Source organism: Ictidomys tridecemlineatus, chromosome 4 (assembly GCF_052094955.1).
Source record: "Ictidomys tridecemlineatus isolate mIctTri1 chromosome 4, mIctTri1.hap1, whole genome shotgun sequence".
NCBI lineage: Eukaryota > Metazoa > Chordata > Mammalia > Rodentia > Sciuridae > Ictidomys > Ictidomys tridecemlineatus.
Genome location: NC_135480.1, coordinates 7,071,780 through 7,141,624, shown reverse-complemented (window position 1 = coordinate 7,141,624; position 69,845 = coordinate 7,071,780). Strand labels below are relative to the sequence as shown.

The following is a 69,845-nucleotide window of genomic DNA, read 5'->3' as shown; positions in this document are numbered from 1 at the left end:
TGGGGGTGGAGGGACATAATTCAGTCTAAACAGAGTAGAACACCTGGTATGTAATAAGTTTATGTTTACATTTTTAAAGAACCACCAAATGATTTTTCTCCAAAGTAGTTGCATTATTTCAACATTGCCACCAGCGATGAGTAGGGAGGGGTTCCAGTTGGTCCAGATCTACTGTCTTTTGAATTACAGCCATTCTAGCAGTTGTGAGGTGGGGTGCCATGGTGGTTTTATCTTGAGTTTCCCTGATGACTAAGGATTTTTTTTCCAGTACTGGGATTAAACCCAGGGGCACTCTACCAATGGACTGCATCCCCAGTTCTTTTTATTTTTTATTTTGAGATGTAGTCTTGCCAAGTTGCCCAGGCTAGCCTCAAATTTGTAATCTTCCTACCTCAGCCTCCTGAGTAGCTGGGATTATGGGCATGTACCTCTGTGCTCAGCATGACTAATGATTTTGCACATCTTTTAATATACATTTTTAATGACATTTGTACATCATCTTTGAAGAAATGTCTATTCAAATAATTTGCTCATGTTTTATTGAGTAATTTGTTTTTTATTGTTGAATATTAAATTTTTTTATACTTTCTGGATATCAGAGACTGTTATCATTACCAATTTTTTTTCCATTCTGGGGTTACCTTGTTACCCTGTTAATAGTGTCCTTTGATGCACAATTTTTAAAAATTTGATGAAATATAATTCACCTAGTTTTGTGGCTTATGCTTTTCAAGTCAGGTCTAAGACACCATTGCCAAATCCAAGGTCATAAAAATCTACCCCATCTTTTCTTCTAGGAATGTTATATTTGCTCTTACACTTAGATCTTTGATTCATTGTGAAATAATTTTTTCATTCTGTGTGAAGTAAGGTCCAGCTTCATTATTTTGAACATGAATATCCAATTGTCCTAGTCCTATTAATGAGACTGTTCTTCTACCATTGAATGACCTTGACATACTTGTCAAAAGTCAGCTGTCCACATGTTTCTTTCTGGGTTTTCAATTTTATTCCATTGGTTTATATGCCAGTCTTCCACTAGCAGCACTATTTTGATGACTATAACTCCGTAGTAAGTTTTGAAATCAGAAAGTTTGAGTTCTTTCTTTTTATAGATTTCATTTTTTAGAGTAGTTTTAGTTTGACAGCAAAATTGAACAGAAGGTACATAGATTTCCTGTAGGCCTCTGCCCTCACACAGATAGTTCTTTTTTTTTTTTTATTTAACATATTTTTTTAAAGACAGAAAGAGAGAGAGAGAGATAATTTTTTAAATATTTATTTTTCAGTTTTCAGTGGACACAACATCTTTATTTTATTGTTATGTGGTGCTGAGGATCGAACCCAGCGCCCAGTGCATGCCAGGCAAGCGTATTACCGCTTGAGCCACATCCCCAACCCCTGGATAGTTCTTTTCCCACTGTCAACCTCCTACCCAAGCCAGGGCTGTAGTCACCCCAAACTTGGGAGCAGCGGTGTTCCCACAATGGAGTGGCTCATATCATCCTAAGAGGAGGCCGGTGGGATTCCAAAGAAAGGAGGTCTAAACATCAGCATGACCAGTTCACAGCACTGATCGGGGAACCTGGAGGGCTGCAGGATATCCTTGAGATGATGGAAGGAAACTGGAGTGTGCCACTGAGGCCTGCCCTACACAGACAGCGGAGTGTGGAGTGCATGAGGGTTTAAGAAACTGGTCTTAGGGCCAGGGCTAGTTTCTTTCAGTGTTTTAGGCAACAACCTAGACATTTTTCTCTGGCTTAGGCTCAAGCCTGCTGGGAAAATTGTGCAACAGGCATTGTATTTCTTAATCAGATAGGAGAACAAGTAGGGAAAACTGAGGGAATCTATAGATACATTTGTTATCAAGGAGTGGACTTACATTGCCTCATCATTATCACCCAATGTCCATAGTGTATCTTCTGAGTTCACTCTTTTTTTGGCTGGGTACCGGGATTGAACTCAGGGGCACTTGACCACTGAGCCACATCCCCAGCCCTTTTTTTGTATTTTATTAAGAGACAGGGTCTCACTGAGTTGCTTAGTGCCTCATTTTTGCTGAGACTGGCTTTGAACTCACGATCCTCAGCCTCAGCCTCCTAAACTGCTGGGATTACAAGCATGAGCCACTGAACTCTGCTTGAGTTCACTCTTGGTGGTGTACCTTCTATGAGTTTTTTTTTTTTTTTGAGGGGGGGGGAGATAGAGAGAGAGAGAGAATTTTTTAATATTTATTTTCTAGTTTTCGGCGGACACAACATCTTTGTTGGTATGTGGTGCTGAGGATCGAACCCGGGCCGCACGCATGCCAGGCGAGCGCGCTACCGCTTGAGCCACATCCCCAGCCCTCCAGACAGCTTTCTGTCCCTACAATTGCTTGAAATAACCAGTTTATTAGTATATTTATTTTGGAAGCTTTCAGTCCAGGAATGGTTGGTCCTTTTTCCTGTGTGCCTGTGGCAAGGCAGCATGTCATGGTAGAAGCACCTGGCAAGAGCAAAACTGCTTGCCTCATAGCCAGAACACTGGGCAAAAAACATTTTCTTTTTTTTTTTTAATATTTATTTTTTAGTTATAGGTGGACGCAATGTCTTTATTTTATATTTATGTGGTGCTGAGGATTGAACCAAGTGTCTCATGCATGCTAGGCGAGCGCTCTACTTCTGAGCCACAATTCCAGCAAAAAGACATTTTCAAAAGATGAAGCCAGCCTCAGCAAAAGTGAGATGCTAAGCAACTCAGTGAGACCCTGTCTCTAAAATAAAATATAAAATAGGCCTGGGAATGTGGCTCAGTGGTCACATACCCGAGTTCAATCCCTAGTACCAAAAAAAAAAAAAAAAAAAAAAAAAGACTGTTGTCCAAAATATACAAGAACTCAGAAAATGTAGCAATAAGAAGACAAAGAGCCCAATTTAAAAAATGGGCAAAAGGCTTGATGACCCTCACCAAAGAAGTTCTACAGTTGATGGCAAGTAAGCAGATGAAAAGATGTTCAACACCATGTGGCATTTAGGGACTTGCAAACAAAAGCAATCAGATACCACCATACACCAATAGAATGTCCACAATCCAAAACACTGACAAAACACTGACAACATCAAATGCTGGTAAGAATGTAAAGCAAGAGGAACTCTTACTCTTTGCTCTAGGAATGAAAAATGACACAGCCACTTTGGAAGATATTTTGGTGACTTTTTACAAAACTAAACATACTTCTGCCCTATGATCCACCAATTGCATTCCTTGATATTTACCCAAATGAGATGCAAACATATCTACATAAAAACTTGCAGGTGGATGTTTATATTACTTTTATTCATATTTTCCCAAACTTGGTAGCAACCAGATGTCCTTCTGTAAATGAATGTATAAACTGATGCATCATATATTGGAATATTATTCAGTGCTGAAAAGAAATAAGCTATCTATCCATGAAAAGGCATGGCTCAACCTGCCTAAAATGCATATTATTAGTAAAAGAAGCCAATTCTAAAAGGCTACATGCTGTATGAGTCCAACTATGTGACAGTTGTGAAGAAGCAAAACCTTGGAGACAATAAGAGGATCAGTGATTGCCAGCAGAAAGGGGAAGGAGGGGTGAATGGGGGAAACAAACAGGATTTTTAGGGAAGTGAAACTACACTGAAAGATATTATAATCCTCTTGACGGTGTTCTTTTGCAAAGACACACACACACACACACACACACACATATTATATATATTTAGATAGATAGATCAAACCCAGGGCGTCACACATGCTAGGCAAGCATTCAACCACTGGGTTACATCCCCTGCCCAAGATTTTGGTTTTAATGAAGTTCAGATTCTCAGTTGTTTCCTTCATATTATCATGACTTTGATGTTCTATCTAGTGTCTTCTAGACACCCAAGTCATCTTTTCCTATACTCTCTTCTATAGTTTTGCCCTTTACATTTAGGTTTATGATCTATTTTAGTTGATTCCTGTGGGGGTATAAGGTCTGTATCTAGATACATTTTCTGCATGCTCAGCACCTTTTGTTGAAAAGACCATCTTTGCTCCATTTGTACTGCCTTTACCCCTTTGTTAATGGTCACTTGGCTCTACTTATGTAGCTCTATTGCTAGGTCCTCTATTCTGGTCCATTGATCTATTTGATTACTATATAGTAATAGTAGTTACTATATAGTAAGTCTTGAAGTTGGGTAATGCCAGTCCTCCAACTTATTTAATATTATGTTATCTATTTTGGTCTTTTACATCTCTGTATACAATTTATAGAGTTAATTTATCAATATAAAAATAATAACTTTCTGGAATTTTGATTGATATTGCATTGGAACTATAAACCCAGATGGAAAGAGCTAACATCTTGACAATACTGAGTCTTTCTAACCATGAACACAGAATATCAATCAATTTATTTAGTTTTTCTTTGATTTCTTTCACCAGAGTTTTGTAGTTTTCTTCCTACAGATCTTGCACATATTTCGTCAGGATTATACTCAAGTGTTTCATTTTGGGATGAGATAATGTATATGACATTGTGTTTTCAATTTCAAATTCCACCTGTTCATTGCTGATATATGGGAAAACAATTTCCTTTTTTTTTTTTTTCATTTTATCAACCTTGTCTCCTGCAACCTTGGTATAATTATTTATTAGTCTCAGGAGTTTTTTGTTGTTGTTGTTGTTGATTCTTTCAAGTTTTTTACAAAAATGGTCATATCATTTGTAAACATAGTTTTCTTTCTTTCTTCCCAATCAGTATACTTATTTCATTTTTTTGTCTTACTGCACTAACTTGGACTTATAAAATGATGTTGAAAAGGATGGTAAGAGGAGCATCCTTGCCTTGTTCCTGATCTTAGCAGGAAAACTACTTTCTCATCTTTAAGTATGATGTTATTCATAAGTTTTAAAATAGCTGTTCTTCTAAATGGTAAATACTAGGTTACAAATACTTACACAATATTTTCTCCTAGTGTTTATAGTTATAGCTCTTGTCTTTTTGACTTTAGGTCTGTTTTGAATTAAAATGTGTATATGGAAGAAGGTAGAGGGATCATTTTTAAACTTTTCATGTGAATAGTCAGGTTTCCAGCAGAATTTGTTAGACAGATGTTAACTTTCTCAATGATTGTTTTGTAATCCTCATAAAAATAAATTAGCCAAATGTATGTATATTTTTTCAGTTTCTAAACTCTATTACATTAATTTATGTGTTTATCAATATTTCTGTATGATACTGTCTTGGTTGGTTTAGTTTTGTTGTTGACTTTAAAATAAGAAAGTATAAGATCTCCATGTCTGGACTTCTTTTTCAAGGTTTTTTGAAGTGATTTTCTTGTTTCCAACACAGGTTTTGTAGTTTTTGCCAGAAATCGCTTAGCTGTGTGTACTTGGTTTAGTTTTGCTTTCTCTATTCAATTCTTTTGGTATCCTTGTTAGGTTCTATGCCAGAATCAATGTTTACTGTAGCTGTTTTGTTTACTGTAGCTTTTCAATATCCCTTGAATTCAGTTTTTGTGAAGCCTCCAGATTTGTTCGTTGCTCAGGATTGCTTTGGGCATGTTGTAATTAAATATAAATTTCATTATTATTTTCTCTATTTGTGTGATGATTGGTATTGTGGTGATGATATCATTAATCTATAGATTGCTTTGGAGCATATGGATATTTTAGCAATATTAAATATTCCATTCCTGAAAAAAATAGCTGTTCTTTATCAAGTTGGGGAGGTTCTCCTCTATTTCTAGTTTTCTGTTTTTGTCATGAATGGGTATTTAATTTTGTCATGCTTTTTCTGTATTTATTGGTATTATCCTGTAGTATTTCTTTTTTGGCCTATTGATGTGATAGATTATATGAACCGATTTTTGAATGTTGAATCAGTCTTGCTACGTGGGATAAATTCCCCTTGGTCTATCTTTTTACAAATTGTTCAATTTGCTTTTTTTTTTTTTTTTTTTGTGGTACTAAGAATTAAACCCAGGGTCTTGTGCGTGCTCCACAAGTGCTCTACCACTGAGCTATCTTCCCCACCCCTAATTTGTTACTATTTCATAAAAGTAGTTTTGCATCAATATTCATGAGAGGTATTGGTTTGTGATTTTCTTTTTTTGTAATGAATTTATTTATTTATTGCATTAGGGTGATGCTGGCCTCAAAGAATGAATTAGGAAATATCCCCTCTGCTTCTATCTTTGGGAAGAAATTTCAGAGAATTGGTATAATTTATTCCCTGAATGTTTGGTTGAATTCACCAGTGAACCCATTAGATCTGGTACTTTCTGGTTTGGCAGATTATTGATTGCTGTGGCTTCTATGTTGGTGTTCTCCTCCAATTCATATATTATGGTATCAATTTTTCCTGAAAGTTACGTATTATGTAGAATGCATTTTTAATATATAGCAAGTTATACTGCAGAAATATCAGAATTCTCATAGCCTTCATACACACATGTACTCACACACACTATATATATATGTGTGTGTGTATTTATATATATTTTACATATACTTACATATGTGTGTGTATATATGTATGTATGTATATATATGTATGTATATATATATATATATATATATATATATATATATATATATATATATATATATATATATATAGGAACTGAACCCAGAGGCACTATTGAGTCATAGCCAGCCTTTTTTTCTTTCTTTTCTTTTTTTTTTTTTTTTTGAGAAATTGCCTAGCTAAGTTGCCCAGGCTGCCCTTGAACTTGTGATCCTCCTGCATCAGCCTCCTGAGTCACTGGGATTACAGGTGTGCACCATCATGCCCAGTCTATATGAGAAATTGATCCCACTAATTAGCTGTCTGGAGACCAGGCCAAAAGCTGCTGTTCTCGGTGGCAGAGGCACAGCCTTGGAGAAGTTGTCTCTGCACTTTGTGGGTGTTAATGGCAGCAGTCCCACCCCCATCCTAAGGTCCGGGACCACCTTCTTAGTGCTGAATAGGGCTAGATAGCAGACAAGGAAGTATGTTCTGGAAATCACCAGCTTCAGTGGTGGCTTCCTGGAGGTCCAGTCTCCAATCTTCCTTGGGACTTTCTAAGTGTGGAGATTCTGTCTCACATCCTTTTTTTGCTAACAGCTGGAGACCTTTTTATTGCACGCTGACAGCAAATTACTGCCTGATTGGGGAGCACAGCTACTTGTATACCCTTGACTGAAAATGGTCCTCCTCTACTGGGGAAGGTCCTTCTCTATGACTGAGTGCACAGCTCTGGGAGGGGTACACATCCAGTGGTGAAGGAGAAAGGGGACATCTGCCTAGCCAGCCAGATCAGCTGAATAAACCCTGGTGATCAGCAGGGTGACAAATGTTACAGCCAGATCACCCTCACATCTCAGCTTGACCTTGAAACTGGCTTCACAATGACCTATGAAGCTTCCACTGGCCAGGTCCTTCTTTCCTTTCCTAGCGTCCACCCAGTCAGGAGAAGTAAGACTGGCCCAGAAGATCCCAGAGGCAGGGGCAGCAGAAGAGTTCCTTTGCCAAGATCAGCCCAAGCCCAAGGTCTTTTTCCACCTAGTGCTGCTGATGGATGCTTCTGCAGCCTCCTGGGGTCTATCCAGGGCACACAGGGTTGGGGACTGTGAGGCTACTGCAGAGCTTTGCTCCAACAGTGTGATAATGGAAACTGCCACAGGATGACAAAATACTATTCCCAACCAGCTTAGAAAAGTCACTTAACCCCTTTGGCCTACAAATTTCCTCATCTGTTGTCCCTGAAAAGCTGTTGCAAGGATGACATGAGGCAACGCAAGTTGAAAATACTGCGTAGATGCCAGCAGCAGAACTGACCTCAACACATCTGACTCCTAAGCATATTGCATATTTTTGAAAAAGAACTAAGGGAATGAGTTCTTCCCTGAGATTCTCAAGTACAGCCTGGGATCCTAGGGGCCAGGCTTTGGAGCCAGGTTAGGTCTAGCTCAGATCACATGGCCCTTTTCTGTCCCAGGCCTCAATGGCAGGCTCTCCCCTAAGCTGGCTCCCATCAGCATTGGCCTGGGGAGATGGGGAGGAGTCACTGCAATGTCCTTTTGCTACTCTGAGCTGGGACAGGGACCCTAAGAACCTGGTTTGGAAAGCACCAGCCCCCAGTTTAGGAGGCCCAAGTTCTAACTCCAGCCTCCATAGGATATTGCTGAGTGACCTTGGTCAAGGCCAGACACACTCTGGGAAACAGAATGTTTTATCTCCTGCCTCCTGGTCAGAAATTCTGAGACTCTTAGCCTATCTGAGCAAGAACTACAGGGTCCTACATTTCTGGACTCAGGCCTTTGTTTCTCTGATACTACCCTGTTGAGCCTGTTCCTACCAAGGTCCAAAACCAAAAAACAAGCCAGTAAGGGTCATTGGTGAAGGTAAGTTTTATGGAAAAGGCACTCCAGGAGCGTGTCCCAGCCTTTGAAAGCCCCTCTTAGGCAACTTGCACTCCATCCGTCTCCCAGGAGTCACTCAGTGACTGAAAGCCCACGGAGATAGTCCCCAACCAGAGGCAGCACCGCCCAGTCATCAGTCCGCAGGGCCACAGGCACTCCATCCACCTGAGGGGCCTCCAGTCGCAGCAGCAGCATGGAGTTTGGGGGCAGGCGGATGGCTATGTGGTAGCTGGTAGGGGGCCGGGCCATCACGACAAAGGGTTCCAGGTATCGGGACACCAAGGTTTCCAGACCCTGTGGGCCTAGTGGGCACCACACTCGACTCTCAGCACCCTTTGGCAGGCAGGAGTCCCAGAGTCCCTCAAAGAAGCCTGGCTGGGCCCCCTCAGGGGGCTGAGGAAAAGGCAAAAAGAGGTCTGCAAAGTTCACAGGCAGAGGTGGCAAGTGGGCATGGCACGTGAGGCCAGTGGGTGTGGTGTAAAGGGCCTGAACTTCCAGCCGTGCTGGGGCGGGCTGTCGGGGCCGCAGGGGCAATAACAGAGGGTGAGCAGGGCGTCCAGGACACAGGCAGGGCACGTGGACAGGCTCCAAGGGTGCATAGAGCTGTCCTTCCACAAGGAAGCGCAACTCCAGGGAGTAGACGGGCTCCAGGGCTTCCACCTGGAGCTGCAGCACTGGAAGAGGGCCTGAGGCTCTCTGGGGCCCCACACTCAGCTGAATGGGGGCCAAGGCCTCCTGCACTATCAGCCCTGCTGCAAAGCCCTGGTTCTCAGCCATTAATGAAGAGGCTAGTGCTGGTGCGGCAAGTGAGGGGCCCAGGGCCACCCCCAACTTGGGCCCTGCCAGATGGGCAAGGAGGATGTAGTAGAGGCGGGCATGGTCACGCCCATCAGGGTCCTCTAGCTGCCTGGCCAGTGCCTGCAGCAAGTCGGCCAGGCCAGCCCCCCCACCCTCACGCAGCAGGGCCCGGCAGACCTTCAGCAGGGCCTCCTGTAGACCCCAGTGGGCACAGTGGGCAGCTGCAGTCTGCAGAAAGCTAAGGGTGGCACTCTGAGCATCCCCCTCTGCTACTTTTGCCAGCATTTGCAGGTGCCAGCGAAGAGCTTCATCCCTTCCTGGCCGGGACACCACCTCCTGCCGTAGTACCACCCTGAGGGGCTCCCTCAGCTCAGGGCCCACCCTATCCAAGAGCTCCACAAAGTGGGGAGCCAGCACAGGACGAGCTTGGTACAATTGGGCCAGTCCCTGGATCAAAGGTGTCAGCACCATAGGTTGCCTAGCCAGGCAGCTGGCAACCAAGTATGAGGCCTGGAAGCAGAGAGTGGCCAATGCCCGTGGGCCACCATCCAGGGCTGCCCTCTGCCGCAAGCCAGCCAGCAGCTCCTCCAGGTACCACTGTAGGTTCTGAAAGTGGCCTTTCTCCTCTTCTTCATCTTCAGCACAAAGCAGGCACAGCAAATGCAGGCGGGACAGGAGGACCATTGGGTCATGCAGGAGACTGGGCATGAGACCACGGCATAACTGGGGCCCCAGCAGCAATGGGGCAGCCTCCTCACCTTCAGGGCCGAGAGGCCAATTCTCAGGGAAGCTCAGAAGGCAGTGCAGATAAAAGAGGTGGGTGGGCAGTGGCAGAGCTGGGTGCTGGGCAGCCACAGTAAGCCGGCGGAGCAGCAGCGCCTCATCCTGGGAGGTGAACAGTGCCTCTCCAAAGGCTGCCTTGAGAGCAAGAACTGCGTGCAGCAGTGTCAGCTGGGCTGTGCCCAACAGCCGTACCAACTGTGGCTTGAAGAGTGCTGGTGGCTGTCCCCGCAGACCCCGGAGGGCCCAACCCAGCAGCCACAGAAGCTGGGCCTGGGCCACAGGGGTGAGCAGGTAGGAGGTATCCAGAAGCTGGGCCACAGAAGCCCTAAGCTCCCGGACCTCCTCAGGGCTGGGCTCTAGCATTGCAAGGCCACATGCCCCCTCCTCTGCAGCCGGCCAGCAGGGTGCCTGGGGCTGAAGGTGAGCATGGCCCTCTTCAACTAGTGTCCAGTCCCAGGTACCACTCCCAGTGGAGGAAACTCCCGCCATAAGCAGACCCTTCAGGCCAGGCCCAGACCTGGACTGTACCACCAGGGTGTTACGCAGAGCAAGTGCCAACAGCAGGCTAAGTGGCTGGATGGGGCCCTCCTGCCCCAGCTGACTTCGCAGCAGCCCCAGGAAGCCCCCTAGCAACCCAGGCTTGCAGCTCTCCAGCTCTCGCAGGCACTCATACGCGGTGGCCTGCAGGGGGCGCTGTTCTGAGATGGGACCGAAGCCTCGCCCCACATCACGACCTGTGGCCAAGCCAAGGAGTAGGGGCAGGAGTCGGCAAGAAGCTCCCGAGGTGGGGCCTAGCACACCTCCTGAGGCCAGGACTGTGGTGGCTGCCAGCAGCAGGGGCCGACGGAGAGCTGAGGGCCGTGGGGGTAGGAGGACCAGGATGTCCAACAAGGAGGTGGCAGCAGCCTCGGCAGCAGGGACGTCGGGCCACAGTTGGGCTGGATACTCCAAGCTCAAGGCCAGCAAGGAAACCTGGGATGGGGGATTTAGGAAGGAATCATGAAGATGATGTTCAGGGTGCAGTAGGCTGGGGTGACCACATGGGCCATGACAGGGAACGCATGCAGGGCCTACCTTGGTCTGCTCGCTCAGCTTCTCGCTCCTCAGGTCACTTAGCAGGTCGCGACCCAAATCCTCCCCATCGGCACCTGCCATGAAGGCTGACGGGCTGGCCCGGAAGGCCCCGAGACGCTCGGCCCAGGCTTCCCGGCTCAGGGGCCCCATGGCCAGGCACGCAGGGTCCTGTGCACAAGAGAGAAGGGAGTGTCAGGCCGGACGCGCGGGGCTCCATGGCCGCCAGAGGGCGCCCGAGCCCTCCTCCATCGCCAAGAAGGCTACTGTCACCCTGGCGCCCGCTCGCGGATCCCAGCAGAGACCCCGTGTCTGGGTCGCAAGCTGAGACCTAAAGGTTTCGGGGGCGACGCCGGGCGGACAGCCAAGGTCCTCGCGGGGCAGCAGCGCGGGCGAGCGGGGCAGGCGCGCGGGCAGGGTGCGTGCCAAGCGCTCATTAGGCCGCCCGCCCGCCCGCGGCCGGCACCGAAACCACAGCGCCGCCCGGGCCCCCGTAACGGGCCGGCCTCTCTCACCGCCTGACTCAGCCGCCCCGGGCGCTCCGGCCGACGGCTCCTTCCGGGAGGGCGGGCGGGCGGGCGGCGCGTGGGCGGCCGAGACCGGGCGGGCCCGCGGGGGGCGGGGCGTAACGGGGCCGCCGCCTGCCCCGCCCGGCCGGCAGGTGCCGACTCGCCGGTTTCGCTGGGGCTGAGTAACTGTCCCGCCGCGCAGGCCCCCTGCCCCGAAACCGCCGCGGGCCCGGGCAGGGGCGTGGAGTTGGGTGGGCCGGACTCCCGTCGCGGGGGCGGCGACCGCAGGACCCTCGGCGCCCGCCGGGCCAGCCAGGAGGGCCGCGCGCCCCCGGCAGGCGCCCGGGCGCACCGCACTCAGCGCCGCGAGCGCGTGGCCCTCTGGCTGCCGCTGGGGTGCGCAAAGCGCGGTCCCGGGCGCCGCAGGAAGTGCGCGCCTCGGCCCCGGCCCAACCGGTCCGACGGGCGCCACAGGGCTTCTTGGCTTTGCGTCCCCGACGCCGATCCCGCGCCCCTCACCCGCTCAGCTTGGGGGCACCTAGCCGGCGCCGGGGTCGCGGCCTGGCGGAAGCCGCTGACCTTTGCCCGAGACCGCACAGAGGGCCGGCGGGGTCGGGGCGGCTGGCCGGGTCCAGCGAGCGGTAGGACCCACATGCCCAAGTGAAGCCGGGGAAACAACGGGACCCAGACTCGGGACGAGCGGGTTGGCAGGGTCTGGCGGGTCACGGGGTTCGCGGAGCACGGACGAAGAAACCACGGCCCAGGACAGTCCAGAACCACATTCCTAACGCCCAAGAGGGCCGGCCCGCAGCTATTTGGGGGCACCTGGCCGGTGGACTTGGGATTCTCCAATCAGCGCCTCCTATGCTAGAGGCCCAGGCTGCAGCTGCCCCACTGACCGCTGGTTTCCAGGGCACAGAACTAAGGGCGTCCAAACCCCGCCGCCCACCGCCTGACTAAGGCCTCTGGCTCTAATGAGCAGCTTTGAAGATGAAACGCAGGAGCCCCCATGCCAACTCGCCTCTCCTCTTCCTCCAGGCTGCCCGAGCCCCTCCCCGCCCCATCCTGCCGCCGCTCCAAATGAGAGTGGTTAGGTAGAGAGCTGGAAAGGAGGCTGTCTGGCACCCGGGTGGGGGGGGACGGAGACAAGGAGAGAGACAGGTCCAGCCAGAAGGCCTGGTCCTGGCTCCTCTGGGCTGGACTGCACAGCTGACTCACAGGCGACAGCAGCAATCCATTTCCCTCTAGGTGCCTCAGTTTCCCCATCTATAAAATGGGAGTGATGACTCCCGCCCAAGGGGATGTGGGGTGGGGCACCTGGCTAATTAAACCTAAGATGAAAGAGGCCAGGATGAGAGCACCCCTGGGTAGGGAAGGCAGCCTGGAGTAGGAGCCTGTCTGGTTTTCCTGTCTGAGGTCCAGAGGGCACTGATAACTGCAAGTCCTGGGCCCTCACCTCTGTGAGAGACAAGGCTCCTTCTGGTCCCATCCTCTCAACAGCATGCCTCTGCCAAACTCCAGCCTATCTGTGCCTTGGCCCCCTGGGGCTGGGATCTCGAAAGAGGGGGCCCCAAGTCTGGTTTCCAGGACTGAGATAGATGTGCCACATGGACTCACTGAGGCTCAGGACAACCCTGAGGTTGCCTGAGCAATCAAGGATGGGTACCTCACAGAGGAGAGTCTGGAGTCCAGAGAGGTACAGTCATTTGTAGGAAGATCCAGAGCCCTCACAGGTAGATCTCGACTTCAGCAAACAGCCCCTCTCTGCGTATGACATGGCCCCGACATACCAGCTACCCTCAACCCTCTTGGGTGTCCAGGTCCCTGGATTTCTGCTTTCTCTGCAGCACCTTTCATGGCGATATTTGGGTTTGTCTTTTTATTTGTTGTCTGTTTCTTCCAGTGTTCTGTTTGTGAGGGACCCTCTTGGTAACATTTTTAAAGCTTTATACGATTTACACACCACAAAATGCACTGTCTCTCTTGCTGCTTCCACCTGCCTGCCTGGTAGTTGTTCCCATATAGGAGAGTGATGATGGCTCTGTCCCTGACATAGGCCAGGCATAGAGTTGAGCTCAGCCTCAACATCAGGCCTGCTTAGGAGAGTGGCATTCCTGCTACAAGGACCTAGGTGGGGCCACAGTCAGATGGCTGAGCAAGGAGTTCCCCACTCAGTGCCCTCCCGTATTCTCTCTCTTCCTGCTGAGTTTCTGTCCTTCTCCATGCTGCCAAGTTCTGGGGAGACCCTAGGCATAAGGCTTGGAAAAGGGAAAGCCAGTTTTCCTGAGGGGTCCTGAATCTCGTTTTCTCATCTGTAAAACGGGGATACAACCAGCCCATCCCCACAGCACTGGATGCAGGGGAGCCAGGGAAGCCTCAAACAAAGGAGTGCATTGGCCCATCCAGAAACAAAGAGGAATAGTGGGTGCCAGGGGCAGGGTGCTGGGGAATGGAGGGTGACTGCCAGGATCACAGGTTTTTCTAGACTTGGTACAACTCTGAGGTGACTGACAACTACTGAACTGTACACATTATCAGGGGGTGATTTCTGCTGGGTGTGGTGGCACATGCCTGTAATCCCAGTGGCTTGAGAGGCTGAGGCTGGAGGATTGCAAATTCAAAGCCAGCCTCAGCAACTTAGCAAGGCCCTAAGCAACTTAGTGAGACCCTGTCTTTAAATAAAAAATATAAAGTAGGGCTTGGGGATGTGGCTCAGTGGTTAAGCGCCCTTGGGTTCAATCCCCAGTGTTGCAAAATGAAAAAAGAAAAGACGGTAAATTTTATATTATAAATATTTTACAAAAAAAAAGAGAGAGTGTGTGTGCATTTTGTGGTGTGTGAATTGTATAAAGCTTTAAAAATGTTACCAAGAGGGTCCCTCACAAACAGAACACTGGAAGAAACAGGCAACAAATAAAAAGGACAAACCCAAATATCGCCATGAAAGGTGCTGCAGAGAAAGCAAAATCAGGTAACGGGAAGTGAGGAAAGGTATCAGGCCAGTCACCACATGGGTAAGTGCCTGGACAGGAGCCACAGGAGAGGCTCAGCTTAGAAGAGGCTGCAGCCTGTTCAGGGGACTGAGGAGGGAGATACGGTAGGCACCCAGGGAAGTGGGCGGGACAGAGCCAGAGGTCAGCAGGGCCAGGGCACACCAGGCCTCACCAGGATGCTGTCTGGGGCGAGGGGAAGTATGGTAGGACTTGGGTTTTCAGAGCATGGACAGGGAACTGGGGGCTGCTCATGAGGCGGATTCAGGGTCCTAGTGAGGAGCTCCAGGGTGGACATGGATTTGGAAACTGATGGGACTTGCCAGTGGGTGGGTGTTGGGGGAGGAGGTCACAGGTGTCAGGATGGCCCCAAACGGCCTCCTCTGTCCATCCTGCCCTCACAGGGGTCTGGATGGCCCCAAAGCCGCCCTCCCCAGCCTTCTGCCACAGGGCAGCACCCCCTCTATAGGCCCCCAGCCAGGAACTCATCAAGAGATGGAGAGTCAGTGCCACCCATGGCACTTCACAGTGTGTCAGGGGCTTTGCTTACAGCCAAACAGAGGAAAGGCAGCTGATGGACCCAACCAACCTGTTCTGGAGGCCCCTAGCTGCTTTACGCTGTTTGCAAGGACGTCTGAGCAAAGGCAAACCCAAAGCATGTCCTGATGGCTGAGGGCAGAGCTAGAACCCAGAGCCTCACTTTACACGTAGAGAAACAGGTCCTGAGAGGGTAGGAGCTTGGCCCACGTCCCCGGACACTAGGATATCTCTCCCATGTGCCTTTCTGCCTTAAGCCTCCAGGATCCCCAGCCCCTCCCCTCTGCATCCCATCCTGGTTCCTCCAGAGACCTTCCCTGAAAACAGGAAGCCAGGAACACAGTGGTTTCAAACGCTCTCTTCCCACCACCCAGCTTCCACCCTAGCTCTCCCTGTGTTCCTTGGGATGGGACCTGAGCACTAAATTCTGATGGCACTTTGAGGATCATGGTTCTTACTTGCCTCCTGTGGCCAGTCTTTCCTTCACACCCATCCACTGTAGCAACAAGAGATGACCTCTCAGGATCCAGCTGAAATGGGTCCTCATGCCTTGAATGGGACCCGTCATTTCCTGCTTGGACTATTGCAGTGGCTCCTACTCTGGTCTCCTTATCACCACCCTCCCCACTGATACAGTCCATTCTGCCCCTAGCAGGTCTGATGGCTCTGGGAGACCACAGCTCCCCACCCCAATGAACCTCACATGGCATGGCTCATCTGTCTGCAGTCTGAGTTCCCACACCATCCCTTCCCCTCACCATCCAGCCACTACAGCTGTTACATGCCTCCTGCCTCAGAAAAGGCTCCTTCTTGCTAAGGCCTCGGCACCAGCTGTTCCTTTCTCTGATCATGTTCTTCCCCACTCTGCCTCTCATTCAGATCTCAGCACCCCCATCTGCTAGCACCACATCACCCTAAAGGTTCTGTTTTTATTACCCAGAAATCCTTAATCACTGAGCAACATCCCCAGCCCTTTTTATTTTTTATTTTGAGGCAGAGTCTCACTAAGTTGCTGAGGCTGGCTTTGAACTTACAATCCTCCTGCCTCAGCCTCCCAAGTGGCTGGGATTACAGGCATGCACCACCATGTCCAGCTACCCTAAAGGTTCTGGTTTGCACTGTTTTCTTATCTCTTAGTTTATCCTGTATTGAAGAATCCTGGGGTCTACCACATAGTGGGCACTCAAAAAATTCTGGGCTTGGGCTGGGGTTATGGCTCAGTGGCGGAGCACTTGCCTCACATGTGTGGGGCATGGGTTCAATCCTCAGCACCACATAAATAAAATTTTAAAAATGAAGGTATTGTGTCCATCTATAACTAAATTTTTTTTTTAATTGCTGGGCTTTGTGGGGCACACTTATAACCCCAGCAACTCGGAAGGCTGAGGCAGGGAATTGCAAGTTCAAGGCCAGCCTGGGCAATTTATCAAGATCTTCTCTAAAAATTAAAAGGGGTCTGGGGATATGACTCAGTGGTAGAGTGCCCCTGGGTTCAATCTACAGCTCCATAAGAAAAAGAAAAGAAAGACATGTCTGTCAATGCAATTAAGGCACTGATGAATGATAGCTAGCTGACTCCCTGCGGAGTGCTGGGTGAACAGTAGTGACAACAGGAGGTGGCCATCCTCACGTACTTCACAGTTTAGCTCTGTTTTACCCAATTTCACATACTTTGCTGGCTCTGGAGCTGCCCTTGAACCACAGCCCACACACTGGCAGCCTGTGGGTCAAATATAACCTACAGAATTGTCTTGTTTGACCCAGTCTATGTTTTTTTTAAAAAACATGAGGTAACATTTAAAAATCAGTAGGCTTCACGCACAAATCTAAATTTTGTTTGGACAATGGGAAGGTGTGGCCATGCTGTGTTCCAGTACCCAAATGACATGCTGTGACTGCCTGTTAGATAAAAGGCATGTTCTCCACAGTCCCCACCACTCTCCAGTTTCCCTGACAGCCAGCACCCAGGACCTTCTATCACAGTTTAGCAAGACTCTTTTCCTCATAATTAAGAAATCAGCTCTGACTGTCCCTACCAAAAATTGGCACATGAAAGGCAAATGGGTCACACAAGTCAAGAAAAAAATAGGATATTCATTCATCCCACAAGTATTAATTGATAACTATCTTCATTCCAGGTTCCATAGTGGATGCTGGAACTATAGCAGGGGCCAGCATGGATAAAGCACTCTTCCTCCTGGGACCTCACTCTGTCCACTGTAGCTCTCTTGGCACCAGTGGAGATGTGAGACTGGCTGGCCCCATCCATTTGACCTCCCCACCTGGCCTCCTGTGCGTTTCAGTTTCTCCCCTGATGAGAAAGCCTGCATTTATGTTGGGGGGTCATCTGTGTTGACCTCATAGATGCTCCTGAGCACCTACTGCCTACCAACCCATCAGGGACTAACACAACAGAAGTGCTCAAGAAAAACCTGTGGAATGGGGAAGCTCTTTTCACCTCTCTCCTAGATTATTTATCAATGCTTATCAATGTTTCTCCAGGATTTACTGTCAAATGCCAGTGCCCAGTGGGTGCTCACTTAATGTCAGTTGGAGGAATGGGTCCAGGATCAGAGGGGAGGGTGACAAGGGAAGTGTAGGCTTCCTGAAGACAGAGCCCTGGAAGAGGAAGGAAAGGGGCAGACTAACAGCCCCTGGCAAGAGCTCATGTCTTCCTCTCAGTAACCCTGGAGGGACACCTGAGGACAGCCCCTTTGCCAAACTCAGACTCTCGCAGTCAGGGAGGAGCAGGCTTGGCTGCCTCCTCACCTACATAGAGGACTGACTCCACAGGGTGGGGGGGATGTAAATGGTCTCTGAAAAACAGCCTCTCACTCTTGAAAATATGTCACCTTCAACTAGATGCCTGAGAGCTTCAGCCACTTCTCTTCTGACTCCTGTATTGCTCATTTCCCTACAACCTGTTCCAGCAAAAGCTTAATACTATGTGAGAAAGGTGTAGTGCTGTAGGGACTCTAAAATGTTAGGGGGGGCTCCTATCCCTGCACTTAGTGGGTCAGCTAGTAAAAGAAACCCAGTCACAGAGGCCACCAAGCACTCCTGGGCAGGGTGGTGGATGTGGGGTATCCCTCCAACTGAGCCTAGCGATTAGTAGAATGTGGCCAGTGGAGTAGGGTGGAGGCAGAACCTTTGCCCCTCGGGGACGGTGACTGCAGAAAGAAAAGGCTGGGCCTGAGCACGTCTGGGTTCCTCGCCCTCAGCTCTCCTCCAGCCTCACGGAACCTGACATCCCGTCTTTGAGATAGGAGACAGGAGACAGGAGAGTTGGACGATGTTGTAAGCCCAGTGACCAAGGTGCTGGGGTTTTGTACCATGTCGGTGGTACAGCGCAGTCTAAATGCTTACTGCCAAGCCTTCTCCGGGCAGAAGGGGCAGAAGACTCTAGCTGGGGTCCTGGGGACCCAATGGGCGCTGGGTGTATATTCACATGTGCGTCCCGCCTCCCCGACTGCGCGCTCCTGCGGCCTGAGTGCCTTTCCGCACGAAGCCTGCACCCAGCAAATACCTCTGGATTGAACCACGAATTGCTCAGTCGGGCCTTCGGGATCCCGGCCGCTTGGGCGCAGGCCCGGTTCAACAAGTGAGGGCCGAACCGCCGGTTCCCGCCCGGCGGCTTCGCGCCTCCCTAGGCGCCTGGGGCGCGTCAGGCTGGGCCGGGCCCAGTTGGGCGAGTTTCATTTCATCACCCGCTGGGCGTGCGAGCGCCGGTGCAAATAACGTTGCCCTCCCCTCCCTCCTCTTCCCAGCTCCCTCCGAAACTCCCGTTTGCAAACGCTAGCACGCCCGGCTGGCAGGTCCGGGGCGGTGGCCGGGTCGGCTGGGCAGCTGGAGCTGCAGGGGACTGGGTGCCGGCGCCCGCCCCCGCCCGTCCGCCCCGCCCGGGCCGCGAGGCCACCTCACCGGCAGCGGAATGGAAACCGGTTCGACAGGTAACAAATAGGTGGGTTGTCACCGTTATTTCCCAACGCATGCGCCATCGCTCCCCAGGCTACTCCAAGCTAATTAGATCAGATCACCCCCCTCCCCGCCCAGCCACCAACACACACCGCCGCGAGCCAATAAAGCGTGAACCTGTCTGTCCGGCTCGCACTTTAAGACTTCCCGAGCGGCCGAGGGGACGCCAGTCGAGTCAGGAGACGCCTACCTGCCGTTTCCCCGTCGCCCAGTGCACTTGGCTGCAAGGGCTCTGCTACCGAGGGACCGCGACACTCCGCGAAGTTGGAACGGGCGCGCGCCGTCCCAGCACTGTCTTCTCGCGGAACGTGGGGGCGCCTCGACGATTCCTCCCCTGAACTGTCCGCTTCCTGCGCCTCCGAGCCGGCCCAGGAAAGGTGGGACGACCCGGTTCTAGTTGCGGAAACGGACCGCGCCGGGCCAGGAGCGTTCGAAAATGCCCCGCGCGTTCCTGGTGAAGAAGCCGTGCGTCTCCACGTGCAAGAGGAACTGGAGCGAGCTGCCAGATGAGGAGCGCGGCGAGATCTACGTGCCAGGTGAGGCGCCTGCAGCCCGCGGCGCCCGCGGCGGCGGGAAGGCGGGGCGCGGAGATGAGCGGCTCTGCGCCCGCCGCTGAACACCAGGATGCAGGTTGCCGCGGCCGCGGCTCCGTTAGCCCGCGGCTGGGTGACCCCGGGCACGGGGAGGAGAGGGCTCGCGAGCGGAAGCAGCGTCGGGTGGGGGCAGGGGCCATCTCCCTCTACCGGCCCGAGCCACGGCGTAGGGGAGGCAGCGGGGTGTGTCACCGCTCTGGCGACCCTCGGCTCTCGAGTCGTAAATCCAGAAAGCGGAGACTTTGATGAAGCACGAGGAGGGCGCTGGAGCGATGCCACTTTAGGGGGCAGGGAACGAGATGGAGTTTCAGCTGAGGCTTTGCCACTTAGATTCTGAGCCTTAGCCGCTTCCATAGGTCTTTCTCCCTTCGCCACAAATTTGGTGCCAGGTGGGGACGCGGGCGAGTATCCCCAAGTTGCCCTGCGGCTCTAGCCCCGCGGTCTGCACAGTGCGCAAGCGGGATAAGAAGGCGCCGGCTTGCACCCAGCCTGCCCTTGAGACAAAGATGGGATCGGTTCTCACCTTTGTTAGAAACGCGATCCTTCAACCCTGCAGAGGATACACGGAGCGGAAGGTAGTTTTAAGGAGCCCCCCCCAGCCAAAGACAAGCCCGCGGAAGCTGGTGCACCCAGTTTATTTTGAGAAGACGCCTTGACCAGTGTCCGCGTCCACTTTGAATGAGTAATCCGAGTTGTCTTCCTTTGAGGCACCTTCCTAGGGTCCCTGAGGACGCTTTTGCTCCTTCTGTCCTCCCCCTTCCCCCGACAAAATCTTTGGTCAGGAAGCCTTGGCAACTCCCCTTTTCCGACCGTGGGGGTGGGGTGGGGGCTGCAGTCAATACCTTGCCCAGTGCCTCCAAGGAAGGAGAGGTGGTAATTAACCAACCGACTTTGACCCTTGATCTGCAGATTCCCTGGCACCGCCTGGGCCTTAAGGAAAGTCAGGAAATGAGGGCATCAGATGAGGGGCCAGTGAGGGCTCTTGCCTCAGTCTCCCTCTTGAATTAAACTGTTGGGGGCAGGGGCTTGGGGGTAGGGTTTTTGTGGCCTGAGCTGCCAGGATCCTATGACCTGAAGCCAGGGTGGGATGTGTCACAGCTTAAGCTTATCTCATGGGGGCTGGGCCATCCTTCTGTAGCCTCTTTAAACATTGGAATGATCCCAGTAGGGAAACTGAGGCAAAAAAGGAAATGAGTGTCTCCCTATCTAGGTGGGAGTGGGCTAGGACTGTAGTTTTTAGCTGGCTGTGTTCCCTCACCAGCTGGCCAGTGCTCCACCTCCGGAAGGACCAGGGAGAGGCCAGCCCCTTCCTTGCTCCTACCTCCTCCCCAACCTGTGTTTGACTTGCTGCTTAGCTGCTCCATGGGATCTGATAAACTGAACTTGGACTATGTTAAAGGTGAGCTGAGCCTTGGGGCCGGCTCAGAGTGCTGTTATTTTTAGTTTTATTTCCCATCCCATTTAGTAACAGATCACATATCGACTTTTACAAAGGACAAAGAAATTCCGCTTGTTCAAATCATTGACTTCCTTGGGTCCTAACAATTTTCCCCATAAGAGTTTTGGTGGCCAAAGTGGGAATGGTAGAAGAGACCTGGGCCCCGGGACTGTCCCATCAGGGGCAGGGGACGACTCCTAGGTGGACAGTTCATCTGCCACTACCGTCCAGGTGGAGGAGTGTACAGATGCTCACTCTGCAAGATGGTCCTGGAATGGAGGGCAGGCTGACCTCGAGGGCCATGGTAAAACTTGCCCCCGTGGCTCTGGCAGTGGATGAGAGTTCCGTGGGCCAAGTAAAGGGCATAGGTTTTACCTCTAAAGGCCACGTGACCCACTGGAGAATTTTCCCACAATTTTTGAAAATGAGAAAGGGAATGTCCTTGGGCCACGTTCGGACGCTTCAGATGGCTGGAGGGGGCAGTTATGTGGTGGCCTGTCCTCTGGCTGGGCCATTCCATCACCAACCGACCATGACCCCAGGAGTCGACTGGGCACGTTTCCGTCACCCCCACCTCACAGACTCTCAGCACTTGTGACCAGCTAAGCACTGACCCCTTTCCCAGGGAGGGCAGGGGAACATGCGGGTGTCTGGATTTTGACCTTCCTGCCGGGGCCCTTGAGACACTCAGAGCATCAGAAGCTCCCTGGAATGAGTGGCTGAAAGTACTGGGCCCAGTCCCAGTCTCATAAGTACCTCAGCCTTCCTCCCCCAGGCAGAATTCTACAGGTTCCTCTCCCAGGGCAGAATCTTTCCCTGAGCCCCCATCATCCTCCCAAAGCTAAGGGGAAGCCCTGGTCAGCTGGGTCTGGAATGCAGGCAAGGGAGAAGAGAGCCCCTCTGCCCTGGGATCAGGGGAGGTTAGTGGATAGGATGCTCGCTCTTGGGGGCCTTGACCCCTTATCTTCCCTCACCTCCCGGGGGCGGGCTTCTCTCCTCAGTTGTGTCAGTATTGACTGTGGAGTAACAGGAGGATGCTGGTTTCTGGAGGATGAACCGGGTACTTGTACCTGTTACTTCCACTTGGAGGATGATGCGTCCCTCCAAGCCTGGCCCCTGCTGAGTGAAGTCTAGATGTCAAGGAGGCACCTGGGGAAAGACCCGTCTTGGAAGCTGGAACTCCAGGAGCATCCCTGGGGCCTCAAAGAACCCCAGACTCCCACTCCTGGGCCTCCCCTCTGGCTGCCAGCGGCCGCTTTCTGCTGGTTCTGCAGCAGGGCACAAGGCCAGGAGGCCAGTGGGGCTGAGCTGCAGGAGCCCGGGGTTTCCTTTAGATAATGCAGCTGGGCCTCGCTCTGCTGTTAGCAGTGTGGGAAGGCAGAGAAAATCAGAATAGGGGTGGGAGCGGTGGGAGAAGCTAGGTTTCCAATGAGTGTTCTAGTGACTTCTGGAAGTGCTGGGCAGTGGAGTGGGTTTGCTGTGTCCTCTTGGGAGAGAGGCTGGGAGGGGACAGCCAGTTAGTGCCTGGGACAGAAGAGCAGCTTGTGCCCTAACTGGTAGGACTCCTACCAGTCCCATGGGGCACTGTCACCGAAGCTGCTAAGCTGTTTGTCCCAAGCTTGGGTGTCCTGTGGCAGAAGCTGCCAGACTGTCCCAGAAAGAGAGCAGGTGAGAGCAAGTGCCCTGGGTGCACAGAGGATGAGGACTGAAGCCTGGCCATCATTGGTGTCGGGTTCCTTTTTACCATTGTTCATCCTCTGGCATCCTATAGGGCCCCACAGGCCTGTGCTGGGCAGGAAGATGAAGGATGCCACAGGAAGTGCAGTTCCTGGCTGGCCAAGCCACACACACTGGTGTGAGGACAGAGGGCACAGTTCTGACTTCACCATGGACACTGAATGAAAAGCAGTCAAGAACGGGGCAGATATCGCCCAACAGAGATGGCAGCAGAAGGCCGAAAGATAGGTCCATGTGTCCCCAGGCTGCTGCCCTGCTGGATAGCAGATACTGCTCCTTTCAGAGGATTGCCAGCTGACCTGCAGGACTGGGCACAGGGGAACCCAGCCCTTGTTGATAAGGGTACAAGGCTGCCTGAAACCAGCCTGGGCTGTGCACACACCTCGAAGAGAGTTGACCCCACCAGCACCTGCGTGGTCAGCACCCAGGAGGTGGGGCACCCTCACATCTGCCTCACTTGCTCTCCCCATTCTCTCCCCAGAGAGCCAGGGATCAGGCCTCCTGCCCAGTTTTGTCTAAGGCCTTTGATGGGGCAGGACCTAGCATCCTAGCCAATATTTGGGCCAGTGACTTTCAACCCAAGAAAGGGGGAACTTTTTTTTTTTTTTTGTACAGGGGATTAAACCCAGGGTCACTCAACCACTGTGCCACATCCCCAGCCCTTTTAATTTTTTTTTTTTTTTGAGACAGAATCTCACTAAGTTGTTTAGGGCCTCACTAAATTGCTAAGGCTGGATTTGAACTTGCAATCCTCCTGCCTCAGCCTCCTGAGTCTCTGAGATTACAGGCATGTGCCATGATGCTCGGTTTTAAGAGGGGGGACTTTTGGAGGATAAGGCAGAATGTGACCCTTGTATAGGCAGCTGCCCTGGACCTAAGTCCCTTTTTGTCCATCCCATCGCTTTGGACTGGTCTGGAGGCACCTTGGGCCAACAGGAGGAAAAGCATGAGCTCCTGAGAGAGGAGGGGAGGCAGGCTAGTTTGGCCTTACCACACTCCACAGCTGTGGGTGGGCAGTGAGTGGCCACAGCAGCCACCACCTTGTTGGAAACATCTAATTAAGGAACAGAAAGCAGCACCAGCAGGGCCTGACCAGTTCTGCTTCCTGCCTCCTATCACAGTGACACTCAGACGTGTGGCATGCTAATGTGCACTCCTGTGTATGCAGCCCAGCAGGGACACACGGGGGTGGCAGGGAGACAGGTTTGGCGGGGTGGGCAGGATGAGGCAATATCCCCACCCTAGCAGCCTTACCTGCCCCTCGCTCAGGACAGAGGTGGCACAGAGAGCCAACCCAGGGAGGCTTCACCCTGTCCATGCTCAGCACCAGCTATGTCAGGTGTGTGTGGAAGGGCAGAAGCAGACAAAGGACACGGGATTGCCTCCCTACGGGTTGGTCCCAAGGACCCCAACCATGAGCCTCCCCTCTAGTGAAGCCAGAGAACAAAGTGTGACAGCTTCTTTTTTTTTAAAATTTGTTAAATTTTTTAGTTGTAGTTGGACACAATATCTTTATTTTATTTATTTATTTTTATGTGGTGCTGAGGATCGAACCCAGGGCTTTGCACATGCTAGATGAGTGCTCTACCGCTGAGCCACAACCCCAGCCCCCCTTTTTCTACTTCTTTTCTTTTTTGGGGTGGAGGATTGAACCTAGGGTTGTGCTGTCTCTGAGCTGCATCCCCAGTCCTTTTCATTTTTTATTTTGAGGCAGGGTCTTACTAAGTTGCCCAGGCTGGCCTCCAACTTGTGATCCTCCTGCCTCAGCCTCCTAAATCTCTGGGATTATAGGTGTGTGCCCCCAGGCCGGGCTAAAACTTTTTTTTGGGGTGGGGGGGTTCTGGGAATCAGACTCAGGGCCGGCTCATGCTAGGCAAGCACTCTACAGTTCATTCTGAGTTCAAACTAACTCATCTCACCTGCTGCCCCTCCTCTCTCCTTTGCTCCAAGGCAGACAGAGCTGGGTTCTGGCTTTGGATTTTCAGGCTCCTCATTCACAACATCCCAAACTGACAGACCCAGGAGAGTAGAGGTCCCTGTTTTGTCCACCTGAGTTGAGAAATGGAAATTGCCGTTCAGTTTTGAATACTTGGCCAAGGTCATCAGTGGCCGGTAAGCTGGCGCACCAGTAGCTGCCAATGCTGTGCCCCAGCTCACCCAGCCTGGTCCCCTGTGCACAGACATAGGAGGGCAGACAGGCCACTGACAGCTGGACCCCCAGAGCTCCGGCCTGACACCAGCCTGTGTGGCTCAGAGAGAGGTGGGGCGCCAGCTCAGGGGCCAGGCCAGGGCCTGGCGCTGGTGAATCAACCCTGGAATGAGGTGGCTCATTAAAGTCCCCCGGACAGACGGACGCCAGCGCCCGTAGAACGGGTTCTGGGCGCGGGCAGGCACATTCTTCCCCCGTCAGAGCTTTGTTGTGTTTTGAGGGGGCGAGATCTGGGGCCTCTCCCGAAACTTCGGTGCCCTCATACTTACCCAGCCTCCATTGTCCCGGTCCTCTTCCTTCTGCTACATCCCCGTCTGTCCTGCAGAAGAGGTGAGGGCAGCGGCCCTGCCCTGGTCCTCACCACTGTCTTTCCAGCTTGGAGGGGTCGGGGCAGAGGACCTTGCTGGTGGGACTGAAACCCCATATGCACCTCTCTCTCATGCTCCCTCATCCTTTCTGTCCCAGGACTGTCCCTCTTGATTTGTCTTTCTGAAATTTATAGGTTTTAAGTTCAGACCTTAGGATGTACTGAGATTTTAATTGAAATATTAGACCATTTGCCCAGCTCTGCCGGCTTCGAGACTTGACTCCTCTGGGTCACTTCTCATCAGGACCAGGGCTGAGGGTCTGCAGTCAAGCCTCCCTGGCCCGTTTACTGTGATGTGTCTGCTGCAGGGAGTGGCTGCCAGGTATCGGTGCCACCACTGCCTGAGGGAGCCCAGCCTGGCTGCCACAGCAAGCGGTCCGCTGTGGGGGAGGGTTGCATAAGCGCCGGGCAGGCTGCCCGAGCATCCACCTGCTGCTCCCTGACCTCCTCCCTCTCCACCCACCTGGCCTGTTTCCCTGCAGAGCTGGGCTGGGCTGGAGTTGGGAGCCTGGAGCCCTGATGGGCTATGACAGCAGGGACTAGCAGGCTAGAGGAGGAAGGGTCTAGAACCACCTAAAAACCCAAGGCCAATGGCTAAATCTGCCTGGAGGAGAGGCCTGAAGGGGCCCAGACCATCACCCTCTGGGGCCAGGATGGCTCTCAAGGAGTTGTCCTTGTCCAGGGCCTCCAGTGGTGCCCTTTGTCCCAGCAGGAGCACACACAAGCTTGGAATCCAGAGGGACTGGCCCAGGTGGGGCAGGCCGATAGGTCTGCAGCCATAATTGGCAGGGCAGTTTGGTCCTCCCAGTTCCGCTAAGACACAAATTACTCAGCGGGCAGTGGCGCTTGGCTGGCGTCACCTGTAATTTCCTTAATGGGGCAGAAGGGAGGCGTACCACATGGTGGATGGGCGAAGCCCCACTCTACATGCCTGTGAGAGCTGCGACAGAGGCTCTAGCCACCTTCTTGTTGGAGAACCTTCCTGAAATCCTCACCCGGCTGTTCTCTCCACAGTCAGCCTGGGCTTCTGCCCACCACAGCCCTACCGGGAGCCAGAGCCATCAGTGGCCGAACCCCCTTCCTGCCCCCTGGCTTTGGACATGAGCCTTCAGGACTCCAGCTATAGTACGGCCCCAGGAGCCTGCGTGGTGGCCCAGCTGCCCTCTGAAGATGTGGGCCGCCTGACTGACCCCCAAAGCAGAGATCAGGGCTTCCTACGCACCAAGATGAAGGTAATGACTGTCCCATTGTCTCAGGGACCAGGGGCACATATGGAGACCTATGTCCAGCCCATGAGATATGGTGCCAATGAAATGTAGGCAGACTGACCTGGGCCCTGGGCCAAGGCTTCTGCAGAGAAGAATTTAACTGCAGCACAGATGGAAGAGACGTAAGTCTGAAGTGAGAACGGCCACTGACCGCATGGTTTGTCTGGCCACAAGCAGCAAGGAGAGCTGTAGGAAGAGCCCCCCAAGGCAGAGAGGCAGGAGTCTGGCCTGGCTGCATCTCCTGTCTGGGTCGCATTGAGCATGAGGTCTGAGTGGCCTAGCAATTGACTATTCCCTGAAGCAGCAACCACCTTGCCCAGATCTGTGTCTCCAGCCTGATCAGTGTCTAAGGACATGACTAGAGCTGGGCCTGGGTGAGCAGCCCTGGCACCCTACGCAGTACAGGCACGAGGCAGCGCAGGTGCCCCTGCTCCCAAGGACACCACCAACAGCAGGCCCGGCCTGCCTGAGTCTGCACTCCGGAAACTCCAGGGTGGGGAAGCATCTGCACAGTGATCTAGGGAAGGGTGCTCCTTTAGTGATGTCCTGTGTCACCAAAGACTGGAACACCATATTGCAACTGGGAGGGAACACAGTGCTCTCTGTGCCCCTGATGCCCTTCCCCTGACTCTTGGACCCCTGTGGGTGGGGAGAGTAGAGGAGTTGGAGGACTGCATCCCGACATTTCCCAGGTGCCAAATGGGAGGTGTAGTGCGACAGAGGCCCAGGATCTCCGGAGGAGTGGCCAGAGACAGGCCACCCACAGAGTACAAGCACCCTCTGGATGGTAACAGAGGTGAGAGTAGAGACTCCATCATCCTGGCTGTTCAGCCACTCCTGTGCTGATCTCACCTGGGGAGCTGCTGTAGCCACTCTGAGCAGCATACTTTCCAAGGTGTTACATGCACCCAGGTCTTGCTTCAAATGGACAAGGCAAGGGAAAGCAGGGTAGACGAGAAGGAACAGGAGTGGCCCCGAGTGACAGGCACAGGCTTGTGATATTGTCTCCATACTTTTGTATAAATTTGAAATCTTCCATAATTAGAAAAACATCAGAAAGATTTACAGGCCAGAGGATGGATGGCACAGGGGTTTGACCCACACCATGCCACCTGGCTCAAGTGAACCAGGGAGCTGGCTGGCCTGGGCCAGATTCTAGTCTTGCTGCATGCTTCAGTCTGTAGGCTGTGATTGAGACCCTTTCCCTGGGTGGTCATCTACTCTGTCACAGAGGCAGAACAGGAATGAATTAATAGACACTAGAGACATGCAGATTTAGCCTCCATGAAGAGTGAAGTTGTCTTTGGACGAACAACTGTCTCTGGGTAGTTCAGTTGCCTGTCTCCAGTGGTTAAGGAGGGCCTGGGTAATGGCCTCAAAAGGGAACTCAGGAACCAAGCAGGATGCTTGGCCCATGACGCAGAGGTTCCTTTGAGCCCCTAAACTGCCCATCTTTGAGCAGAAGGCCCAGGGCTGTGGCCTGTGGACATAGACACTGCTTTCCTCAGGGCTAGGGGTCGGCAGTCCCAAATTCTGGATGTTTGTCACAATGCTGTCCTTGCCCACAGGTGACCCTGGGGGACAGTCCTAGTGGAGACCTCTTTACCTGCCACATCTGCCAGAAGGCCTTCACCTACCAGCGTATGCTGAATCGCCATATGAAATGTCACAATGATGTTAAGAGGCACCTGTGCACATACTGTGGGAAGGGTTTCAACGATACCTTTGACCTCAAGAGACACGTCCGAACCCACACTGGTAAGCACAGGCCCAGGCCAGGAGGGAGCACCCCAGGACTGCCTGACCCAGGCCATGTGGGAAGATTCCATGGTGGGAGGGGCATCCTGCAGCTCAGGGTAGAAGTCCTCCTGAGATCAGGGATGTGGACTTGATTTGAGAGTCACTCGGGAAAAGTGGTGATGGACAGGCTTCATCCATCCCTCTGCCTGAGTCAGATGTCCTGACCTTTCTGTGTCTGGATGCTGCTGACAGGCTCCAAGGTCCCTTGTCAGGTCCCTGATGCTGGCCCCTGTCTTGCTTAGGTGTGAGACCCTACAAGTGCAGCCTGTGCGACAAGGCCTTCACCCAGCGCTGCTCCCTGGAGTCTCACCTCAAGAAGATCCATGGCGTGCAGCAGAAGTATGCGTACAAGGAGCGCCGGGCCAAGCTGTATGTGTGCGAGGAGTGTGGCTGCACGTCTGAGAGCCAGGAGGGCCACATCCTGCACCTGAAGGAGCACCACCCTGACAGCCCGCTGCTGCGCAAGACCTCCAAGAAGGTGGCTGTGGCCCTGCAGAACACTGTGACATCCCTACTGCAGGGCAGTCCCCACCTCTGAGCAGCTCAGGCTTGCTGCCCAGCCAGTCCGCCCTCCTGTGGCCTCTCCTCACAACCCTGACATCAGGACTGGAGTCCGTGCAGTCCCCCTCACTCAGGCTGATGCGGACCTCGGCTATTTCCCTGTTTGTCTTATGGGCAGAGTTGATCTGCACCTGAAAGACACGCAGATGTCTGGGCAGGGGTGAGGCCAAAGGATTAGCAGCTGCCACCTACAGAGTCAGGCACCAGGACTTCCTTCACAGAGGAAATGCGTGAGAGGGGATCTTGTTGCCCTGGGCCCTGAGTGCAGGACAGAGGCTGCAGGTCCCCTTGGATAGCAGAGTCAAGAACACTGGCGAGGAGCACCCTGCAAAGACCCACGTGGGCACTGGCGGAGGCTTGTGTGCCTGCAGGCCACGCATGCGTGCACAGCCGTGTGCATATGTGTGTGCAGCACTGCTCTGTGCGTGCTCAAATAGGTGTGCCACTCGTTTGTGTGCACAGGTGCACACAGGAGGCTTCTTCACGTATCACCTCATTTTTTAAAAAATCAAGGTGCCAGGGAGGTTTTATTTCCTTTTTTAAAAGATGACAAATGTACAGATATTAATATATATTTGGTGCCCATGGCGACTGTTTTTAACAGAGGGATGGAGCTGGCTTTTCTCCTCCCTGTATGGTTCTATTTATTCTGGACATTTCAAACTTCTCTGTGCCTTGGGTCTGGGGCTCCTGCCCCAACCACCCCTGTTCCCTGAGATCTCCACTGAAGACCTCCTCGGGCCCTGCAGAGGGTGCGCTGCTCCTCCTCTCCTTCCTCTTCTCTGGGCAGCACCTCACTTCTGCTCCTCCCTCGGGCTCTGCCTCCCAGATCCTCTCCCGGCAGTCCCCAAGTTTCCTGAAGAGCCTGCTGGCACTGTTCGTTGGTGGTCCCAGGCTGACGACAGAGGTCAGCCAGGCAGGATGGGGAGTCTGTGACGGGGAGGCTGCTACTTGCGGTGCTGTGGCGCACACAGGAGGGCTGGAAAGCCAGCCCTTTTCCTGGGCGAGTCAGACACCCGAACACAGCAACCAACAGTTGGCACCAAAAAATCAAGACAACCGAAACTTCCAGAGGGAACAGAGTGTGAGATGGCTAATAAATTCTCTCTGTAGCCTTTTTCCTGACTGTTTTCTAAATGGCAAAGCTGGGTTTTGAGTACCTGAGCTGGCTGGCTCCTCTGAGCAGTGGTCAGGCTCCCTCGGCGTCGTTGGGTTTCCTGCTGATATCAGCAAAGTGCAGTGAGTCAAAAGGGTGTTTTTCTAGTGGGTCAGAGGAGATGGGCAGAGGCCACAGCCAGCCTGCCTCCCTTGCCCTCCAGCAGATCCACCAGAAGGCCACAGAATGGAGCAGACTGGGCAGCCTGAGCAGCCCACGGAAGCCAAACCCATCAGAACCGCCATGGCCTCCCTGCCGCGAAGGTGCAGCAACTCTGTGGACCCCAGCTCTACCCCACTCCAGGCTGAACTGAAAGGAAACAGCTTCTTGATCGGAGCTGGATATAGACTAACTCTGCAGACCAGTTTCATTTTACTGTTGTGTGTGTGGAAGCTGCTCGATTCTGAAAGTTCTAGAGTTTAGCTGGGAGCGGTTTGTGTTTACATTTCTGTCTCTCTGGGTTCATTACCAAGCTGAAGCCTCATGAGACTTTTTTTTTTTTTTGACTTATTTTATAACCTTCCCTTCGACTAGTAAAATCAGAAAAATAATGTTTTCTGTGTTGTGTTCTGATTTTCTATCTTATGAGTCTTTTTTGCAGAGAAGTTCATCAAAACAATTGCTGCACTCTACCCAGACCCTGTCCCTTTATGGTTACCGTGGGCTGGAGGCAAGGCAAGACTCTGACCCAGCTAGATTAAGTGACTGCCAAGGCCTCACCCTACTGGTGCTTCTGCCCCACCCAGCCTGCTCTGCTCTGAGGCAGTGGCAGCTGGGGCCCTCTTCCTGGGCTCCCTTCCTCCGCCCACCACCCCAGGATCCCAACCAAGAGTCTCCACCACCCAGAACCTGCAGCTTTCCACAGTGGCTCTGCCTCTGTCCTAGCCTCTTCTTAACACCCTGCCAGGATGGGAGCAAAGGAGGAGGAGCTGCAGTCACTTCCAGTCAGACACGAGGGAGGTCTGAACAATGCACACCCTAGGGATGGCCACACTCACAGTGCTGATCAGTGCCAGGCACACTCATGAAAGAAGTCAGGGAGGGGAGCTGGCCCAAGGCCTCAGGCCCATTAGCAGTGAGCTGGGCTAGAACAGACAGCCCGGCGATGTGTGCCTGAAGTGCTGTTCCTGCTGCGGATAGAGAACTGGGAGAAGAGAGTGGCACCTCTCAGCACTCAAACTGGAGGGAACTTTGGAAATTACCTGGCTTGCCCATCACCTACCCAAGATCACTCTGGAAACTCTGGTCCCTGAGTCCTAGTTCAGGGTCATTCCATCACTCCCTGGACAGATGGATGGGGAGGAGAGTTGCCAGGCTCTGGCCACCGGTGTATGTCCTGGGAGGCATTTGAAGGCTGGTGCCTGGACGTGTGAGGAGAAACCTCATTGTGAGAAGCCCAGACCCCATTTCACACACCTGAGTGGAGAGAGTCCACTGTGGGGGCGCAGGTGATTAAGTGCTATGCCAATTTCCTCAGCAGGGTTGGCCCAGATGGTCACATTTTGAAGGCTTTAAGGTTCTTAAGACTCTTCAGAGCAAGCCAGTGCAAGAGCCTGGGAGAGAGAGTCAGAAATGGTGTGACCGAACCACAAGGCCAGGCAACCCTGAAATGAATCTTTTGCATCTTGGAAGAGGGGGCACCAGGTGGGGAAGATGGGAGGACCCGGCCAACAGAGGAGGACACAGGGTGGGAGGGGAGAACTGGAGGAAGGAGCGGGGCCCACCACCCGTCCCACGCTGCAGTCAGTCAGTCTTACCACAGGGGTTTTGGGAGACCTGCCTGGGTGCCAATGAACACTGAGAATAAAACAGGCCTCAGGGGCACAGGGGAGCTGGCAAGGCCTCATTAGGAGGGAAGCAGAGTCCTGCTGTCCTCAGAACAAAGCAGCAAGCGTCAGGTAGGGAACTTTAGGGCTGCAAGTGCTCCTCATGGTTTATACTCCAGAGTTGAATATCTTCTCTAACAATTTTACAATGAGTATGTTATTTTGTTATTTTTACTATTGGAACAACAACAACAAAAAAAAAAAAAAAAAAAAAAACTAAGAGGTTTGCTGGGCACAGTGGCGCATGCCTGTAATCCCAGCGGCTTTGAAGGCTGAGGAGAATTGCAAGTTCAAAGCCAGCCTCAGCAAATGCAAGGTGCTAAGCAACTCAGAAAGACTCTGCCTCTAAATAAAATACAAAAAAGGGCTGGGGATGTGGCTAAGTGGTTAAGCGCCCCTGGGTTCAATCCCTGGTACCAAAATTTAGATCTAAAGTTTGATACATCAACAGGGAGATGGGGCTGACTCCCCCAGCCAAAAAAAAAAAAAAAAAGAAAAAAGAGCAAAGAAGATCTTGGACGTTATCAGAGGTGTGGCCTCACCACACTTCATGTGCCTCTGCTTTGGGCTGGTCCCCAGAGTCAGCAAGTGGAAGGGAAAGGGCTTTGGCCTTCATCAGGAGACAAGGCTTGCCTAGCCCTCTCCCACTATCTGTGTGACTTTGGACAAGTGACAACCTCTCAGTTTCCTCATCTATAAAATGAGGTGGATCCTAAGTTCAAATGACCCTCTCTGCTCTGAAGCCTCTGGGCGCCTATCTTGGTAAAGCACAAGACGAAGCCCCCTGACAGACTGCTTCAGAGATGTGGACAACAGAAGTTGGGAGGTACCATGAGGGGAGGAAGGCCACCAAAAGGCCACCAGCCCAGGCGGCAGGAAAAATTTGTCCATTTGGGCTTCCCACAAGGCAGAACCCTGGGTGAGCAAGAGTTAGAGGGGCATTGACCTGGTCTTAGAGGGCAAAGGACCTTACTGAGCCCCACACAGCTTGACCCTGGGAGGGAGGAGCCGGCACCGTCTTCAGAGCCTGGGAAGCCATGTGAAGAATCTCTGAGTTCTCAATTCTAGGACCACACAGGCTGGAAAAGTGATCCCCAAGCTCTTCCACCTATGAAATTTTATAAGGTCCGGCCAAAGTGCCATGGCCATGACCTTCAGGTCCAAAGGCCATTCCCACAAAGGCAGATCTGGTGGGAATGCTGGTGAACAGACCAGGTATGAGAGAAAGCCCAGAGAAGGGTGAGAGCAGGTGCAGGCTGTGCCAGCTCTGGGTTTGGGGTGCTGATGGCCTGGCTTGTTGTGGGAAGGGGCTCCCCTTCCTATACTCTGGGTCCAGCCCCTGGGGCAATGGCTGCCACTTGACCCAGGATGTCCCACTCTCACGTCCAAAACCAACCCGCTTCCTTCGTGCCCCCTGACAGCCCCTTCCCCGTCCTGAAGTCTGTCTTGACGCCCACCCTCCTTCGGCAGTGAGGCTCCTTGGGCACCTCTGGCCCATCTTGGTGCTCTTGCTCGGCCTCCCTGTGTCCTCTAGGCCTGAAGATCCCCGGGGCAGTGTCTGTGGGCTGCAGGCTCCTGGCATGTGGGCAAGTGGCTGCCAGCAGGAGGGTAGGCTGAGTCAGGTGTGGAGATCGGGTTGGGCATAGGAGGCACGTTGAAGTAGGTCTCCGGGGCTGTTCCCTGAGCATAAGAGCTGGGAGGCAAGTGGCTGTTCCGTGTGTTCCTGACTTCTTCTCACTGAATACAGCTGTCCCCGCTAGCCTCAGGGGATGCATTGCAATCCCCCAGTGGATCCCTGAACCACAGAGAGTACTGAACCCTGTGTACACTGCTTTTTTTCTATCACAGAGACCTATGATGAAGTTTATAAATGAGGCACAGTTAGAGATTAACAGCAGCTAACAATCAATATAACAATTACAACAGCATACTGTGATAATGTGTGCATGTGCACTCTCTCTCTCTCAAAATACGGAATTTTCCATTTAGTATTTTAAGACTGTGACTGACTTTGGACAACTGAGACCAGGAATAAGCGGGACTGCTGTAAAATGGTGCATATGCTCCTTCTTCATTCTTTTAAAATAGAATAAAACAAAATCAGGAATCTTAAAATGTACTCAGATGTGGGGGGCGGGGGGGAGCCAGGTCACTGTCACTGTGCAAAACCTCAAATGCAGGCTGCTTACCTGTGTTCAGACTCCCTCCTGTCTGAGGACTTGAGGGACATTGACACGCCACCTCCCACCTAGAGAGGACACCATGGCAGGTGAGTGTCACTGAATGTCCAGGCTGTTAGGTAACTCCACCTGTTAGTGTCACAGCGGCATGTCCCATCCCATAGAACAGCAATTGGGGTGTAGGTCCTAGGGCACCGAGAGAGGCCACATGTCACTTATTAAAAACCTGAGTCCTCAGAGTTAGGTTTTGCTTTAGGCACACATGTAAACATTCCTGTCACCACAGCTAATCATCCCTTGCATTTATTGAGCTCCTACTACGCGCGGGCAGTTTCAAGCTAGGCTTCCCTATGATGTCATCGCTGATCCTCACAACAACCTAAGGAGGTAGTTATTATTGTGCCTATTTTTAGACAAAGAAATTGAGGCTCAGGAAGATTAACCATCCTGTTTAAGGTCACACAACGCTAGTGAACAATAAAACCAGATTGATCAGAGGTCTGCTGGACTCCAGAGGTTGGGCTTTTGACTATGGAATGAGAGATCTGCATTTGTTCTCTGGACACTGAGCACCTACAATATGCCAGGTGCTCTGTGGAGGTTTTTTGGGATGCCAGACTGAACAAAATGACCTTGTTCCAGAAGTTCACATGGGTAGTGGGAACAAACAGGCCCCAGCCAATGCAGGACACACCAGCAGTGAGAACAGAAACAGCTGGCTCCTCCTGGGACCCAGCTGACCCTGCTACAGACTCCAGCCTAGAACAGAAATCTCTAAAGTTCCAAATGTCATCCCTTGATGACAGACATGAGGAAAAAGGAAGGAAGGAAGAAACATGAGCAGGGTTGAGTACCCACCTTCTGTCCATCTGGTGTGTTGAATGGAATCTCCTTGAAACTTCCAACAACCCTGAGGTGTCGGTACGTTACTGTCTCTTTATAGACAGGGACAGTCTCCGACATCACATTGTCTTCCCCAAAGTGTGGAAATAGAAGAAAGGAGAATGGACACCCCAAGGCTCCACTATAGGGCAAAGCCAAGGCCTCAAAGGGGACCAGGTGCTAGTCTGGCTCCTGCCAAGGAATGCCAGGTGTGTTTGTTCCCCCTAAAGTTGCAGCTACACTGTCTTTTAAACACTCCAAACCTGGAGAAGGGGCGACAGAGCGGAGAGAAGCTGCTCAGGTGATCCAGAATGGGGTGGGACATTCCAAAGCCACCAGAGACATGGAGTCCAGCACCAACCCTCATCATACCCGACCTCCACCCTACAGCCCCAGTTTTCAGGTCTTGTAAGAAACTCATGCTGTCCTCACCTCCGCTGCCCGGCCAGTCCAGCCGGCTCCCGCCCGGCCCCCTCCCTGTCGCCTCCACCTCTGGGGACTCCAGGTAACAGGCCTGGGCGCCTCCCCTTCCCCACGCGCAGCAGCGGATGAGTTGCTGAAGAGACCAGGAGAACTGGAAGGACTTGAGTCCCTTCTGCCTGCGGCACAAATGACCCGCCAGCGGTAATAACAGGGCAAAGGAGCGGACCGCCTGGGACTGGGGAGGAGGAGGGCGGGCTGCTGCCGGCAGCCTGTGGCCGTGTGCCCACTGCTAAGGGCCTTGCTCAGAAACTTGAGGGTCTCTGTTCTTGCCATGTCACTGCTCAAGCTAAAATTCCCATGTCTCTGCTCTTCCACTGTTCTCCCAGAGTTCTAGGGGTTCACATCGGGGTTTTCTGAAACAGGGGCTCTAGGGTGCAACGTACTCCCCAGGCAGCAGATCCTGTCAGAGGGAGTGGGAGAAGATGAAGGTTCTGGAAGTCAGAATAGAAAGGTTGAGACTACACTCATGGGGTCTGGAATTTCTTTCCTTCTTTTGTATTTTTTTTTTTTTTTGATACTAGGGATTGAACCCAGGGGCGCTTACCACTTAGCCCATCCCCAATGCTTTTTATTTTGAGACAGAGTCATGCTAAATTGCTTAGGGCCTAAGTTGCCGAGGCTGCCCCTGAATTTGTGATCCTTCTGCCTCAGCCTCCTGAGTGTTGAAGCTACAGGCATGTACCACTATGCCCAGAGGGATTTGGAATCCAGCCTGGGTAATTCAGTGAGACCCTGTCTCAAAATAGAAAAGAGCTGGGCATGGAGGCACTAGCCTATAATCCCAACCAATTGAGACAGAAGGATCTCAAGTTTAAGAACACTCTGGGCAATTTACCGAGACCTTGTCTCAAATAAAGGGATGGGGGGCTGAGGATATAGCTCAGTTGGTAGAGTGCTTGCCTTGCATGCACAAGGGCCTGGGTTCAATCTAACACCACAAACAAATAAAAAGGGCTGAGGATGTAACCCAGTAGTAGTACTCCTGAGCTTCAATCACTAGTACCACAAAAGGAGAAAAAAAAAAAAAAGAAAAGAATGCATGGACTAGGGTTAATCTGTCAAAGAAAAGGAGAAAAGGAAAAACCCAAACACCCATGGTCCAGGTTGGAAGAGTAGGGGTGACGGGGACAACACACACACAGATGCAAAGTGGGTCACTAAGAGGTAATGCTAACGTGTCTTTGCCATATGAAGAGCTCTTGAGCAGAGCAAGGTGGCAGTTGAGTAAGATGCTTCAGTGGTGGGGAGGGGTAAATAGAGTTCTTACACATCCACAAGAAAAATAAAACACACACAACGGAAACTGACAAATTAGTATTAGATATTCATAAAAAACTCTAAGTGATAAAAATCATATGAAAAATACTCAAATTCTTTAATAATCAAATAAATGAAAATTAGATACAATTTACCTATAAATAAAAATCTATAATAAAACAGGTTGCTATAATATTGAAAAAGTAGGAGCAACCTAAATATTTGATTTTAAAGTACATTAAAATTTAAAATATATACTCACTGAATATGATGTTATAAAAACATTTCAGTTAAATGCTGGTAATATATTAAGTTAATACGAAAGTTTCCAAACAGCATCATGGGATGGGTAAACATTTTTGTAAACAAAGTAAGTTCATGTGTACATCATACAAGTAATGGAAGACGACATGCCACCATTTTTACAATGCTGTTATTGCTGATGTCAGGACTATGTTTTTTATTCTGTTCTGCATTTTTATTCTATTCTATTCTATTCTGCATTTTATCTATATTTTAAACTTCTCTATATATTTTTTCTATATTTTTAATGTCTCTATAGAATATAAAAATGTTTTCATATTGCTTTTGCAGGGTAAAGGAAGTTTATTGGTGAATCTGAAGGGTCCTCAGTCAGGAAAACTCATTTTCTTTACCTGTATGTTGCTGAGAAGTAGCCTCTTCTTCTATTGGATGGTCTCAGAAGTGAGGTGAGATGGGGGTGGTTGGGTATGTAGCTCAGAGGCAGAGTGTTTAGCTAGCATTTACCAGACCCTGGGTGCAATCCCCATCACCACACACACACACACACACACACACACACACACACACACACACACAAAGTATAAAGAAGTGAGGGGAGATGGGGATGATGGGAGAAAGGCTAAGGGGACAAATCATCTGAGGGAAGATCCCCAGGAAGGGAATCCTGACCTTGGTGTTACTTTAAAATCTAGGGGAGGGGGCATGACATTGTATGGAAAACACAAAGGACCTGGAGTCAGAGTCTGCAAGTTTGAATCTGAGGTCAGCCAGTTGGCCCTAAGGAAAATACCTTTCTGAGAGTCAATGTCTTTAAAATAAAATAACAGTGATGCAGGATTACTGTGAGGATTAAATAAGATTATGAGTTGCTTTGGAAAGTATAAATCCCTAAACAAATGTTGGATATAATAGTTAATAACATTCATTTATGATTTAACTTGGGCAAGAAAGTGGACCAGCTGCTGTGGGTAAGTTTACACGGGCTGTTGAGGGCATTGGACATGCCGGAGGCAGGAGACAGTTTTCCCACATGGTTCAGACAAACTTTGGTTTGCTGATCCATAGAAATAGAATATAAAAATAAACCTACTCTGAGCTCAGAAGAAGGCTTTTGGCCACCTTCTGATTATTCTCTGAGGAAAGAGTATAAAGCTCCTGTTAAGCTAGGCACACACCTGTAATCCCAACAATTTAGGAGGCTGAGGCAGGAGGATCACAAGTTAGAGGCCAGCTTCAGGAATTTAGCAAGATCCTGTCTCAAAATGAAAAAATTAAAAGGGCTGGGAGTGTAGGAACTCAGTGGTAGAGCGTCCCTAGGTTCAATCCCTAATACCAAAACAAAGAAACACAAATATAAACAAATAAAGCCCAAGAAATTCCTGGTTAGTCACGTGTTGGTCACTGGAAGGAGAAAACAGTACAAAATACAGAGACCTGTGACCTCCTTCACCTGTACTTGTTTACTGATGTTTTGGCAAAATGCCTGAGGGCTGAGTTGGGTGGACCAAGGATGCCAAAGCTTGTCATCTAAGGAGACTGGGAGAGGCTGGGCGTTGATTCCAGTTAGATGGGTCCCCACCCTGCACGAGGCAGGTACACCTGCACATGACTCATACGCCCCCTCCTGTCCACGCCAGTCAGCTAGTTTTTGCCATCCCACTCTGGGCTTTCACACTGTATGGTCCCAAACATCCGCTTTCTCCATCCTCCTAGACGGAATGGCTGAATTTATCATAACAGCTCTCCAGGTACTGGCCATTTTGGAGAATAGTTCTCGACTGTACCACTCCACGTCCTTCAAATCAGGGACAGAATCTTCATTCTTCCCTTTGCTCCTTCCAGGACACCCCACCCCCATTTTTCCATTTTCAGGGTCTTTTTAGTCCTCTTTCTTTCCTCCTTCCTTAGCTTCCTGCTCCTTCTGTTCACCTCTCTGTCTCTTGATCCAGCCAGCATTTACCTCTGTGCCCCTTATGTTATAGGCACCTCCTACCAGGAGCCCCTGAATGCCAGGTGAGCTCAAGTACAGGGAGGACCCAGTCATAGGGGAGGGGCCTGCCTCTTCCCACCAGAGCCACCAAAGCTATGGGCTCAGGAGCTTCTTTATCCCCCTCTCCATTCATGATCCCGTCTCTGAATTCTCCTAACACTGCTGCCAATCCCAGCTACTCCCCTCCCTCTCCTGTGGGAGCTTTGGATTGGTCCCCGCCTGCTGGTGCTGACCTGCTGACATGCTGCTGGTGCTGACTTGACACCGAACACCGTGGCCAACATGGTTTCCCCCGGTGAGTGGAGAGGTACCGGGTGCTCAGTCAGGGTGGGGACAGGCAGACAAGGAACAGCCTGGCACTTGCGTTTTGGAGGCTGCACCGCTGCCCCTCCATTCTTGGCTCTTCTGTATATCCCCGCTATCCAGCAGGGTGTCCAGACAGGAGTTCTTCCTGCCTCCTTCATTCCTTAGAACCCCACCCACTATATGTTTTCTAATCTGAATCTTATTTCGAAATCTCCTGCCCGAGGGGTTTCCCAACCCCTCCTAGTTTTGAACCAACCTGCTGATCACAGCACTCCCAGATGAGGAATAGAGATGTTAGGTGGGACCTGGCATGCCATTGTGCCCTGGAGACGTCTTGTGCCTGCAGCAGTCGTCGAACTGGTGGCATATGGGCAGGAAGGGGAAGACCAAGTAGGGTCCAAACTGAGAACAAAGACTGGCGGAGGGCAGATGGCAGCCCAGCCCTGTTCTTCCCCAAGGGCAGCAGGTACAGGTCTGGTCTGCATCAAAGTGATTCTGTCCAGACAGCCCATGGAGTCCTCGCTCCCATGGGAAGATGCCTTTTAGTTCCCACCTTTGACTTTATGGGCTGGACTTGGGGCAGCAGGAACCCTGCCACAGGAGCAGCCTCACTGAGAGCTCGTCAGTCTTCCATGTGCCCCACTGAGGCCATGGGGCATGATCATTCTCCAGAGGAAGCAGAAGGGCAGCTATCGGGTTAGAGTAGCAACCTGGGTCCTCCATCAGGTTCTAATTTTTAACCTTGATTTTTAGTTAAAAAAATTTATGCAAAGCCGCACTTCTGCATCCAGATCCCAGACAGCCGATCCCTTCATGCAAAGGAGCAGAGTGGAATCCTGATCGAGGCTCCTGCTCTCCGTCTCGGAGGGGAACGCGGCAGACTAAGCCTTCTCTCCAGTCCTCTGAACCAAGGAGAAAAAGTACTGGATACCACACTTGCTTTTATTCCTGGCACATGGTATCACTCTTGCTTCACTTTGTCTCAGCCCAAAGCTAAGATTGGTAGCAATCACACAGAGAACTTTCTCCTGTCTCCACCCCTCCATGCACATGTGCACACACGTACACACGCAGCTCCCAGGAGTGCCACATGGGAGATGGCACTTGGAAAAGGGCCACTTGGAAAAGCAGGGGACAGGGGTTCTCATCTTCCCGGACCAGGACCTGCATGATACCAAGTCTCCTGAAATTGTTAGCTGTTGACTTGGCCAACCTAATCTCAAATCCAAAATGCTCAGAAGACAATCTAATGGCACACACCTGCACAAATAAACAATAAGGCTTACTGTGCCCTTGTGGGTACCAATGGGTCAAGTTTGGCTCAGCTTTTGAACTCAATCTAAACTATCAGAACATCAGAGACTGCCAGAGCCAAGGACCATTCCTAAAAAAAATCAGGTGTTGGTCCAGTTTGCCCTGCCCAAAGGGCCAGAGAAAGAGTTTGAGTTTTTCTTTTTTTTCTTTGTACTGGGATTGCCAGAGCTCCTTTTATCTTTATTTTGAGACAGTGTCCTGCTAAGTTGTGGAGGCTGGCCTCAAACTTGAGATCCTGCTGCCTCAGCCTCTCGAGTCACTGGGATTACAGGAGCGTGCCAAGGCACCAGGCAGGGTAAAGGCTTTTGAGGTCACTTGTATATCTTCTTAATGCATTGGCTACCAGGCCTTGTTGGTCCCAGTGTGGCAGTTCACATTTTTTTTCCTAAGAACATCTTTTGGAATGTTCTGTTCACTTTGCATGAGTTAAACTAATTAGTATGATTTAATGTCTCCTCCTCTAGGCTCTAGAGCCACAGAACCATCCTCACAATCTCCCAGTTTCTGCTGTATCCTGTCCATACTCCAATCACCGCCAGGCTCCTCTCAGCACGTTCAATAAACTCCCAGTGGGCTTCTGAGCTAACGCCAAGTCTCCTGCACCTTTTCTCCCTCCTGACATCATCTTACAAGATTCCTCTGTCCCTGAGGCTCCACTGTGGGTGAGTGACCTGCACGGGGACAATGGTTCCTTCTCTAGGGCACAGCCATAATATCCTTCTCATAAGAAATCCAGCTTCTTTATCACCCATGCAAGGAGTGTGGTCAGGGCAAAGGAGACATCTAACAGTCCCTAACAATAACTGAGTGATGGGCTCAGTGAAGAGCCATCATCCAGGAGAGTCCATGTGGAGAGGGCTACCTGGCCAAGCCGCAGCTGTCCTGTGACCACACTTCTCCTTGCGGCGGACACAGCATCGTCACCTGAAAAGCATATGGCATCTAGGTTACAAGGCTTGAGGCTGCCTTGATGTCCCTGGTCCCTGGCTGTCCTGAGCAGAAGGTGGGGCTTCCCTGCCCTGTCACCCTGACGCCTTCCTGCACAAGTGAGCAGTTTAACCATTTCCCTGCCACCTCATCTTTGAAAACATCTCATAAAAGCGCATCAGAGGAAACAGCCTTTTCATTCCACCTATTATTAGTTCCCGGAACAGAGGCTGGAAATATGCAGTCGACCTGGAGGTGATGAGCAGACACGAGTGGCAGAGCTACCACTTAACCCATTTCTAGAAACGATTGTTGATATCAAATTCAGGGGCCACCAACTCCCACCAACACGACCACGTGCCACTGTGTCAGTAGCATCCCTTCTGTCTTGGGCATCATTCCAGGCCAATGGACAGAAATTCTGGTCAGAGGACATCTGTGATGAAGCACATGTAATAATGCATGGGGCTACGTGATGACTGACATAGTTAAAGGAGTTTATAAGGATTATCTCATCCATCTGACCAGCATCGCAAGAAGGAAGGAAAAAAAGGGGAGGGGGAGCTCTTATGAACCAGCCACCTAAACCGTCAGTGAAGGAATGAAAATGAACTCAGAAGCCCTTTCTCTGGCCCCTTGGCCAAACCAAATCAGACAGACACAGGATTTTTTTTTTTTTTAAGAGGATGATTCTCAACTCCGGCAGTCTGAGAGTCTGACAGTTAAATGATTTCAAGAGATGGACTGCACTTGATCCCTCTACACTGCCAAGGGTACCAAACCACAAATCGCTTCCCTGCCTTCCACAAACTTCATAAATAACAGAGACGCTCACTTGAATAATTAAAAGAAAAAACTGTCAGCCAAGTAGTTTAAGGCGGCTTAGGTGTGGCTGGAAGCATTCTGTGTATTTTCTGTAAAGCCAAACATGTAGACAGTCAAAAATACTACTTTAATGAGCTTATAAATTTAGAGTGACGCTTCACAGCTACAGCGAGGTCTAGGGTTCAACTATTTTGTCTTTGAAATCAAAGCGGCTGCCATGAGGCATTCACCCCATTGCTTTGTCTAGGATGATGCGGGCTTCTTCCTGGCAGCTTGTTCTTGTACCCAGATAACTGACCCAGACAGCTCTACCTCCAGCATTTTGTGCAGGGAAAACTAACTCTTGGTATTGGGAGATGTTTTCTGACTTCTTAGCTCTTTCCTTCCTTCCCCCTTCATCTGCTCCCAGCTTCCCAGAATGCCTCTCAGCCAAGGCTGTTACCCTCAACAAACTTGAGTGCTTCTCGGAAGAGATGGGCACTTGTCCTGGTCAATCCTACAAGTTCACAAGTTTCTCTAATGCTCAAGTTCAAAGCACTCTAATCTCAGTAATCATGGTTTGTTAAATGTGTTTCTAGCTTTTCCTATCTACAATATTTCTAAACAATTTAAGTGAGCTTAAAAGAGATTTACATAATGTGCCACAATTTGGCAAATGAATGTTGTACATAGTGTCTTGCTGACAGGGTAGGTCTAGTGTAGGAACACCCTGTCAGCAGCGCTGTCCCACATGCGGCTGCTTCGATTCCGACATGGCCTCCAGGGCCCCACAAGGCACAAAAGGAAAGGGCGAGGTAATGCATCTGCGACTTCCTTAGACCTCAAGGTACACACCTGTTCTTCTCAGTCCGTTGGCTTTTCAGAACCAATATTTGGATACCACTTCCATATTTTCCTTTATTCCCGATTCGTGCCAGCCTGGAGACCAAGACAGAACGAGTCTTCAGATGAACACTTGGCCATCAGTTTTTCCAGAGCCCCAGGACAGTGTTGCTAATATTCATGGTTATGTGTGACCTTGCTGTCTCTCTCCACAGAACTATCTGTTAATTAAACAGACAGACAACCTTACAATTAGGTCAACTCCCTATACTCTGACTTAAGCCCTGGGTTCCTTTCTCTCCAGGATTTGAGTACTCAGAGGGAATGTCTCAATGGCCAATATGCAGAATGTTCTCCTCATGCCCCTAGAGGACTCCTCAGTCAGTAGCCACCCCCTGAATATCCCAGGACTTCTGGCACCTGAGCCTCTTACGGGATCTTCTGTTTTTCTGTCTCTATTGTTCTCACTGATTTTCCTATGCTGTTGAGGATAGCATCTAGACAAAGAGAAGCCTCAACCTATGTGTGCTGGTTATGTGGCTCTGGGAAAACCATCATGACATGCCAAGCATTCGTGGTGCAAAAGTTCCCAGTCCCTTAGCCAAGTGCTATGACACACATCTGTAATCCCAGCAACTGGGGAGGCTGAGGCAGGAGGATCGCAAATTCAAAGCCAGCCTTAGCAGCTTATCAAGGCCCTAAGCAACTTATTGAGACCTGCCTCAAAATAAAAAACAAAAAGGGTTGGGAATGTTGCTCAGTGGTTCAGTCCAAACTATAATAATAATAATAATAATAATAATAATAATAATAATAATAATAATAAGTTTCCAATCCTACTCTCCTATCCCCAAACCAGCTGAGATACAGACAAGCCCTTGGCCAGGGTAACTTAGCTCCATTAGATAAGCATCTAGAATCCATGCTATCTCCCTCCCAACTGAATGAGTGCCCAACTGTCACCTCCCATGGCTCCTTGAGACATCACTAAGTACAGCCTAGGGGTGACAGCTTCCTTCAGGGAGCCTACCATCACCTGAGAGCGCCACTTCAATCTCCCACCCTTGCAGGTGCATAGGAAAGAGGTGTCCTGCCATGTGGCAGCCCAGAGCCAAATGGGAAGAGTGGCCTCAGGAAGTGGGCAAGGCCTGAGAAACAGAGGAGCTGCCCGAGATGCCAGCACAGGGCTGAGTTGGAAGGCTGGGTGAGAAACTGTATGACAACACAGATATGCATTCTCAGCAGTGATCAAACTCCCACTAGCTTGGCAATCTTCCTTTCTCCTCCTCCTCCTCCTCCTCCTCCTCCTCTTCCTCCTCCCCCTCCCCCTCCCCCTCCTCCTCCTCTTCTCATCTCTGCAATACCTGTTTTCCTCTGGGCACATGAAATTTTTGCTTTCTCTCTTCTTCCATCCAATTCCGAGGTGAGAGAAGTGAGGAGCAGAGTTCTCTGACTCTGCCAGCTCAGATCATGAATGTATGAATTGTTCTGCTCAGACACACCAAATACAACCAATAGATGTGTTGATGGGACATTCACAGAGTGGACAGGAAGCACAACAGTGACAAGCTGTGAAAGACACACGCCCTGCCCCTCTGAGCTTTTGTGGGATTAACAGGCTAGCATGGATATATCTGGCTTTTTGCATCTGCTTTTATAAATGTCTGCACAAGGTCAGATTTTTCTAAGTGGAAGACTCATCTCATGGCGCTAAGCCTTGTGCTCACTGACTATGCGCTCTGCCTCTGATCTACACCTCCAGTCCCAAAGACTCAAGTCTTTCCTACTGGGTAATCAGACCCTTGATTTTCATATTATAAGACTGATTTTCCATGGATATCTCTGGTTTTTCTGTCCTCCATCCTACTAAATGCTCCAGAAGAGCTCCATATTTAAGTAAGCCAAGTATGAATCTACAGTAGAGACCATTTTTTTAAGACAGAGTGAGAGAGGAGAGAGAGAGAGAGAGAGAGAGAGAGAGAGAGAGAGAGAGAGAGAGAGAGAGAGAGAGAATTTTTAATATTTTATTTTTTAGTTCTCGGTGGACACAACATCTTTGTTGGTATGTGGTGCTGAGGATCGAACCCGGGCCGCACGCATGCCAGAGGAGCGCGATACCGCCTGAGCCACATTGCCTGAGCCACATTCCCAGCCCAGTAGAGACCATTTTTATAAGTAAGTCTTCAACGCGTTTGCGTCAGTGAAGACTGGTATTTCTTTTCTAGAATGATCTCCACCATACTTCCCATTTTCTTCTCATCTTTGATTTTTTTTTATTGCCAAATAAGAAGTTTGCCACCTAAACCACAAAATGGGAGATAATCAATTTCTGCCCTTGATACATCAAGAATCCTTTGGGGTTTTACAAATACAAGTAATCATTATCAAAGGATTTGAGTTATGAAGGAAGAAGGGGAAGTAGAACTATTTCAAGGAGCACAGGGATCTCTGGACCCAGCTCTGCCACTGCTGCCTGGGTCAGGCAATTCTTAAGGAAGAGTGTGTTTAAGAAAACACACTCTTAAGAAATCATATTTTCAGAAATGAGAATTGGTGAGGGTCTTGATATGCCATCAGACAAAGGGCTGTGTTTTCTGTCCCAGAAATGCATATTGTCATGGAAAATAGAGGCTATACAGGTGCCCACAGGACAGCTCTGATAAGAGGCCATTCTCTGCCATATGCAGCTCAGCAATTTCCCAGGGCCTCCAGGTCCCCCATTCTCTCCTCTGGTTTGCCCTCCCTAGACACCTGAGCTTATTAAATTGATTAAAGCAGCTGTTCAAACAAATGTCCAAACTGATCTATCTAGTTACAATTTCCATTTCCATTTTCCCCAAATCAACCTCTTTTTTTAAAAAAAAGAAGTAGGTTAGCAGTAAATGAACATAACTTCACCCACTATTGCCCTGCACTAAACCGGACCTTTTCAGAAAATTAAAAAGTAATTATTCCAAAAGAAGGTTTTATGGTTAAAATAAAACCACAGTCAAAAGCTATTAGAACCTGGACTTTGGGCAAACGCCAAAGAGGGCAGTGCTGGGCATCTTCCTGAGGGGGAGGGAAGGGACTAACCAAAGAAATCTTAAATGAGCATATAAAAAAGTAAGTAAAATGCTGAAACCTGTTCCGCCACCCCACTCCAGTTAGAAGGCACTTTTAACAGCATTAGGAAAGCGAAACCAGTTGTGGGTGGGGTGCAAAGGCTGCCAGATCATCCGCCTGAAGAAACTCCAGGCTGCGCCTACATGAGCGACGTGCGGCCGCCAGGACGCGGGCAGGGTGCGTGGCAAGCCGCGGGCCGGGGAGGGGCAGACCGGGTGTCGGTGGTCACTGGCTCACAGCTGCGGGTGACTCTGACTTGTTATCCTACAATTTGATTAAAGAACAAGCGTTTAAGAAAACACAAGCACGCACTAGCGTAGAGAAGCCCGCAGGCGCTGGGCTCCTGCACCCGGACTCCCCGAGTCGGGCCGTCGGGGCGGCGCCCTCTGCTGGGGCGCTGACGGGCTCCTGCCCCCGGCCAGTGCGCCGCTGCCCTCTGTTGGACAAAAGGCTTTCAGCTCCACCAGGCCGTCGTTGGTTAAAGCGACACGCCAGCTACAACCCCTAGGTGGCGTTAGAAAGGCACAGCCGGCTGAACCTCGGTTTCCACGTCTGTGAAAGGGGCGGGACGGTCATCCTTGCTCCGGTCAAAGGGTCGTTCTCAGGAGCAAATGAATGAGGCCCTGCTGTTTTTACGGGTACCATGCCTGCTTCTGCCCAAACAAAATCCATTTCACTTCCCGAGGAGATCTTTCTCCCCAGTGTCTCTTGCCGTGGGAACACAATTATGTGGCAGCTTTTTCCCCAGCAGCTCTAATAACTTCACTTTTTTTTTTAAACTTTTTGCAGTGCTGGGGACCCAATGCAGGACCTCACACATTTCTAGCCCACACAAATTTTTTAACACAGTATTTACAGCGTTTTTTTTTCTTATAAACATGTATCATAATTAAATTTCCTGTCAATTATCTGTTCAGTGTCTAAACCCCTGAATTCCCAGGGTCTGTCTAGCATTATGCCTACTGTGTACTAGATGCTTGATAAATACCTTTTCTTTTCTTTTTTTTTTTTTTTTTGGTAGCAGTTTTGGGGATGGAACCTAGGGCCTTGGCATGCTAGGCAAGCACACTACCCCCAAACCACACCCCAGCCCTTGATAAATACCTGTTGAATAAGGACAAGGAGGAATCATAGGAACTAGTGCAGGTCAGACAGAAATGGAAAGAACAAAGCAGAAATGGGGGAAATCCTATTTCAGGAGTGACAACATAAATTAATACTGAAAAATATGAGGGCAATGGCAGAATGCCTGGTTAGCATCCCTGAGCCCTGGGTTCCAACCCAGCACCACAAAGTAAATAAATAAATAAGAAAAAAATGAAAAAAAAAAGAGCATGGATGATGGTAAAGTTTTGAACTAGAGAGGTGGTGGCTGGGCAACATTATGAATGCCACTGATTGTAACATATAACAATGTTAACGTTAGGTGAAATTCACCTTGATAATAAGAAAACGAAGGGGCAGAACTGCAATATAATAATTACAGTTAATAATACTTGATGATTTAGCCACTTTACAAATACTTGATGGAGACAACATAAACAGAATATTCCTATACAGTGTTTGATGTTTATACAAATGTTTTCACATAAATGATTCCACTGGTTCCTCCCAATAAGCCCACCACGGGCAGACAAGGACCAGCCAGGACACAGTCAGTCAGAAGCTGCCACTCACCAGGCCACTAACACACCCGGCTGGGAGGCTATGCCCTCCTGCTGCCCTGCCTGGAAAGCACTCCTCCAGACAGCTCCCTGGCAGCACCTGGCCTCCTTCCCACTCTGCTTCAAGTCTCCCCATCAGAAAAGCCTTCCTAAGAGCAGCCCACCTCTCCATTATTGTGCTCTCTCTCTTACCCTGCTTGAGTTTTCTTCAAATATCTTTCATTCTTTTCTTTTAAATTTATTTTTATTTCTAAGTTTTAGTCGTCAATGGATCTTTATTTATATGTGGTGCTAAGAATTGAACCCAATGCCTCACACATGCTAGGCAAGTGCTCTACCACTGAGCCACAACCCCAGCCCCTCTTTTTCTTTCTTTCTTTCTTTTTTTTTTTGGTCTGGTATTGGGGATGGGGTCTTGCTAAGTTGCTTGGACCTCACTAAATTGCTGAGGCCAGCCTCAAATATGATTCTCCTGCCTCAGCCTCCTGAGTCACTGGGATTACAAATTTTTCTTCAAATTTCTTAGAACATATTACTCATTCATCATTTTTCTTTCTATAACAATGTAAGCTCCAAGAGAACAGGGCCATTCATCTGTTTTGTTCTCTGTCATAATAATCCTGACTCCTGGAATGGTATCTGACAAAAATAATAGGTGCTTAATAAATTTGTGTTAAATAAATGAATAAGTACTAGAACTTTGCTATGAACTTGGCCAAATCTTTTGAGGAACCTAGGTTTTTTTACAACACAACAAAATAAAATTATAATATGACCGAGATAAAATGCCAGCTGTTAGGGAACTATATCCAAGTTCAGGATCAGAGCTTGCCTGGGTTCCTCTCATCCCCAGCTTCTTGTTTTGGGTATCTGTCAAGAAACAATCCGAGAACAGAAGAATTGGCCACAGTCCATGTCTAGGTCCCACCCTAGGCCTGCTCTTGGCAGGGAAGGGTGTCTCTGAGGAGGAATTAGAAGGTGCCAGGCAGCGGTCAGAGTCCAGGGAGCAGCAGAGCGTGACCTCACAAGATCCATGTAATCTGAGTAGAAATTACACCCAGGACCAAATTGATGTGCAACAGGAACTTTTTGATTAACTCTCGTTCCCAGGGGAAAGCTTGCCTCTAACAAGTTGAGGCAGTGTGGTGTGACAGAGCAGTGACCCTTGCAAAACAATGAGACTCTGAGACTCAGTGGCAACCCCAGAATTGTACCCAGTGGCCTTGGAAAACATCATGGCCAGCATCAACATTCACTTTCCTCCAGTACCTGGATCAGGCAGCCAGGCACGAGGGAAGGTTGTCAGGCGGAGTGCAAAGAGCAGACTAGGAGTCAAACCCGGGCAGCTCTAGTGTTGGTGGACTTCTTGCATCTGATGGCAGTTTACAGATTACAGATTGGTCATTTGTCCAAACTGACCACAGCCATGGGATATCTTAAAATAATTTATATCTTAAAATAATTATATGTTATATCTTAAAATAATTATTGACAAAACATTTTTGACAAATGCCTGTTTGCCAGTCAAAGCCTTACATTTTAACTTAATGGTACAGAAACATGTTTTCAATCTTTAATAAATCATAAAACTTTCTAAAGGAAATATTTCCTGGACTTTCTCTTTCTTTCTCCCTCTTTCCTGTCTCTCTGTCTGTCTCTTCTAATTGCCATATGGTTTCAAATCCTGTTACTATTTTTCTTAGTTTAAAATATTTATTTTAATGCCTAGGTGCAGTGCATGTAAAGGAAGAAGAACTGTTAGAACGGTTCTGGAACTGAGCACCTATAAGAAAGCTATGTAAGCTGTGGCCCCCCGACCCCACATATACAAGCACTGTCCCATGTGGGCATACATACATACACACACACACATCCCCCTCAAAACTTCCTTATAACACATCCAAAGTACATAGCTCAAAATCAAAGCAAATGATTCCTTACAAATTAAACAAAAACATCACAGCATACTTTACATACTAATAATAGGCCATGACTTTTGCCATTTTCTGAGTGCTATTTGTTGGCATTTTAATCTGTGCTGGTTTCAGGAACTACAACCATTCACCTTTGTCCTGCAGGAACCACATTTAACCCTCCTCCAGCCCAGGGCACTCAAGCATGGGTGGGTATTGAGTTTTTCTCAATTCCCACAGCATGAAGGTAAAAAGCAAACAAAGTAAAACCGTGGTTGTTTCTGCCTTATATTCCCTAAAACTTGGAAAGGGCATGTGGCCATCTATGAAGACCAGGGCTTGACAGGGATTAAAGGACAGCCTGGCATCTAATCCCAGCTGAGCATCACACATTGTGGTGGAGCCCACTTGTGGGCCTGTGGAGGTGGGTAGAGGCCCTAGGTAGGCTGGTGGATTTCAGGCAGATGAGGGAGCACAGGTCCCATCTGAAGGACGTGGACAGGCAGCTCTGTCTGGAGGCTGCATGGTGCCAGTGTATTTAGATCTCCTCACTTTCCAGGAAAAGCCAGAAACTGAGTTGTTAATGTGAATCTCCACATTTTTAAAAGTTAGAAATTAGTTCTAAAAGTGGTATTAAAATACTGTTTGAGCTGAGTGCAGGTACATTCCTGTAATCCAGCTCAGGAGGCTGAGGCAGGAGGATCACAAATTCAAGGCCAGTCTCAGCAACTTAGCAAGGCCTTGTCTTGAAATTAAAAGAAAAAAAAGAGGAATTAGGATGTTACTCAGTGGAAAAGTACCCCTGGGTTCAGTCTCTGGTACCAAAAATAAATAAATGAATATTTTAAAAAATATGAGCCAAACACAATACATCTATGGCCTGACTGTGCACTCTTTGGAATAGTAAGTGGTTCTAGCAGGTTTCAGGCCTCAATAGGAGCCTGACTGTGCACTCTTTGGAATAGTAAGTGGTTCTAGCAGGTTTCAGGCCTCAATCCACCACTTGTTAACTGGTTTCTGGGTAGGTGCTTCACTTCCCAACCACTTAGAATTGGTGATCCAGGATGATGGAGAAGCTAGGGCATTGATTTCCTCCAGTTCAGATCCTAACTCCACCACTTACTACCACCATATACTAGCTGGTCATTGGGATGGACTACCCTGGGCTCCAACTGCCCCCCCCCAAAATGCACACAAGCTGGGCATGGTGGTGCAAAGCCTGTAGTTCCAGTGGCTCAGGAGGCTGAGGCAGGAGGATTGAAAATTCAAAGCCACCCTCAGCAAAGGCAAGGCACTAAGCAACTCAGTGAGACCCTGTCTCTAAATAAAATACAAAATAGGGCTGGGGATGTGGCTCTGTGGCCGAGTGCCCCTGAGTTCAATCCCCAGTATCCCCACACACAAAAAAAATTGCTGACAACAATGCAATCCCTCCCACAGGGCTGATGTGGGATTAAATGAGGTGATGCACACAAGTGCCTTCTGTGGAGGAAGCACCTGGTAGTCATGGCAGCCACTGCTGACATGAGCTTGGCGTCCCTTTCTCCATCTGTCCACAGCCAGTCAGCCAGTCCTGCTAAATAAGACTTCTGAAACTCTCAAATCTATCCCAGGCATGACCCCATGAACTCTACCCTGAACTATCACAATCATCTATTGGTCATGCATCCTGCTTTCCTGAGCAGCCTTGGGAAATCAGCTGCTCCCATGTGATTCCCTCTCCCAGCTTACGCTGGCATTCATTCTCCCTGTCACCTGCAGAACAAAGTCTACTTCTCTAATCAAGGCTCTCCCCAGGCTCATATCCTACCAGTATCTATAACATTTTTATGCCCCAGCCACACCCCACCCCGTCCTTGCCTTTCCTGAAAGCCATGCTGTTGATTGTCATCAAATCTCAGCAAGAGTATTCTTTCTGCTTACCTTGTTTGTCCTCCATGTCAACCTTTGACCACATCTCACCCTTCTAAATCCAGACCAAAACAGTGATTTCCTCCATGAAGGCTTCTCTGATTGTCCCCCTAACCAGCCCCTGCAGTAGAGCCCTCACTCCCCTGCATCTCTCCACACCTAGTGCATAGTGCCCTTTCGCCCATCTCAAAATGCCCTGTAGTCCACTTGCTGACATCTGCCAAACACGAGGTAGGGGCTGGGGATATAGCTCAGTTGGTAGACTGCTTGTCTCACATGCACTAAGCCCTGGGTTCAATCCTCAGTACCAGGAAGAAAAAAAAAAATAGGAGTCCAAGGACAAGAACCTGGCCTTTCTTTTTTTTCTTTTTTCTTTCTTTTTTTTTTTTTTTTGTACCAGGGATTAAACCCAGGGGTACTTAACCACTGAGACACATATCTAGTCCTTTTTTACATTTTATTTAGAGACAGGGTCTTGCTGAGGTACTTAGGGCCTCACTAAACTTCTTTGGCTGGATGTTGGGGAGTACTGGGTATAGAACCCAGGGGCATTTTACCACTGAGCTACATCCCCAGCCCTTTTTTATTTTTGTTTTTGTTTTGCTGAGGCTGGCTTTAAACTCATGATCCTCTTGCCTCAGCCTTCCAATTTGCTGAGACATTACAGGTGTGTGACAGTGAACCCAGCTGCCTTACACATTTTTTTAAAAAATTTCTAGCTGACACACAGTTAAGTTCTTGGTGTTTGCTAAATAAATTAATAAAGGCATTGTAGCAAGGTCAAAGATAACATCACTTTTAATATATCCTGTTGCAAGAAATAGGGATCTTTTGGAATATACTTGCCACAAAGAATAGGAGGGGCTGAGGTTGTGGCTCAGTGGTAGAGCACTCGCCTAGTACGTGTAAGGCCCTGGATTTGATCCTTAGCACCACATAAAAATAAATAAAATATGGACCTGGGGATGTGGCTCAAGCGGTAGCGCGCTCGCCTGGCATGAGTGCGGCCTGGGTTCGATCCTCATCTCCACATACCAACAAAGATGTTGTGTCCGCCGAGAACTAAAAAAATAAATATTAAAAAAATTCTCTCTCTCTCTCTCTCTCTCTCTCTCTCTCTCTCTCTCTCTCTCTCCTCTCTCACTCTCTCTTAAAAAAAAAAAATAGGGCTGGGGATGTGGCTCAAGTGGTAGCGCACTCGCCTGGCATGCGTGTGGCCTAGGGTTCGATCCTCAGCACCACATACCAACAAAGATGTTGTGTCCGCCGAAAACTAAAAAAATAAATAAATATAAAAAAAATAAAAAAAAGGTATTGTGTCCAACTACAACTAAAATAAATAAATAAATATTTTAAAGAAAGAAAGAATACAAAAAAAAAAAAAAAGGCCCATAAAAATCACTTAAAAGAGCAGGTGCTGCAATACTCGCCTGTAATCCCAGCAAGAACTCTGGAGGCTAAGGCAGGGGATCAAAAGTTCAAGGCCATCCTGGGCAGTTTAGTGAGATTCTGTCTCAAAACAAAAATAAAAAAGGGCTGGGGATGTAGCTCAGTGGTAAAATGCCCCTGGGTTCTATACCTAGTACTCCCCAACACCCAGCCAAAGAAATCAATTGAAAGCCCTCAACTTGCCAAGCGTAGTGGCACATGCCTGTAATCCCAGTGGCTCAGGAGGCTGAGGCAGGAGGATTGAAAATTCAAAGCCCACCTCAGCAAAGGCAAGGTGCTAAACAACTCAGTGAGACCCTGTCTCTAAATAAAATACAAAATAGGGCTGAGGATGTGGCTCAGTGATTGAGTACCCCTGAGTTCAATCCCTAGCACCAAAAAAAAAAAAAAAAAAAGCCTTCAGTTCCCTGGAATGTGTGCATTTTGGTTCATTTTAGCATAAAAAGATGTTATATTTAAAACTCTAGAGGCTGGGGATGTGGCTCAAGCGGTAGCGCGCTCGCCTGGCATGCGTGCGGCCTGGGTTCGATCCTCAGCACCACATACCAACAAAGATGTTGTGTCCGCTGAAAACTAAAAAATATTAAAATTCTCTCTCTCTCTCTCTCTTTCTCTCTCTATCTATCTATCTATATATATATATATATTAAAAAAAAACTCTAGCTACCTAGATAGTTGAAAATATGCACTTACAGGTGGCTGGCATTTGTCACAGAGCCTTGACATTCACTTGTCTTTCTGTGGCCTCCATGGAATGCATGATTTCCCAGGTGAAAATGTCATTCAGACAAAGAACAGAAATCTGATGATTTGGATCATAATTTGTAAACGTGCCAGTCTGAGAGGTTTTCACACACGGGGAACTGCCTGAACCTTGCCCTTGTGTCCATGCAAGCCTCTTATGAGAAAGAGTAATTCCTCAGCTGAAGAGTCAAGAAAGGAGGCTGGAAGCCATCCTCACTGGGAGGCACAGACCTGGGGAAGAAAATAAACATCATTGTTTTAGAATTTGTATTCTTAAAAACATGCCACAAAGCATTCACAAAGTGAATGGAAGGTTGTGACTCAACCTCATCTCCCCCTCCTCCCCCAGGCAGCACAGCAGAGCTTGCTTTGGCAGCCTGTGATTTCTGGGGTTGGTCTAGAAGGAATGGGGGCAGCAGTTCAACAGAGAGCTTTTTGGGTGCCCTGGGGTGAGGCTCTCTGGGATGGCCTGGCTCTTGCAGTTTCTAGTTGGTGCACTTGATAGAGTAATGGTTCTTTTTTTTCTTAATATTTATTTTTTAGTTGTAGTTGGACATAATACCTTTATTTTATATATTTATTTATTTATTTTATACTTATTTATTTTAGTTTTCGGCAGACACAACATCTTTTTTGGCATGTGGTGCTGAGGATCGAACCCGGGCCGCACACATGCCAGGCGAGCGCGCTACCGCTTGAGCCCCATCCTCAGCCCATATATATTTATTTTTTATGGAGTGCTGAGGCTCAAACCCAGGGCCTCACACATGCTAGGCAAGCGCTCTACCAATGAGCCAGAACCCCAGCCCCAGACTAATGGTTCTTACTGCAAAAAGCTGTAGGAAAGATTAAATGATAAAGAACAGGTAAAGTGTTTTATCATGGTACCTATTAAATACTCTGATTATGACAAGAGTTTAGGAAATATTAGCTTTTATTATCATTCATCAAAAAGATCCTGGGCTGGGGTCATGGCTCAGTGGTAGAGCGCTTGCCTAGCAAGTATGAGGCACTGGGTTCGATCCTCAGTACCACATATAAATAAAAAATAAAATAAAGATATTTTGTCCATCTACTAAAATTTTTTTTTTTAAATTCTGCTACTAGGCTAGAGCTATATGGAGTTTATCTTTACAACTTCATCTATTCCTAGTATCTCTATTGTCCATCTATGGGAACTGAAGAAGGAGAAAGCATTCAAGTTCTCACCAAGGAAAAGGCAGAAAGAGTGGAGATGGAGAGAAAAAAAGAGGCCACATCCACATAAAGGCTGGCCCTGCAACTGGCTCCGGCATAAAAATAGATCTGGACTCCAGTGGCTGCACTGGAAGGAAGGAAACAAAGAGCGCCTTCAGGCTGCCACATAGTAGAGAGCAAATCCTGGGCCTGGACAAACCTCAAGTTCAAGTGTGGAATAAAGACATTTTCAGACTTTGAGGCCTTCGAAAACAAGAGGCATTCTCAGAAACAGGGTAAATTATTACAGTGATTTTTTTCAATAAATGTTAAATGATACTAACACTAGTAAAGCCACTGAATGTGAAGGATTTATTCATTCCACAAATACATCCTGAGTGCCTACTATGTGCTGGTCATTCAACAGGCCAGAATAGGTCCCCACAGACACTTGCTGCTGCTCCATGGAATTTACTTTATAGTAACAAACAACTACAGGAGGAAACTGAATCAAAGAGGAGAGTGACAGAGAAACAAAAATGAGGATCCTGAACTCCAACTTTCAGTTGAAAAACTACAGGAATTACAGCAGGTAGAAGATGGAACCACCTGCCATCCTCAGAACCCACTCAGATAAATCCAGAAGGAGGAACTGGCCTGGGCTGGGCATGAGGCTGTGTGCCTGTAACCCCAGGCTGAGACAGGAAGATCTCAAGTTCAAGGTCAGCCTGGGAAACTTAGGGAGACCCTATACAAATTTTTTTTAAAAGGGAGGGGTCCTGGATGGTATAGCTCAGTGGTAGAGCATTTACCTAGTTATATACAAGCCCTGGACATACTCAATCCCTGGCACCAAAGAGAGAGAGAAAAAAAATGCCTGGATTCCTGAAAAAAGTCAAACTGTTAAAAACAAGACAAGAGGTAGACTTGTGTAGATTAAAAGAGTTAACAGGAGCTGAGGGTATCTCCATGGTGGAGTGTGTTTAGCATATATGCAAGGCCCTGGGTTCCATCCCAGCTCCTAAATAAATAAATGTTAACAATCTCATCCAACTAGTAAACCCTTGAGTATATCCTGAGCTAACAAAAGCAGTTTTTTGTTTGTGGTACTGGGGATTGAGCCCAGGGGTACTTTACCATTGAGCCATATCCCCAACCATTTTTATTTTTTATTTTGAGACAGGGTATCACTAGGTTGCTGAGGTTGGTCTCAAACTTATGATTTTCCTGCATCAGCCTCCTGAGCCACTGGGATTATAGGCATGTGTCATTGCTCCCAGCTTCATTGTTTTAATCTTTCTATTTTTCCATATAAATGAAAAATTCAAAAGGTGATATGCCTGTAGTTCCAGCTATTGGGGAGACTGAGGTAAAAGATTTCTCAAGTGTGGGCATTGGATTTCTCAAGATTGGGCTACAAAGTGAGACCCAGTCTCAAAAAACAATAACAACCAGGCATGGTTCCTCACACCTGTTATCCCAGCAGATCAGGAGGCTGAGGCAGAAGGATCTGTTACAAGTTCAAAGCCAGCCTCAGCAATTTAGTGAGGCACTACATAACTTAATGAGACCCTGTCACAATAGTACAGTGACTTTTTTACTATGTTAACTATTCTCACATAGGAAAAATCATTAAGAGGAAAAGCAAGGTGCTGCAATATGGCAGACTGAATGCATTCATTTGTTTATCTCTAAACCCCAGTTAGATGAAAATAAAGAAATAAAAATGAGGCTGGGGTTGTGGCTCAGCAGTAGAACACTCACCTCGCACGTGCGAGACCTGGGTTCGATCCTTAGCACCACATAAAAATAAATAAACAAACTAAAGGTATTGTGTCCAACTACAACTAAAAATATATATTTAAAAAAGAAAGAAAAATGTTATAAACCCACAAAAAATGAGGTGGATAAGAGATGTCAACCAGCTTTGGAAGATGGAATGGAACTAATAGCCCAGTAGAAGATACTGCGACTCAAATGCCTAAAGAGAGCCTGGGGATATGGCTTAGTTGGTAGAGTGCTTGCCTTGCATGCACAAGACTCTGGGTTCAATCCCCAGCAACACACACACACACACACACTCTCAAATGCCTAAAGAGGAGAATGTATGCAAAAAATATAACAGTCATCTTTCACCAATGTTCAGGACCTGGAGAGACCAGACACCTCTGATAGAACAAGGACATGGAGCTGGAAGCAGGAAAACTATTTAGAAGTCTGTACATAAAGCAATTAAATGTTGGCACAGTGGTACATGCCTGTAATCCCAGCATCTTGGGAGGCTGAGGCAGGAGGATCGCAAGTTCAAGGCCAGCCTCAGCAATTAAGTGAGATCCTGTCTCAAAATAAAAAATAAAAAGGGATGGGGATATGGCTCAGTGATTAAGTGACCTGGATTCAATTCCCAGTACCAAAAAAACAATTAAATTCACAAATCCCCTCCCCAACCTTTTTTTTTACCATTGAGCTGAAAACATAAAAACTGGGATAAAATGTATATATCTTACTACATCTACATCTACAGCCCTATACCCCCTTTCCTATTGCTACAATCTCAACATTGTGGCCCCATAAGTATTCCCCCATGCAGGTAACTGGAAAATTCTCTGGAGAAACCAAATAGTCCCTACAATATGATCTATACATTCTGACACTTGGGGGTACCCAGAAAAAAATTCTGCTTGTCCCAGTCACCCACAATAGGGTGAAGCCCATCAATCAACATGCCCCATTTATGTGAATAGTTTCCAATTAGCTCTGCTTAATGTCTCAGTATCAAATATGAAAAGCAAGCTGTTGAAGAAAATCTCCAACAGCATACATACACTTCAAAAGAAAAAAAAGGGGAGGCAAAATCAGGGGAAACAGTGTGAAAAACAGAAAAAAAAAAACAAAAACAGAAAAAATATAGTTCATGTAGTAAACTCTAACAGACTCTAGCAATTCATTTTTTTCTCCCTTCCTCTCCCTAAGAGAGCTAAGAGAATATGAACACAAAACAAGAGGACAATGCTATACACACATACACACTCTCACACACAAACACACACACACACACACAATAGAAACAGTGACAACAATTTAAAATTTAAACATTAAAATTCAAAAACTCATGGGGCTGGGGTTGTGGCTCAGATGTAGAGTGCTCACCTACCATGCATGAGGTACTGGGTTTGATCCTTAGCACCACATAAAAATGAAATAAAGATATTGTGTCCACCTATAACTAAAAAATAAATATTTTTTAAAAATTCAAAAATTCAATAGAAAGGATAAGGTTAAAAAAGGATAAGATGCATATTTCAAGTTCCAACATCAACAGAAAATGGGATGTGGGGGGCCGTCGCGCTGAGTGACCAGCATTTCTTCTCGTGACTCTGTGGGTCATTTTCATAGTGATCTGGCCACATTCATAGTGACCCCAGACACTGCCCTATCCTGGAGCCTCGAAATAGCAGAATGTGTCTTCATGCATAGGCGTGCCTTCCTGCAACCCCAGGGGTCGAGCTATGCTCACCTGTCCCTTTGTGATATGACTCCCTTGCCCTGTTTGGGATAGAATGTTCCTTGGAAATACCTACCCTTTGTGTGTCCCCTTCTCTTGTTCTGCCTTTGGGTGTGGCCTTCCTAGATGTCAGTCAACCTGCTGACAGCAGACATCATGAAGTTAGACTCAGCCCCCTGAAACCTGACCCCTGGCCTCATTTGAATGGCTTTTTCTCAATAAAAGGGTCAGCATGTGTTGGCTCTCTCTCTCTCTCTCTCTTTCTGTGGACCCTTAAGGTCAGAGGAGCCGTCACAGGACCCCTAAATAAAAAGGTATCTCTGTCTCTTGTGTGGTTATTTCATGTAGCCCAAGTTCCCCTAGAGTGATCCTGAGTGTTTTAGTGTTGAGGAACGCAGCAGGGATGAGTATATAGATTTAGCCATGAAGTGACAGAAAACAGGTAATTTTCATGGGAAAGAAAAATATATCTTTATAGTCAAAAATAAAAGAACACCCAGATGCAATGCCATATGCCTGTAATCCCAGTGACTCAAGAGGCTGTCAGAAGGATCTCAAGGCCAAGGCTCAAGGCCAGCCTCAGCAAATTAGCAAGGCCAGCCTCAGCAAATTAGCAAGGCCCTCAACAACTTAGCAAGACTCTGTCTTAAAATTAAAAAAAAAAAAAAAAAAATTTTTAAAGACCTAAGGATGTAGATCAGTGGTAATGCCCCCCTAGTTTCAACCCCCAGTACCTTAAAAAAAAAAAAAAAAGAACAGCAACATCTTGAACAACATCTTGAACAGCAACATTTGGAGTTAGAAGATAGTGTTAGAAGTTAAAATTCTATGGGAAAAATATTCCTAACCTAGAATCTATACCTAAACTATTAATCAAATATGAGAAAAGAATAATATTTTCAGACAGATTCAGTTATCACAAAGTTTACCTCCCATGGTCCCTTTTTTGGAAGCCATTAGATGATGCAGTTGACTAAGAATAAGGGAGTAAAATAAGCATTTTAATTTAAACATTTTGAAGGATGGAAGGAAGAAGGAAGGAAGGAAAGAAAGGAGGGGGCAGGGAGAGATGAAAAAGAAAGGAAGAAGAGGAGGAAGAAGAGGAGAGGGGGGAAACAAGGACTGTTGATTTTCTATTAGATTAGACTACATGAACAAAAATATGGCAAGGGGTTTAATGATCTTCTGGAGTCTTTGGGACAAATTACCCAAGAGTATCCAGAAAATATAATCAATAACACCAGCTATTATATGTTTGTGTTATGATATTTGTGTTAGGATAAAGTTTCTACTCAGAAATTTGACAGACTTTTAAAAGTACACAGAGGAGAAAAATGTTAAATGTTTCTTTCATCCTATTTCTGCTTTTAGCCACCTCTTACATTCTTGCCCAAGAGACAAACAATCCAACAGACCAAGTTAAGACTTAGACTTAACATTGAAGTCTTCACATTAGACACTCAGGGGACCTTCTCTCCTCCTGGGATAAGAGCAGAGAGTGTGTGACGTATAAAAAGAAGACCCTTAATGAGATACAGGGGAGCTGTGGAAAACCTCATGTGATTAGATAAATAATTAAAAGTCAAGATCAATGGGCTAGGGTTGTGGCTCAGTGGTAGAGCGCTTGCCTAGCACGTGTGAGGCCCTGGGTTCAATTCTCAGCACTACATAAAAATAAATAAATAAAATAAATGTATTGTGTCCAACTACAACTAAAAAATAATTTTTTTGCATTTTTTAATTTGCTTTAATTAGTTACACATAACAGTACAATGATCTTGACATATCATACATTTGAATCAGATGGGATATAATTTCTCATTTTTCTGAGTGTACAGGTTGTAAAAAATAAATATTAAAAAAACTAAATATTCTGCTGGACACAATGGCGAAAGAAAGAAAGAAAGAAAGGAAGGAAGGAAGGAAGGAAGGAAGGAAGGAAGGAAGGAAGGAAGGAAGGAAGGAAGGAAAGAAAAGAAAAGAAAAGAAAAGAAAAGAAAAGAAAGAAAGAAAAGAAAAGAAAGAAAGAAAGAAAGAAAGAAAGAAAGAAAGAAAGAAAGAAAGAAAGAAAGAAAGAAAGAAAGAAAGAGCAGGTACAAATAATTGAACTAACCCCATCTCAAGCATGGGTAATTCAAATTTGGGGTGGAGGTCGGGGTACCCTGTGGACATACTGGCCCTGCTAAAGTAGGTTAAACAGTGCAGCCCAGCAATTATTCTGGGTACAACTCTGGTGCTATTTAGAAGATCCATAAGGATGAATTTGATCCAGATTTGTATAGGATCCTGCAAGAGGCCTGTCACAGTAGATGGTAAAACTGGCTTCACGGGAGTGGCCAGTACAGAAATAGTGAAGGAAGTAAATTTAAAACCAACAAACATAACCATCATTATGGAATATGGCGTCTTACTTTTTGAGTTTTTTCCCCTTCATTTGCTCATCTCCTCTTCACTTGCTTTTGTAACTTTGGAGCCACTCATTCTTCAGGATCCGTTTTCATTTTGCTTACTCCAGGCCTGCTGCTTCTTCCACAACCCTCGATATCTATCCTTTATCCTGTTGTAATTCTTCTCATCAGGCCATGCCTGCATATTGTCTCCCTAATTATGTGTCAGATGAAATCCTTCTAGCCCATCCTAAAGCCACTTCTCAAAGAGCTATTTAAGAACCCCAAATCCAATTTTCTTCTATCATTACCAAATCTATTCTTTCTCCTCAGAATGTTCTTATTTTCCTCTTTACCACTATTTTTTTTCCCTTCCACTGGTACTGGCTCTGCCTTCATGCCCAGTAGCTCTGCTCCATTCCCACATTCTTCTTTCTAGACTCTTCTTTCTTCACTCTTCTTTACCCCTTCAAGATCAATAATGTCTCTAATAATGACTCTAATGTCTCCTCTTTGACTTTCAATAGTTCCCCTACCTGGATATCTCCTTCTTTAGCTGCAATCCTTCATCTGCCTCATCCACTGGGACCTTCCCCTGTAATATTTTCTCTTCCATAGAAACGAATTCACCAGTAATATCTTTCACTCCATGAACACTATCCTCATCAATTTCTATTCCTTCCTCAATCCCTTCTAGTTCTTCATCTCTCACTTTTGTACTTTCAGAAGGAATTTCCATCTCCTCATCAGTAAATTCTATCCCTGTTTCATCACCAGTAATTTCTATCACTCTTTCAATGTTCTCTTCACTTCTGCTCAGTTTTTCTCCATTAGATTCCAGTTTCTCTTCACTTGACCCCGCTTTATCTCCAATGGATCTCGAATCCTCTCCATCAGTCCTTGGTTTCTCTTCACTGGACCTTAGTTTCTCTCTACTCAACCTCATCTTCTCTCCACTGGACCTCCGCTTCTCTCTCCTGTACACTGGGTTCTCTCCACTGGACCCCCGCTTCTCTCTCCTGTACACTGGGTTCTCTCCACTGGACCCCCGCTTCTCTCCGCTGTACACTGGCTTCTCTGCAATGGACCCCCGTTTCTCTGCAGTGGACCCCCGCTTTTCTGCAATGGACCCCCGCTTCTCTGCAGTGGACTCCTGCTTCTCTACAGTGGATCCCCGTTTTTCTCCCCTGGACTCCCGCTTCTCTCCACTCAACTGCTGCCCCTCGTTCTGCTGCAATTGATATTCTCTGGATCGCAAGTCCTCTCCACTGGTCCCCACATTATTCCCAGTAGACGTGGGCATCTCTTCAGACAGAGACCCCTTCCTAGACTCTGCGGTCATCCCTGCAGCGTTAGATTCAGCTCCAATTTTGCGTTTGACGTCTTGTTTTCCCCAAATCTCTCTTGCAGAATCCTGCAACGCATCTGCTGTACTACTGCCGGTCCCTTCCTGACTCAGGCCTGCCTTCTCTTTCAAGACGGTCTTTCCCACACTTTCTGGTCGCAAGTTCTCATGACCAACCCTCGGGTCCCGCGTTCTAGGCTTTTGCGTCTTTCTGCCCAGAAGCTCCACCCTCTTTCCAATCACGATTAGCCCGTTCCAGGGTACCCACATTTTCACTTTCTCTCGCTGCACCTGCGCCCTCTTGCAGCCCCGCTCCGGTGAATGCCAGCGGATGGAGGCCTGAACGGCGCCTCCTGGGGTGAGGGCCTTGCTGAGCCGCCTCAACTGATTGTTCAGCCGCTCCCTCGCGCCCCTGAGCGAAATTATTAACGGAATCCCTTTCTGCTCAGACATCGCCACCTGCCCTGGCCGGTGGCCCACTGGCTCCACTCCGGGGAATCATTCCCTAACCCTCCCTCCCGCCCCGCCTGCCCCGCCCCGCCCCGCCCCACGCCGCCCCGCCCGCCGCCCCACCCGCCGCCTCACCCACCGCCTGGAAGGCGCGAGACCAAGTTAGTGCGCACGCGCAAAACGCGCGCGTGGCCGTTGGAAGCCGGGCCGGGAACCGCGACGAGCCGGAGTCCACCAGCCCCGGGGGCGGGGGATGGGGCGGTGGCCGTGACTCGTGACGTCCCAGGCCCTGAAGTGTGACCGAGGTGACCGAGGCCCTGAAGTGCTCGTGTATCACCTGCCCTCTTTCGGTTCCGCGCTGCCCCTTAAAAGCCCGGCTTGGGATCTCTCTCACACACACACACACACACACACACACACACACACACACACACACAAGACTTGGGCGTTATTGCCAATGGAGTCTCGCAAGCTCGACCTGCTACCCAATCGGAAGGCGCAGCTGCCCGGGACAGGGTGGGAATCACCCGGACCCCAGGTAACTCCCAGGCCGGGAGGGGGAGGTGTCCCCAGCAATTGATGGGATCCCCACTCGGTCCCTTCATCCGGGCGAGTTACAGTGACGAAGCTTCGGGAGCGCGCGGGCAGCGTCCATCCACGGAATGTGTGTGCTGCAGCTGAGTAGCGCGAAGGAGCAGCATCTGGAGGCTGGGAAGGAGAGTAAGGTAAAGAAAAGATGTAACCCCTCTTCCAACCACCACCTCACTCCATGGTACCCGATTGATATCCAAGGAGAGTGAGAGAGCGAGCGCACAGTGGACCAGGGGATGGGACGGGACGCCTCTGTGGCCCTTGCATAGCTGTATGGCGACTGGTGAGGATGCCAAGAGACACAGGGTTTTACCTTTGCCTGCGCAAATGGAAAGGGATTCATCACTGTCACTCCTCCCTAGGACTGACTGGCACAGGCTAGATGGGGAAGAAGAGGAAGGAGGGATGTGAGGGATTGTGAAGGGGCTGGTGTCCTCTCCCCCCCTCCCACCCCCGCAGTGGGGGAATCCTGAAAGCACGCATGGCCTCACCTGTGTATCTATGTTCATATAATCATAAGACCATTCATTTTTCCTTTCAGCCTCATTCTGCAAATAGTCATTGAGCATCTACATTGTACCAAAGATGGTTAAGGCATGCAGAGGTGCACACTTTGTGGGCTGTGGCTGAGGCTGAGAATGGAGCAGCTAGGGTACACCCTGAAGGTCCCACCTCCCCCAAGCAGCTACCCAGCAGTGTAGTTGAAAGCAGGGATACTAAGATATCAGGAAGCAGGGCAGGTGACTAGGAGGTCTACTGTATCAGTGAACCAGACTGCTTGTGTTTGGAGCGGGATGCTGGTAAGGGGAGTTGGGAGAGCCTGTCTTGGGAGTGTTATAGAAGTGAGGAGAGGATTCTAGTGGAATTTGGAGGGACTGATAGTCACAAAACAAAACAACAAGTGACTTTTAGTGTTTATCTATGTTCATATTCATGGTTAAAATAGATTACAAAATATATCTCAGAGCTTAGTGTGTGTATGAAGTACCTAGCGTACTGTAAAGACAAATACAAGTATTAGCTGTTATATTAATATTGTTGTTGTTCCTGTTGTTAGTGCTATCATATGGGATGTTGTGTTTTCTGAGGATGTACTGAGCCACACCCTCTGAAATTCCACTCTTAACACTTATCCTCTAGGTTAACATTGCCTCCTAAAGCTCCTTCTTTAAATGCAGAGACATTAGAAGAAAAGCAAGTATTAGGCATGGTAATACACACCTGTAATCCTGGCTACTCAAGAGCTGCTCAAGAGGATAGCAAGTTCAAGGCCAGTCTAGGCAATTTAACAAGGCTCTGTCTCAAAATAAAAATTTAAAAAGGGCTGGGGATATAGCCAAGTGTTAGAACACTTACCTACCATGTGGAAGGCCCTGAGGTCAATCCCCAATACTTAAAAAAAAAAAAAAAGCATTTTCACATTGGATTTTTAAAAAAACATTTATTTATTTTTTAGTTATTTGCGGACACAACATCTTTGTTTGTATGTGGTGCTGGAGGATCAAACCTGGGCCGCACAGGCGAGCACGCTACCGCTTGAGCCACATCCCCAACCCCTCACATTGGATTTTGAAAACACAACTACATACTATACATGTAAGGACACAAAAAAGGTTGAAATAAAGGATAAAAGGAAAGGAAAATGTACACCATGCACACACTAACCAAAAAAAGCTGATGTTGCTATTAATTTCCAAGAGAATAGACTGTAATTATGAAATATTACTGGAAATAAAAGGGACATTTTTAATGATGAGTCAATTCAACAGAAAAACATTCCTAAATTTATATGTATAAATTTATATTTGCAAATATGTACACATTTATAACATAGCTTCCAAATATACAAAGTAAAAGTGACAGAACTGAAAAGAGAAATAGGCAGTTTTAGTTAGAGATTTTAACACAGCTATCTCAATAACTGCTGGAACAAACCGACAAAAAAATCAGAAAGGATTTTGAAGATTTAAACAGCATAATTAATCAATTTGATCTAATTGACCTATATAGGAATCTGTACCTAACAACTGCAGAAAACATTTTTGTGCACATATTATATGTTAGGCTACAAAGATAGTTATCAACAAATGTTAAAAGACTGAAATAATATAGAATACATTCTCTGACCCAGGATTAATTAGGAATTAAAACAAACAAAAAAACTAAATTCTAAACTATTTGAAGACGTTGCTTCTAAATAACTCATAGGTAGAAGGAGAAATTATCTTTTTTTAAAAAAAAAAGAGAGTGAGAGAGGAGAGAGAGAGAGAGAGAATTTTTAATATTTATTTTTTAGTTCTCGGCGGACACAACATCTTTGTTGGTATGTGGTGCTGAGGATCGAACCCCGGGCGGCTCGCACGCTAGGCCAGCGCGCTACTGCTTGAGCCACATCCCCAGCCCTAGAAGGAGAAATTATAATGGAGATTAGAAAATACTTTTAAATAAATGACTATGAAAACATGACATCAAAACTTACAGAATGTTGCTAAAGCAGTGTCCAGAGGGAAGCTGATACATCCACAGGCACATGCACATTTTGGAAAAGAAGAAAGGCTGAGAAGTCATTGATCTAAGCTTCAATCTTAAGAAGCTAAAAGAAGAGAAAGTTAAACCCCAGGAAAATAGAAGGATAAGAGAAGAAAGTGATAGAGAAATTGATATGTAGAAAATAAATATGTAGGATTGGGGATGTGGCTCAAGCGGTAGCGCGCTCGCCTGGCATGCGTGCGGCCGGGTTGGATCCTCTGCACCACATACAAACAAAGATGTTGTGTCCGCCGAAAACTAAAAAATAAATATTAAAAAGTTCTCTAAAAATAAATATATATATAAAGAGAAAACAATAAGGTAAATTTTTGAAAATGTCAATGAAATTGATAAATTTCTAGCAAGACTAAGAGTACACATGGAAGAGAGAAAAAGCAGGATGTAGGGGGAGAATACTAATTATCTGTATTAGGAATGATATTGAGTACGTTGCTGAAGATGTTCCAGACATTAAAAAAAAAAAATGGTAATAAGGGCTGGGCCTGTAACTCAGCGGTAGAGCACCTGCATTGCATGTGTGAGGCACTGGGTTGAGTCCTCAGCACCACATAAAAATAAAGATATTGTGTCCATCTACAACTAAAAATATTTTTAAAGAGGTAATAAGTGTATATGTGCCAAAGAACTTGGATAATTTAGATGAATTAGACAAACTCCTTGAAAAAATGAAACTTATCAAACCTGATAAGCAAGAAATAGAAAAGTCTGTGTGGTTTTATCATTTTTTTATGAATTGATTATGGAATTTGAATTTTTCTAAAAATATCTATATACAGATAAATTCATAGGTGAATTCTTGAAAGACATAAAGGAAAAATGCCTTTTTTTTACTTTTTAAATGGACACATATATGTACATATTTATGGGGTATAGTATAATTTAATATGGTGTATATAATGTACAATAATCAAATCAAGGTAATTAGTATTTTCATCTTCTCAAACATTTGTCATCTCTGTGGGTTGGAAACCTTCAAGACTCTTCTAGTTATTTTGAAAAACATGAAATACTTCATGAATTAATGTGGCACAGAGGGGGCTGGGGATGTGGCTCAAGCGGTAGCGCGCTCGCCTGGCATGCATGCGGCCCGGGTTCGATCCTCAGCACCATGTACAGACAAAGATGTTGTATCTACCGATAACTAGAAAATAAATATTAAAAGAATTCTCTTTCTCTCTCTCTCTCTCTGTCTCTCTCTCTAAAAAAATATTATAATAATGTGGCACAGAGGCCTTGCTAATCTTCTCTGTATTGTTCCAATTTTAGCATGTGTGCTGCTGAAGTGAGCACAATAGTACCATTCTTACACAAATCCTTCCAAAAAACAGAAATAGAAGGCACAGTTCTCATTCTAGTTTAGGAGGACAGCATAACCTTGATATAAAAATCTTTCAAGAAAAGATACAAGCAAACACCGGGATGTGGCTCGGTGGTAGAGCCCTTGCCTGGCATGTGCGAGGCCCTGGATTTGATCCTGAGTACTGAAAAAAAAATAAAAGAGAGCAATGAATTGTGGCAAGAACTACACAACAGTGTGAATGTACATTGTGCCACTGAATTATACACTTAAGAATTGTTGAAATGGTAAATTTTAAATTTATGTATGTTTCACCACAAAAAATTGTCAAGAACATAAGAAAGGAAAAAAAATACAATCTCTCATGAACATAGATGCAAATTATATTGTCAAGTTGAAAATATAATATAAAAAGATACCATTTAATGAGCAAGTCTTCTTCCAAAATACAATGATTTAACATTAGAAGATCAGTCACAGAGGTCAGTACAAAGGTTCATGCCTGTGATCCCAGCAACTCTGAAGGGTGAGGCAGGAAGATTGCAAGTTCAAGGCCAGCCTCAGCAAGTCTCAAAATAAAAATTTAAAAAGGGCTGGGATGTAGCTCAGTGTGGTAAAGTGCCCCTGGGCTCAACCCCCAGTACCAAAAAAAAGAAAGAAAGAAAAAGAAAATCGGTCAATGCATGTGAAGGATAAGAGAAGAAAGTGATAGCAGAAATTGATATTAGAAAATAAACATATATAAAGAGAAAACAATAATGTAGATTTTTGAAAATGTCAATAAAATTGATAAATTCCTAGTATATAAACAAAGTAACAGGAAAATCCATATGATTATTTCAAAAAGGTAGAAAATAAAAATCAACACTCTGGCCAAATTAGGCATAGCAGGGAGCTTCATTAATCTGAGAAAGTATATCTAGGAATATCTTCATTGAATTTTAAAAGCATCCCCTCAATCAGGGGCAGTGTTGCATACCTGTAATCCCAGTGGCTCAGGAGGCTGAGGCAGGGGGATCGAAAGTTCAAAGCCAGCCTCAGAAATTTAGTGAGGCCCTAAGCAATTCTGCGAGACCCTATCTTTAAATAAAATATTAAAAAGATGGCTAGGGATGTGGCTAAGTGGTTAAGCATCCCCTGGGTTCAATTCCCTATACCAAAAAAAAAAAAAGAGAGAGAGAGAGAGAGAGAGAGTGTTCAAAGCCAGCCTCAGCAATTTAGCAAGGCCCTGTCTCTAAGTATAAAAAAGGGATGGGGGTGTGGCTCAGTGGTTAAGTGCCCCTGGGTTCTATCCAAGGTACCCCTATTCCCCCCGCCAGGAAATAAAACCAAGACTTTTCTTTGTCACCATAGAGTTACTTCTGTTTTGTACTAATTTCCCAGTGAGTGCAGTAAGGCGAGAAAAGGAACTGAAAGCATAAAGAATGGAAAGGGAAAATATCATTTTAGATTACAGGATTGTATATGTAGGAAACCAAAGAACCTATAAACTATGAAGTTAATAAGTAAATTTATTTATTTACTTTTTAATTTGTTCTAATTAGTTATACATGACAGTAGAATGAATTTGATACTTTGTACATAAATGGTACACAACTTCTCATTCCTCTGGCTGTACATGGTGCAGTCACACCAGTAGTGTAATCAAACATGTATATAGGGTAGTAATGTCTGCCAGTAAATTTAGCAAGGTATTTTAGTAATTTATAAAATTAAAGAGTAGGTGCTGTAGGTGTTGTAGCTCAATGGTAGAACACTTGACTGGCATACACAAGGCCCTAGGTTCAGTCCCCAGCACTGCAAAAATAATAATAAACAAACATACTTGGACACAAGGTAAATATATATATTGTTTCTGTGTATCAGTATGATTGTAAAATTTTTAAATATACCATTTAAAGAAAATTTTAAAAGAAAAACTATTTTTATAGCAAAAAAAAAAGATCATCAAATATCTAGAATAAATCTAACAAAAGCTATGTAAGACCTTTAGACAGAAAACTACAAAACATTACTAAGAAAAATTGAATTTCTTAAAAATTAGAAAATATTCCATGTTCATTGATTATAAGATTTAATATTTCAAAAATATCTGTTTTTTTTTCCAAATTTATCTACACATTTAATATAATTTCAATCAAAATCCCAACTTAAGGGGCTGGGGCTATAGTTCAATGGTAGAGCACTTGCTAGCATGTGTGAGGCACTGGTTTGATCCTCAGCATCAAATAAAAAATAAATTAATAAAAAAAGATCTTGTGTGTTCATCTACAACTAAAAAATGTTTTTTTAAAAATCCCAACTTAAAGGGGCTGAGGTTGTGGCTCAGCAGTAGAGTGCTCGCCTAGCATTTGCAAGGCCCTGGGTTCTATCCTCAGCACTACATAAAAATAAATAAAGGTATTATGTCCAATTACAGCTAAAAATTAAATATTAAAAAAAAATCCCAACTTAAAATCAGCATACAGGCTAGGATTGTGGTAGAGCACT

The 69,845-nt window shown here is 47.8% G+C and overlaps 3 protein-coding genes and 1 pseudogene across 10 annotated transcripts; 1 reads left to right on the top strand and 3 right to left on the bottom strand.

The window, feature by feature from the left end:
• Nucleotides 1-8,370: 8,370 nt before the first annotated feature.
• On the bottom strand, nt 8,371-19,393 carry Ap5b1 (adaptor related protein complex 5 subunit beta 1). 4 transcript variants are annotated; one of them, XM_078045574.1, is made up of 3 exons: nt 19,254-19,393; nt 11,056-11,223; nt 8,371-10,953 (listed from the first exon to the last, which is right to left on the bottom strand). In XM_078045574.1, the coding sequence occupies exons 2-3, from the start codon at nt 11,203-11,205 to the stop codon at nt 8,473-8,475; spliced, it is 2,631 nt and encodes an 876-aa protein (XP_077901700.1). In that variant the 5' UTR covers nt 11,206-11,223; nt 19,254-19,393; the 3' UTR covers nt 8,371-8,472. The 4 variants fall into 4 exon arrangements, with proteins under 4 accessions (XP_077901700.1, XP_077901699.1, XP_077901702.1 ...); XM_078045573.1 differs by lacking the exon at nt 19,254-19,393 and adding an exon at nt 11,568-11,928; XM_078045576.1 differs by lacking the exon at nt 19,254-19,393 and adding an exon at nt 11,384-11,561.
• A 75-nt stretch (nt 19,394-19,468) lies between these two features.
• Ovol1 (ovo like transcriptional repressor 1) lies at nt 19,469-30,743 on the top strand. The gene is made up of 4 exons (XM_005333422.4): nt 19,469-19,599; nt 26,422-26,639; nt 28,244-28,433; nt 28,718-30,743. Exons 1-4 carry the CDS (start codon nt 19,500-19,502, stop codon nt 29,011-29,013), a joined length of 804 nt encoding a protein of 267 aa, XP_005333479.2. The 5' UTR covers nt 19,469-19,499; the 3' UTR covers nt 29,014-30,743.
• Nucleotides 30,744-38,984: 8,241 nt separating this feature from the next.
• LOC110598929 (uncharacterized) lies at nt 38,985-62,977 on the bottom strand. 5 transcript variants are annotated; one of them, XM_040284107.2, is made up of 6 exons: nt 61,147-62,977; nt 58,812-58,876; nt 54,004-54,285; nt 43,281-43,489; nt 41,557-41,618; nt 38,985-40,282 (listed from the first exon to the last, which is right to left on the bottom strand). In XM_040284107.2, the coding sequence occupies exon 1, from the start codon at nt 62,918-62,920 to the stop codon at nt 61,655-61,657; it is 1,266 nt and encodes a 421-aa protein (XP_040140041.2). In that variant the 5' UTR covers nt 62,921-62,977; the 3' UTR covers nt 38,985-40,282; nt 41,557-41,618; nt 43,281-43,489; nt 54,004-54,285; nt 58,812-58,876; nt 61,147-61,654. The 5 variants fall into 5 exon arrangements, with proteins under 5 accessions (XP_040140041.2, XP_077901714.1, XP_040140046.2 ...); XM_078045588.1 differs by having other exon boundaries at nt 38,985-41,618; XM_040284112.2 differs by lacking the exons at nt 38,985-40,282; nt 41,557-41,618; nt 43,281-43,489 and adding an exon at nt 50,226-52,923.
• Nucleotides 62,978-67,258: 4,281 nt separating this feature from the next.
• On the bottom strand, nt 67,259-67,348 carry LOC120890115 (U6 spliceosomal RNA; annotated as a pseudogene).
• Between the last annotated feature and the right edge of the window lie 2,497 nt (nt 67,349-69,845).

Coding starts and splice junctions, on each gene's coding strand:
- Ap5b1 (XM_078045574.1), bottom strand. CDS start 11,205: ATGGGGCCCCTGAGCCGGGAAGCCTGGGCCGAGCGTCTCGGGGCCTTC. Junction 10,954..11,055: donor AGCTGAGCGAGCAGACCAAG/GTAGGCCCTGCA, acceptor CCCCCATCCCAG/GTTTCCTTGCTGGCCTTGAG.
- Ovol1 (XM_005333422.4), top strand. CDS start 19,500: ATGCCCCGCGCGTTCCTGGTGAAGAAGCCGTGCGTCTCCACGTGCAAG. Junction 26,640..28,243: donor TCCTACGCACCAAGATGAAG/GTAATGACTGTC, acceptor CCTTGCCCACAG/GTGACCCTGGGGGACAGTCC. Junction 28,434..28,717: donor ACACGTCCGAACCCACACTG/GTAAGCACAGGC, acceptor TGTCTTGCTTAG/GTGTGAGACCCTACAAGTGC.
- LOC110598929 (XM_078045588.1), bottom strand. CDS start 62,920: ATGTCTGAGCAGAAAGGGATTCCGTTAATAATTTCGCTCAGGGGCGCG.